Consider the following 72089-nt stretch of genomic DNA (forward strand, 5'->3'; position numbering starts at 1 on the left):
AATGCTTTACCGACTAGTGTCCTAGAGGCTGCATGATTTCCACAGCATCCTGAGTGGATTTTGTCCAAGATTTCTTTTCCTTTATCTGTTGGAACACATTTAAGCAGTACTCCTGATGATGCTGCTCTTTTGTATAGTTTATCCCCCACCAGAATGTAGTTTTTGCTTCTTCGTACAACCCGAGTTGCTTCTACTTTGTCTTCGGGTAGTTTCTTCTCTTTGATAAAATCAATGTATGTTTGTCTCCAATCACTTTGTATGACCATGATTTGTCTTGACTAGTCTGGTTCTTCTGCTTGATCTATTTCCATTGTTCTCTCCTTCTTTTTTCTGTGTTTCTGAGTTGTTTGATGGATGGGGCTGTGAGTTCTTCCACAAATATACCGGGTGGGACTTTTGCTCTATCTGATCCTAATTTGGCTAGCACATCTGCTACAACGTTGGAATCTCTTAGTACATGATGGATTTTGAGCCCTTGGAATTTTTTCTCCAATTTTCTGACTTCTGCATAGTACGCATCCATATTATCTTTTGTACAATCCCAATCCTTGTTGACTTGATTGATTACTACAGCTGAATCACCATAGACAAGTAGTCTTTTGATCCCAAGTGAGCTTGCAACTCTTAGACCGTGTATTAATGCTTCGTATTCTACCTCATTGTTAGTTGCCTGCCAAAGTATTTGTAGCACATATTTTAACTGTCTCCCTTCTGGTGATATGAATAGTACTCCTGCTCTAGCTCCTCCTAACTTTAGGGAACCATCAAAATACATTTTCCAATGATCAAGTATTGGTTCGGGTTCTTTTTGACTGATTTCTGTCCATTCAGCAATGAAGTCGGATAATGCTTGAGATTTGATTGCTGTTCTTGGTTTGAAGTCTAGGTTGAGAGCACCGAGTTCTACTGCCCATTTTGATATCCGACCTATTGCATCTTTGTTGCATAGAATGTCTTGAAGTGGAAAATTGGTTACCACTGTAATCTTGTGTTCATGGAAATAATGTCTCAGCTTTCTTGATGATATCAACACTGCATAAAGTAGTTTTTGCACGTGTGGGTATCTCACTTTTGATTATGTTAGTACTTTGCTTATGTAATAGACTGGTCTTTGCATTTTGTATGCGTGTCTAGGTTCTTCTCTCTCAACCACAATTGCTGTGCTGACAACGTTCTTGGTTGCTGTAATGTATAGCATCATGTCCTCTTTGTCTTTTGGTGGTGTCATTACTGGTGATGATGCCAAGTATTCTTTTAACTTTTGGAATGCTTCTTCTGCCTCTTCTGTCCATTCAAAATTTCCTGCCTTTTTCAATAATTTGAAGAAAGGTAGCCCTTTTTCTCCTAGTCAGGAGATGAATCTGTTGAGTGTTGCCATGCATCCTGTAAGCTTTTGTATGTCTTTAACTTTCTTTGGAGGTTTCATATCCATGATGGCTTTAACCTGCTTTGTACTTGCTTCAATTCCTCGGTTACTGACTAGAAACCCGAAGTAGTTGTCCTGATGGTACCCCAAAAACACACTTTGTGGGGTTTAGCTTCCACTGCCATGCTTTTAGATTCTTGAAAGTCTCCTCGAGGTCTTCTATCAATGATCCGGGTTCTTTTGTCTTGATTACTACATCATCAATGTATGCTTCTGCATTTCTTCTGACTTGACTCCCCAAGCAAGTTTGAATTGCTCTTTGATATGTTGCCCCTGCATTTTTTAGCCTAAAAGGCATTGATTTATAGCAATATGCCCCAAAGGGTGTAATGAATGAAGTCTTACTTTGGTCTTCTTCTCTTAAGGATATTTGATGATAGCTTGAATAGCAATCTAGAAAGGATAACAGAGCTGATCCTACTGTCGAGTCGATGATTTGATCAATCCTTAGTGGGACATATGGATCTTTTGAGCAATGTTTGTTGAGATCTGTGTAGTCGATGCACATGCGCCATTCTTTTGAATTCTTCTTCTCTACTAGGACCGGGTTGGCAAGCCAATCCGGGTTGATTATTTCTCTGATGAATCCTACTGCCATGAGCTTGGTGATCTCTTATTTGATTGCTGCTTTTCTATCTAGAGCAAATCTTCGTAACTTCTGCTTAACGGGTTTGGACCCTTTGTTCACATCAATTTTGTGCTCAGCCAACTCCCTTGGGACCCCTGGCATGTATGCTGGCTTTTAAGCGAAAATATCTTTGTTGTCCCAAAGAAAGTTGGTGAGCGCGAGTTCCTATTTAGGGTCGAGATTTGCACTGATGATTGCCGTCTTCTCCGGATCACCAGTCAGTAGGTCAATAGTCTTGGTAGCGGCTTCTTTTGGTGGTGTGAAGTTGCTTGGCTTCTTAGCCGGTATCTTAATCTCATCTGGGTTCATTTCGTTGGCCAGCATTGCAATCTCCTTTCCTTCCTTTATATCTTGTAATCTTTCGGATATTTGTTCTGCTTGTACATCGCAATCATGTGCTTTCTTTAGATCTCCTTTCAATGATAATACGCCCTTTGTTGTTGGCATCTTGAGCAGTAGGTATGGATAATGTGGTACTGCCATGTATTTTGTTAAAGCTGGTCTCCCAAGTATTGCGTGGTAGCATGATTCAAATTCTGCAACTTCGAATTTGATGAATTTCGTCCGATATTTGTCTGGTGTGCCAAAGGTGATGGGTAGGGTTATCTGTCCGAGGGGCATAGCTGCTCTGCTGGGTACTATTCCATAGAATGGTGTGCTTGTGGGTGTCATTAGACCTTCATAATCCAGATTCATCCTTTTGAGAGTATCTGCGAAAATTATGTTAAGTCTGGCTCCTCCATCGATGAGTACTTTAGTTACTACTACTCCTACGATAGTCGAACTCAATACCAGCAGGTAGCATCCTGCGTTTGCTGCACTAGTCCATTGGTCTTCTCTTATGAAGTGGATGGGGTACTCTGACCAATCTAGATATCTTGGGATGGCTGGTTCAGCTGCCATGATGGCTCTGTGAGCTAGTTTCTCGTCTTTTGCTTCGTGTGTTAGGAACACCTGAAAATATCACCGCTAATTGGCATTGGGGTTCTTGATAATCTCTTTCAGCTCTCTTTTCCTCCTTGGATTCTTCTTGCTTTGGCCCCAAGTTGTTTTGATTCCTGTTTTCTCTCTTAATGAATTGCCGCTGAAAAGTGCTGCATTCAACTAACTTGTGTCTAGCCCCTGGGTGTATGTGACACGGCATGTTTTCTATGTTTTTCGGCGCTCTTCCTCGGTAGTTGTTACTCTAATAGTTGCTATTACTGTTGTAACCGCTGTTGTTACGATTGTTGCTATTGTTGTAGTTGCCACTGTGATTGCTACCATTGCTATCATTGCCGTTGCCATTGTATCTTCTTTTGTTGTCTGTGGTTGCCACCATATTGTCTTGCCTTGGTCTTTTGTCTTGCTGTCTGTAATCGGGTCTTCTATTCTCTGGGTTGTCCCTAGCAAATCTGTGCCGAGTTCTTTCTTCTGACGAAATTAGCTTCTCAACAACCCTCTTGAAGTCTTCATTTGTTCTTGGGTTCTCATTGAAATAGTCCTTGTATTTCCAGTTTGCCCAGATTCCTTCTGCAAAGGCCTCTATCACCTCCCTATCAGTAATGTCATGGACTTGAGCCCTGAATTCTCCAAATCTTCTATAGTATTCCCTTAGACTTTCTCCTCTCCTTTGCTTTACTCCTTTCAATTAGGCAGCAGTCATTGGATGGGTAATAATGCCTACAAAGTTGTTGCAGAAAGCTTCTTGCAAGTCTTCCCAATACCTGATTGATCTTGGCCTCAATTTGTCAAACCATTGTAGCGGCATTGCTTCGAGGGCCATTGGGAAGAATAGAGTCTTGATGTCGTCGTCTCCTCCAGCTAATTCAATAGATTGGGAGTAAACCCTTAGCCATTGTCTTGGTTCGACTTTGCCATCATACTTGGAATGATTTGCTGGTTTAAACTTGTGCGGTAGCTTTAAAGTTTGTAGTCTTCCTGCGAAACAAGGGAATCTGTCGTATGGTTCCGTTCTTCCATAATCTGGCGATCTTGCCCTTCTATAATAAGACCTGTCTTCTTTTAACTCAGACTCTCCGTAGTCATCTTCTTTGTCAAATCTTCTTGATATTTCTTGGTAGCGCTGGCTCAATTCTGGTTTCTCTTTCTTGTTGCTTTGAGTAGTGTTCCTTCCTTCCATTGATATCAGCACTTTCTACTAGTCCTATCCTTTGAAAATTCGATTTTTTGGGTGGCTGCTCCCTTTGTGGCTCCTGTGGAATTTCTTCGTTGAGTTGTTTTTTTGATCCCCCGACTTCTTTCTTCTGGTCTTCCTTTGCTTTCCCGTTATTCATGAGGGTGTACAACTCCTTTGTTAACTCTTCAATTCTTTCCCTTTTTGTATTTTTTGTGGCTTCTTTTTCCGCCTTCTTTCTGTTGTATTCCGTTAGCTCCACTTTGTATTTATTCTAGACATGCTTCCTTTGTTTAGCCCGGTTCCTCCTTCTAGCTTTCAATTTGTTCTTTAGCCTTGCTAGTCTTTGCTCATCATTTTCGTTGTTGTCACTTTTCTCATCTAGCGAGATGTTGCCTTCTGATTCATCTGAAGATTTTATATCTGGTATCTATGGTGGTTCCAAAGGTTGTTCTAACTGCTCCGCCATGTATACATTATACCTCTTCCGAGCTCTTCTTGTACGGTATTCCATCCTTTGTGTTGGTTGAGCTGTCTGTAGCTTCTGAACTGGATCCGAGTTCTTTTCCCTCTTGATAAGGTAGTTCTTCAACGCGCGTGCCAGTCTGAACTTTGCTTGAGGTGAAATAACCTAGCCAATGCACCACACAATCTTGCGGGGTCACTGTCATGATCATCCCTTCTTGCTAAGTTCATCTTGTTTTTGGGTAAAGTGTTGATAGACTGATGCCGCGTTGCGTAGTCCGTAAGTTCCCAAGTTCTTCTTTGAGTTGTACGGGTCGTATCCCTTCGCGATCGTTGGTGTGTCTCCGAGTCCAATTAGGCTTGGCTCTTGTGCCATGAAGATTGTCTTGGAATCAGGTTGTATCTCTTTTTCAGAGTCGGTTTCGTATCCGCTTTCTTACTTATTCCGAGTTGTATCCGAAGTTGAGAGTTTCGTCATCTTCTCGGCGAGTTTGTATTGAACTTCATCATCGAATGCTTTTTCTTCTCGGAGACAGGTACGAAGCTTGCCATCGCCATCAGCCTTGCAGATCCAGGATCCGAAGACAAAGGTTGTTCCCGCCGAAAAGGTCATCTTGAGGTTGAGGTCCATCGATCTCTCAAGAAAAAATTCATCAAAAGCCCCTACCTGGCGCGCCAGCTGTCGATGTTTTACCACCGATAGCCTACCACGGGGGTACCCGGGACAGTTGTTCGGGCTTCGGCGAATAGTGGAATTCGGCGGTTACGCAAAGAGACTCACGATTTATACTGGTTCAGGCCCTCAACTTGGTCGAGTAATAACCTTACGTCCAGTTTTGGCGTTAGCCTGTTTGCGTTGTATTGCTTTGAGTATCGGGTATGCGTTCGTTTTTACAATGGGTACCCTCACCAGCCCTTTATAGTCCAGGCGCTGAGAGGCGTTGTTTGTGTCCTATTCGGATACAAGGTCAGAGTCCTAAGCTACGCTTCGGGCGCCTTTCCTTGTATAGTTTGCGTTAGAGTTTTGGTTTTGCACGTTGCTTTGCTCCGCGTTCTTCTTGGCGATTGGGCTGTAAGCCTTGTTACCAAGGTCTACCTCCCTGCAGTATGGTCCATGGGGGGCCCGTAGGGTTCCCCATCGACATACCTGCAGCTCCCTCACCCGCCTCCCTCTCTCAACAGTGGCGACAGCTCCCTCTCTTAGCAGCAATAGTGGCTCCCTCTATCAGCACATAATTCACAATAACTTCACAATATTGCTGGGGTAGCTGGTTTGAGGAGAGGAGATTTGGGATTTGGGAATCAGCAGCGCCACAAGGAGAGCAGAGCTGAGAGGCTTACCGGACATGAGGGAGCAGATCTGTGTGCAGCAAGGCGGCAACCCGGACAACCGCGCATCAGGGATGGATGCCCTCTCGGTGAGGATGGCCGCGGCGGCAGCAAGGACGGCAGCTGCAGCGGTGGGGATGGCAGGCACGGCGTTGGGGATGGCAGCCACATTGGTGATGGCGCCCCCATCGATGCAACGGTGGTGGAGGTGGGGCGAGAGAGTCCGTGAGTTTTTTCTCGGAGTAACTCGAGCCCGTGTAGTGTCATAAAATAACCTACAGAAATAGAATGATAGAAAAATTGAATTTTTCCGTGGGTTCGCCGTCAGAAACAATTTTTCTGTGGGTCTCACACGCACAGAAAAATTGAGTTCGCCCAGATTAAAAATAATTTTTTCATGTGTTAATCCTCACAGAAAAAAGAAAAACCGACAGAAAAAATGATTTTTTCGGTACATTTGTCTCGTTAGAGTTGCAGAGGTGCACTCACAGGAAAATTGTATTTTTCTGTCTGTTAAAGGTGAATGCACAGAAAAATGGGGCGTTAACAGACCACCGACAGAATAAATACACTTACCCATGTAGCAAATTGGATACAATAATTATATAGAAACAGTAGCACCAACTCATCTGCACTAGCAGCCATCCTATAGAAAGCTTTGGCATATGCTGTTGGTTCAGCATCCAATATAGGTGGATGGTGCCCAGCAAGGTCAACCAACATTTGATCCATCTGATCAACTTCATCAGTGCCCTCTCTATTTCCCACGCCACCATATTCATCATGTGAAATCAGCCCCTCACCATGCTCAGTCCAAGTTTCATAGCCTTCCTTAAAACCATGCCTACACAAATGCATCTCTATAGTATATCTTATATGCCTAAAGTAGTTCTGACATTGTGCACAAGGACACTTAATAGTATCATTTTCCGCTACACCAGGAATTGAAAATGCACTATTCAAAAATTCATTGGTTCCATCAATCCATTCATTTGAGGGAGCTTTGCCACGTTGCCAACCATTATACATCCATGTTTGGTTTGACATATTAACTAGTTCTGTTTGAAATATTAATATATTAGATATCACAACAAAGGAAGCTCAATTATTTTTGGTGCAAGGACAGACATTCCAAACTTAGACAAGTGGGCACATAAATAAAATGTAGAATAACAACATCATCATACAACAAATAAAACTAGTGAAGAAAAAAGTGTACCTTGAATCTCACAAGTACTCAACAACTCTTCACTGTCTACCTCCAATAGGAACCTTCAGTCCTTGCTTAGCCCAAAATCTTTACTGCAGTACACCAGGGACATGAGATTAAAATTTCCAGTAAATTTTTTTCATACTATTAGTGAGGCCACTATGGCTGATATGCTGCCTATAGGTACTGAATAGGTACATGTCATGAAATTATCAATAAGAATAATAGATACTCTAAATAGACAAGGAAAACAAGCTTTACTTATCCATACATTTTTAGTGGAGAAACAGATAACCTGAAAACTCGATTCAGAATTGAAGCAGACAGCACCGGTGACCAAATCTTGAGGGAAGCATGCTTCAACCGAAAATTCATACAAGTGGACACTCAGATAAACCAACATCTCATACAAAAAATAGAATCAATGAAGTGAGAAGTGTACCTTGACCAAAGTGCAGTGCACTGGTGGCCAGATCTGGAGGATGGAAGAGCAGGGGCGGGGGAGACCGACCGGGAGAGGACGAGCAGTGGAGAGGAAGGTCCCGCGACCCTATACAGCCGGTGGAGGGCCTGGAGACGCGCCCTGGAGCACCCATGGCCAGCGGCTGGCACCCAATGGCTAGCGCCCAGTGGCGGGCTGGGGAGAGCGAGGGCGCCGAATCGGTGATGGCAGCCGGCGGGGAGCTTACGGAGGCGAGGATCTAGAGGCTGCCTACCTGGTTGCGGCGGACGGCATAGGTGCGGAGCTGCTGCGGCGGCGGGGCGGGCGTGCATGCGTAGCTGCGGCGGTGGTGCAACATGTGCGTGCATGCATGAGGAGCCGAGCGGGCGAGTCCGCGAGTACATGCGTGCGAGGGTGTTTGGGGGCGGCGGCCGGAGGGTTAGGGTTAGGACTTCTTTGTTTTTCTATTTATTTTATTAATTAAAGTATTTTCTTTTCACGAGAACGCGCGAACACCGAAATCGAAAGTGCGAACGCCGAAACGGAGAGCGCGAATGCCAAATCCTAGTGGCCGTTTGAATTTTTCCGTGCGTGTGTATGTTTTTCTGTGGGTTTTAAAATGACCGACAGAATAATAACATTTTTCCTGTGTGTGCATATATTTTTTTGTATGCATTTTTCTATGAGTGCTGATTTTTTCCATATGTGTATTGTCATGCACAGAAAAATTATACAATTATTCTGTGGGTTTTCGCATTTTTCTATCGGGATATTTTGGAACCGGTAGAATAATCGCAATTTGAGACATCCATAGGGCAATTCGAGTTTCCAGCAGTGATACCACCTTGATAGGGTCTCTCCTTTTACTGAACATATCAGTGTCAGTTGATGAGAGAACTGGAAAAGAAGAAAAACATGAGGCATAGACGCATAGGAATTCGAGACATCGAGAAAGAGGCACTTGCTGGTTTAAAAGAGAATGCTGCCACTCCTGATCATATTATATCCGTTGCAACTATTTTACGCTTGGTGCCAACACTTTATCAACATTCTGGCCGCTGGCAGGTCTCTCCGGATCACAATCGGCCTTAAAAGAGCCTAGTTAGAGTGTTCAGGAGTTTGAGAATGGTTATCCAGTCGGCACCATATGTAGTGGCCAATCAGCATGTGGCACTGATTTGGTTGAGGGCACTATCCAGTGGGCGCCATATGGCCGTTGGCCAACATCCGGAAGCGCCACTGCTTTGGTGGAGGACACTGCAAGTGCCGCAGACATTAGCTCTGATGCTGAAACTAGCAACATAAGGATAAGGTACTCCAATCTCTTAATGTTCGAAACTGCGTAGTGCTGTACTGCTGTTGTTTACTAGTATTATTCATTCATTGGTCCTACCTATACAATTCTTCCAAAGTTCCATCTGTCCTGCTGTTAACGATAACAATGTGGTAGCAGTTTCATCTGTCCATAGAGCTATCCACTTCCCACACATACTAAACGTGGTTGCACAATGCATGCAGCCCCATTAGCAAGCTGATCTCTGGGATGAAACGGTCAAGCGTCTCGCAGAGCATGACGGCATGGGCTTTTCAGTTCTCTCCCAACAACTGGCGGACAGAATCTGTTTACTCGCGTGGCAAATATTACTGCACAATTGGTAAATATCTGTCAAGGAACTTTAGGGTGCTGAAGAGGATTATCTCAATCACTAAATGAGCTAACATACAACTTCTCTAACAAACATGTTCTGTGGACAACAAGATGACATATTGAGATGCCCATTATACGACCTGTTAGGATTTTGAGTACTAGTGCCAACAAATGTAAGAGGAAACACAAAACAAATATTGCCAAATAAGCTTGGATCTAACTTTACAAAAACAGCTCCAAGGGTTAGAGCCCTACTTCTACTACTATGTTCCCAAGACAAAGAAACTACCATGAACTCCATTAAAGGTGCTAGATAAACTGACATAACTGTGATATACAAATTGCATGCAGTAATAAGATACCCAGCAGGATTTCCCAAGTCAGATAGTCCTGGCTGATTGTTGCTTTGTCATCTTCTGGTAGCAGCCATAACTGTACTCTGGTAGAACAATTGATATCTCTGTTTATCTGTTGGTGGGCTCAATTTTCCGGTAGAGATATGCCACACATGGTTCTGCATATCTAGAGTTGGCAACCAAGGTGCACTATGTTTGAACTATAATCCGGTAGTCTGGTGTCCTTTCGTCTACAAGATAAGCATGGCCAAAGTTTCCTTTGGTCTACAAGATAACCAGTAGAGGGTAAATATGCAGTGCCTGAAACTTGAACATGACTGAGAGCACCATAATTATATTGTTATGATCTACTCTCTGGATGCTTCCCTTAAGAGCCGTTAAAGTCTTCTGCCTAGTTACAAGGTGGCTGCTTTTATGTAATTCGGGATTCGGTCGTCTCTCTGAAACTCTGAACTCTGTCGTTTTTGATATTTTATTAATATATATGAGTTTCAAAAAAATGAAGAAACGAAGCAACAGGTGACTAGATCAGGAGGGGAAGAAAGAAATCAAGAGGGCAAAATCACCAAAGGTCGCCGATAATCGTCGTCAGGAAGTGCTAGAGGTCGTTGTGGCGATCCGCGTGCACGGGCGGCTGACAATAGTTTCAATTGACATAACCAAGCTAATTAATAACTGGGTGCTGTGAAGCACATGAAGACCACTGAAATACATTTCAGGTTAAACAGTACTCAGACCCAGCACAAAATTAAAGCTGTATATGTAATAAATTATAGATCCACAAAAGCAAATTTAGTATGAAGCAGAGGCGCGACAGGTAAGTCATCAAATACAGGACCAGGTCACCTTCACGGATATAGTAGCAGCCTTGAGCTTTATCTGTCTCCTGGCACATCCATTTAGCTTAGCTCCAAACTTGATTTGTCGAGTTTCGGTTCCATATGTCCCATGTTCCACCACATCGCTACCAACAATGAAATCCAAAACCATCGTAGTTCTGAATGGGACAGCAACCACGAACCTTTTTAGAGCCCCCGGCCGAGCAACCAGACCACTAAAAAGCTGGATCTCTTCATCAACGACATCAACAAAGGAACTTAGAGACAAACATAAACCACTGTGTACTACTTGTGATATAACAACTTCTATCGTGGCCTCCATCGCGTACCCAACAACTGCCATAGTCATGTCAACCGATAACCCGTTGTTTGCCCGGTTCCCATGGTATATAAGGAGGTTCTGAGCATACTAATGCCCCATCGACCAGTTCCAGATCGTCGTCCTCACGCTCCCCCGTCTTAACCCTCATGTCGAACTCTATCAGAACGTCAGAAGTAACCCATCTTGATGCCTCTCTTTGGGCCGGTCATCTGAATGATGGAGCCGTGCCGCACGACGACGGGACTATCCCTGCTGTAATTCACAATGTAGTTGAGCATGCCGTCTATCTCGTCCCGCGCCGCGATGTATCCGTAGAGCTGTATCATATCCAGCCGCCATTGTTGCTGATAGCCGCAGGACTCTTGGACAGCAGCACCGAGAAAAACTGGAACATGAATTGCGCACGGCTGTACATATCTGGGTGCTTGGAGAACCGCATTGGCTCTGACTGGGTCTCGTTACGGTCGGTAAGATCGCCACGAAGAAGTTTTCCTGTAGACCCTTGTTCTTGTATATGGCACCATCACGGTGGCTGCTATTTGATTCTGTAGCGTCCTCATATATACATCATCCGCTGTCCCCAGATCGTATTCTGTATCGTCGTCGCTATCCTCAGATTTGGTACTGCCACAGGCGATTGGAATAAACCTGCAGGGTTTGTAAAGACGATCCAGATCTGGAATGGCCCCTGGTGTTAACGGCATCGGCATGAGTGGAGCTTGATCTCGTCGTACAAGCGCTCGCGCTGTAGGCCACCGGCACAGGCGAGGCAGATGGCAGCCAACTAAATCGACAGTGCTCCTAAGAGGAATTGCATATTCACCGACTCTTTTTTAGCGAGATTGGAAGTGGCCGGCGGCGTCTATTTGATGACCAAGCAAATAGAGCGTATCAGCAAATAGATGGGATACGTACCTGAATTTCCTGCAATTATTTTTGTATCGATTCTTTAGGGATTCACGTGTCTGCCGTGTATCCCAAGCTACGGGATGTTGGTCTGTAGGCTGTAGGTCAACGACGCTGTAAATAAGTCACAAAAAAAGAAGAAGAATGACGCTGTAAACAAACAGTCCTATCAAAGGATATCAGGGAGCGTGAGCGAGTGGCCTTATAATTGGGCCCAATAGATTAGGCCAAACGAACCTCATATATTTTTTTAAACACCGCAAAACTATCTCATAAAATAAGTATAAATCAGTTGTCTACCAATCAATAAAACAAAACGCATATCAATGCCAGTATAAATGTGGCGCCACCCACTTATGAACAATACTAACTCTGAACAAGCCACACACACGGCCTTGATATATAGCGCCTCGCCTTCCGGTGAATATGTATTAGTGTCAGCATACCCAAACAAACAAACAAATAAGAGGATGAGACAGAATAATAAGAAAAGAAAATAAAATAAAACACACACGAGGCGTGGGAATTTGAGACACCAGGAAAGAGGCATACGCTGACCTTATGCCACCGACTGCGACTTTGCATCCAATGGTTTAACAGCGTCCTGGCCGCCGGCAGGTCTCTCAGGATCACAACCGGCCAGACCGAGCCTATTTTCAGAGACCATGGGGTTGAGAATGCTTATCCAGTCGGCGCCATACGGCCGGCACTGTAGAGTGTGGACACTGCAGTTGCGACTTTGCGTCGGCGCTCGGCGAGTGGCAGCAGGCAGCCAGCGCAGGCATTCTCTCTGCTGCTCCAACTAGGGCAGGTCCGGTGTGTGGTGGGCTTCGAATCGGGGTCAGGTGCGTTTTCGCGTACGTATGGGTCACAACTCTCACGGGCGAATAAGAAAATTTATCGAAATGTGCACACCTCTTGGAATCATGGTGGTCGAGTGCGGGGTAATCGCAGAGTTTGACTGATGTTTGGAGTTGGATTTCTGGTTCGGACACCCGAACATCGACGACCCTAGTGTCCACGGTTCTTGTCTGTCATTTTCGATTTTTCGATACACTAGAGCTTTGCTCAAACTGCTTCATGATTGAAACTGCTGCGATTTCTGAATTGGCAGCAGAACATCCTGTTATTTATAAGTACTACTATTCATTCATTTGTTCTACCCATTACCCCTACGATTCCTACCAAGTTCCATCTGTCTTGCTGCTAACAATAACGATGTGGGATAGAGTCTGTTTAGGCCTGATTTAAATCTAGGGTGTAAAGTTTTGGGGTGTCACTTGGGGGTGTCGCATGGAATGTTCGGATACTAACAAAAAAATAAATTACAGAATCCGTCAGTAATCCGCGAGATGAATTTATTAAGCCTAATTAATCCGTCATTAGCGCATGTGTTACTGTAGCACCACATTGTGAAATCATGGCCTAATTAGGCTCAAAAGATTCGTCTCGTAAACTATACAATTAGTTATTTTTTAGTTTATATTTAATACTTCATGCGTATATCCAAACATTCGATGGAATAGGAAGTAAACTTTAAGGGAAGGACCTAGACAAGGCCTTACTTGCGTGGCATATATAAGCAACTTCTTAGGCAGGCAGCTTTTACGGGCATGGGAATCTCTTGTCTCAAACTCTCAAAAACAACACATTCAGAACAGAACAAAAGGTATCAGAAACAGTGCGCACAGCTGGTAACGCCCAATTTTGCCGAGAATCACAAATTGTCACAAGAACCACAAAGACCCATCATCTGAAAAGATGACCCATCTTGCAACATTCATATATCAATACCGTATGCAAACAAGATGCACACAATTGGTAAATATCTGATAAGAAACTTCAGGGTGCAGAGGATTGTCTCAAATAACTAAATGAGGCAACAGGCTAACTTCTCTAACAAACATATTATGTGAACGACAAGATGACATTGAGATGCACATTATATGACCTGTTAGGATCTGGGTACTAGTAGTGAAAACTAACAGCCTGTTCGTTTCGACTGAATTGGCTTATAAGCCATGACTGAAAGTACTGCTGGCTGGTTTGGTGTGAGAGAAAAACACTGTTCAAGCCGTGGATTATAAGCCAGATACGAGCGAATAAGCCAAAACGAACAGGCTGCAACACAAGAGGAAATACAAAACAAATATTCCCAATGATATAAACTGTCCCCAATGACAAGGAAACTACCATGAACTCCATGAAATGGTTCAGACAACTTCAACAGGGATAAGTTGCTATATAAACTGATACAACAGTAAGATACAAATTGCAATCAGTGATAAAATCAACAGCATGACTTCCCAAGACAGATAGTCCAAGCTGATGCTTTGCCGATGTATCTTTTCGTAGCAGCCATAATTGTACTCTGGTTGAACAAATGATTTCTTTGTTTACTTGTTGGTGTAGGGTTCAGGCTCAATTTTCCAGCAGAGATATGCCACTAGTTTTGCATCAAGAGTTGGAAGCGAAGGTGCACTTTGTTTGAACTATAACCCTGTAATCTGGTGTCCCCAGAAACTTGTTTTCAATAAAGCAGGGCCAAAGTTGCCTTTGGTCTAAGATAACCAGCCGAGTGTAAATTTAGCAGAGTGCCTCAAATTAACTTGCACGTGGTTGACTGCACCATAACAAGCAGTTTTTTTTTTGGTTCCCACCTCCTAAAATTTAGTCGCTATCACATCGATGTTGGACACTAATTTGGAGTACTAAATATATACTAATAAAAAACTAATTGTACAGATTGAGACTAATTTGCGAGACGAATATATTAAGCCTAATTAATACATGATTTGACAATATGGTGCTACAATAAACATATGCTAATGATGGATTAATTAGTCTTAATAGATTCGTCTCACGAATTAGTCACGACTTCTGCAATTAGTTTTATAATTAGCTCATGTTTAGTCCCGGCAGATTAGCCTCCAAACATTCAATGTGACAAAGACTAAACTTTAATCTCTGAATCCAAAGATCCTAAATTTAGCTCAGCCTCTCCATGCAAGTACAGTTCTAAACCAATTCACCCAAAACAAAGCAAGTGACAAATACAAGCAATACGAGAGAACAATGGAGTGGGTGCTTGGGCTATAGAAGGCAAGCAGGGCACATGAGCGAGTGGGTTTATAGTTGGGCCCAATAGAATTGGCACAAAAAAATTTGATACTCTCAGCACTATAGAGTACTAAGAGCCTCCTCTTTTTTATCACTAAATATCCCTCGATAGACGGTCCATATTTTTTCTAGCAAAACTATCTCATATCTCATACAATAAGCATAAATCAGTTGCCTACCGATCCATAAAACCCATACCAGTCCCAGTATAAATATGGAGGCACACACTGCCTTGATAGCGCCTCTCCCTTTAGTGAATATATAGTGTTAGCATAAACTAATAAGAGCAAGCGACAGAACTGGAAAACAAGAAGAAAAAACAAGAGGCTTCGGAATTTGAGACACCGGGAAAGAGGCATATGCTGTTCTTGTCCGCTCCGGATCACAGTCGGCCTTAAAAGAGGCAAATTTCAGAGACCAGGAGTGAGAAGTTATCCAGTCGGCGCCATACAGCCGGCGGCCAATCCGGCCAACTGCAGCATGGCCACTGCAGTGCAGAGTGTGGACACTGTTAGATAATACCGTTTTCTTGTGAACACACAGCGAGGGAGGGCGATGTCGAAAAGACTATCTGTTGTGGTACTGTAGCCGCAGCAGGAGCAGGCGCCGAAAGGCTCACCTGCCTCACTGTAGCCACGGCAGGGACAGGCGTAGAAGTCAGTCCTGCTGTGTTATCTAGTCACTGTTGCAGCAGGGTAGCTGTAATAAGACTAGATGAGTAGAGTTGTATATATAGTTTACCACTGCAACTCAACAAAGAGAGTTCAGATTTGCCATCTCCTAAACAGGGCTCCGGCCAACGCTGGTGTCTCTGGCTGTGTGTGTATGCTCTGTTCTCCCTCTTCTTCTACCTCTAACCATAGTGTGTGGTCAGATAACGCTTGTTCGTGGTCGACATGGCTAGTGAGTGCTCGGCAACACTAGCGGGTGCTCGGCAAGACTGGTGAGTAGTCGAATCACCTGAGGCGGTGATCCTGTGGGCTAACAGTGGTATCAGAGCCGCATAAGCACCGTCGCCGGACTAACCCCTTGCGATGACGAACGGCTCGGAGATGGGTGACAGCAGTGGAACTGCTGTGGCTGCCCAACCACGATAAGAGGTCGATATTCGCACGGTGCGGGAGGTCAGCGGCACCAGTTGGCCGATGCTGACTCGCACCAACTATGGAGAGTGGTCGGTGACCATGAAGGTCAAGCTCAGAGCCCGACGGCTCTGGAATGCTGTTGATGTCGACACGGAATTTTGTCCTGTGCCGAGGACACACGAGCAAGCCAGAAGGGTCCGCTCGATGGAGCTGGAGATCCGCCTAGCTTCAGCGCAGGGGTGGTCAATCCTGCGCACTCCTCTCGAGACGTGCCAGTCAATTTGATCCTGCAATTGACAAGGAGAGAAATTTTATCAGTAATTTAGGGCGGAATATGCCGGTGTTGCCAGACAGTCCCGAATGTGCGGCTCTGAGAGCCGATATGAAAGGAGATCGACTAAATAGTCGATTCTAGCATATTCATAAGAATAAATCCGTTAAAACTCGTGGGGTTGTGTAAGAAGAATTGGTTATCGTTCAGAATGAATATCATTCTTTAGACAAATATTGGTCAATAGCAATAAGATATTAACAATAATTAGTTTATACTGAGCCAATGACTGCAAGTAACCGAACCCCTTTATAAAAGAAACAGTTCATCATCATTCAACCATTTAAAAGAGAAAAATCTAATGAACATATTATATCTCATCTATTGCTATGACCAGTGGGGCATGAGGCAGAATCATGCAGGCCGTAGAAACAACAATAGACTCGACGACTCTAACTTATTATCATTATCGGTGGGGCATGAGGCAGAATTATGCAGACCGTAATACAATAATAACATCATGGGGCTAACACATTTTTCAACCCATCGCTACTTCAACGGTCTCGTAACGTGAACTGTTCATGAAAGCACTCGATATCGGCTAAAACAACCGATTCAGGCATAGCGCACAGTTAACATCATGTCCTCTCAGAAATAGATCTACCAAATAACGATCCCCACTCCACGGTGCTAACAGTGGGGTGTGAAGTAGAATCACACAGGCCGTGATAACGGGCCATGGAACGGTTTTCGCTAGCCAACAGATCTACTTAAGATCAAACACGTCTTAACCACACACTATGCATGATTAAGATTGATATAAAACAGCCGATAAAACATAACTCATCGTTTAAAGTGCAGATTAGATTAGTTTAGATTAACAAACGATGGGTTAAAAAAGATATAAGGCCGATCTAGATCAATCCAAATCAGGCGAAGTGATATTGCTGTAATTAAATAAATAATGGAAGCAATAAGCAATATCGGTAACTTAATGAACATATCCGAAGGAACGGCACCCTTAGATAGAGCCGATAACTTGACCTTAATCTAGTTCGAGCAGTAGAGGTCGATCGGATCGATGCAACCGTACTTGAACTAGACAAGAGTCGATAACTAACTTATACCAGAGTCGCAGTGGAGGTCGACCGGATCGATACAACCGTACGAACAGAGGTATAAGCTATGATGGTACTTACAGACAAGCAGTGGAGGTCGACCGGATCGATGTAGTCGTACTTGCTGAAGAACTCACCGAGATCTACTCTACTCCTACTCCTAAGGGTGGCCGGAGCCGAAAAAAGTAAATAACTTGTATTGAATTAATTGTGTGTCTTTTTACAATAGCCGGGGTTTGATCTTTATACCCGGAGCCTAAAAACGAATCCTACTCGAGTACGACTCAGTACAATCTTTGGTACGAAGAAAACATTCCTATTTTAAGATAACTTAGACTCTAATCTTTCCCCTTTTTTAGAGTCTAATATGTATCTTCTTGATGCCAATCATATCTTATCATCGCTATCTGCTGACGTCATTTAAAGAGAATCGATCCTAGTGTCACATCCGAACCGGCAGATATCAATCGTTATAAGATCGACTCCTTGATTGACATAATCTTGGAAGCCTGCGAGTTCCCGCGCTTTTCTTCTAAATTTTGGTGTAAACACATGCCCCCTAATTTTGGGGTAAAATGATTTTATCCCAAAATTCCAGTTCATTGGTTTACCACGCCGTAACTGTTCTATCCCGAGATATACGCATGACTCCTGACTTTCCGGCCCGAGCTTTATATAACATCATAACAGTATCTTTTCCTATCCACTTGGCATGTTTGCTTTCTCCTTCTTTCTCGAGCCAACTTTAACAGTCGACGCCATCATCGCCAAGGTCCCAAACCCTAGCAAACCATTTGTTCCAACAAGTCGTCATCTAAGCGATCCTCGCCAGATTCAAACCAATTTTTCAGCTGTAATGGCGACCATCGACCACATCCCTGAGGTATGTTTCCTAGTCTCCACTCTCAATTATCGGCCGCTACCTTGTATTTCTTTTCTTCTCAAACTTATTTTGCCCGATTTCTTAGGAAATGAGGAATGAAATCTTGATTCCATCAGTTGTTGCCCCCAATATCTATTTTCTTAGGCCTATGGGAGATCCCAATCCATCTGATTTCATCCGCCAAGGAACCAACCAAATCCCCTTCAAACAATCTGCAGTGGATTTATCCTCTTGGAATACAAAAACTCTCTTCAGAAATTGGCCAAAGATGCCTAAGGGATGGAGAAATTGGTTTCGTAGGGTGTATGAGAAAAAGGGTGGAGATTGGGAGCTTTATGATCTGAACCAATGCCTGACCCACTCATTGTCTGGGATGGAGAGGAATGATTCAATCCTGATTTCTGCATCTTATTTCTGGTCCAATGCCCTGAATGCCTTTGTATTCGGACATGGTCCAATGACCATCACTCTAGCTGATGTTTACATGTTGACCAACCTTAGAATTACTAGATCAATGCAGCCTTATGAGTACTTGAGTGCTGGCTCCAAGAAGTTAGCCAAGATAGCAGATTGTACGGGATGGGCCGGTTATATTCTGAACAACGTTGAAGATGGATCAGCTATCAGTGAAAGGGAATATGTGGCCTTTCAGAACATGTGGCTAGAGAGATTCATTTTTTATGGGTCATCTTGTGGTCCAACCTACAATCATAAGCTCATGGCAGAGCACCTAGCATTAGGCAAGGATATCCCTCTCGGAAAGTATCTGCTAGGAGCTGCTTATCATCCGATGTACTAGGTGGCTACCCAATTACTGAAGAATGAACAAGTGCATACTGTCAGTGGTCCTTGGTGGTTAATACAACTGTGGCTTAACCTGTATATGCACAAGTTTGTGTGGCCTGATCTCAAAAGTCTGAGTTTCTCTTCTTCTAATTTTGATGAGGAATATAGAGGTGAAGAAGGAAGAACTTGGCAATGCATGAGCTATGGTGAGGCTGCATCGGCCATAGCAATTGATTTTGATATTGGCCATCTCTTGAAGAAGTTCTATAGAGGGTTTGGTGTAGACATCCTGACTTGGCTACCGTATGATGATGAGAATGATGAGCTGGCCTTCCCATTCAAGTTTTGATTTGAGTCAGGTTGTTCGAACAATGTGGCGGCTGCAATCTTCAATTCTTTTGGCAAGCCCTGTGTTCTTCCAGCCAAGTTTCGTCATGGCCGTGGCAAAATGGCTACAAGCTCTTTCATTCCAAGAAACCTCCCGACATATGAATTTTGCAACACATCCTTTGTAGCTCGTTAGTTTGGTTTTGGCCAATTTCCTCCTCAACTATTCTTCAAGAACATACTGAAGCCACGAGAAGATATCAGTAAAGTACTGGAAGCCAGAAGAGTTTTTTAGCCGGGATCAGATCTTCCTTCCCTCTGTTTGCATGATTGGATTAGAGTCAGCCTCTCTTCTACTCTCTTCAACTCCTGGTGGCAAGAATGGCGTTCCCATATTTTCTATGGATCGGTCCACCCTTTGTGTATATCCCTGGATGGAGAATTTGCTTCTAACGGAAAGGAAATTTCCTATTTCTTTTTCAAGAAAAATGTTTGATGAATCCCTCTGCCAACCGTCCTAATCGACCTTTTTAGGATGTTGAATTTGATCCTCCGAGCTTGGATAGGAAGGGGTGTCCTGTAGATTACCAGCCACCGTTCCCAGTTTCAAGAATAGGATCAGCTGCGTCTTCACTAAAAAAATTGATGAAAACTCAGGCTGCCTCTACTATCATGACGTATCAATGTTCAAAGCGCAAGGCAGCTCAAGGGACAACCCAGAAAACTACTACTGGGAAGAGACTACGCAGAATGAGGCCATCAACTGCTCAGGTAAACAATTGATCTTCTTCTCAAAATGATATCCCATTGCTGATTTCGTTCCTTCATAGTTATCGAGCATTGTGTCCCAACCTACCCTGGGTGCGGAACTGCTATCCCAGGCGTTTGACTCAGCATCAACTGAACTTCCATTGGCTGATCCACGAAAGGAGCCGATTTCGGTTGAAATAACCGATACTTCCACAACAGCAGAAAATGTGAGTTTTATCTTTAATGCTCATTGGGGTATTTTCTTTAACTTCCTCCATTCAGTCTTTTACCCTTCATCTGACTTCTTACTGCGCCAGATACTTCTTGAGGAGACACTTGTGCAAGATCGGAAGCCTAACAGTCCACTCAACGATCCTATCGACATTGAAGGTGATCTTGTTGCCGTCGACACTCAGACAGTTGATTCCCCAGTTCAGCAAACAACTGATGGTAAGGGAGTTATTTGCTCAATTTATCTCTCCGCAGCAAACATGAACTGAAAATCTTTCGATGCTTGCAGATGTCGATGTTGAGATTTCCAAGCCGATTCAACCAGATATTACTGGTGTATCGTTAGCTGTTCCTCCCTTTCAGATATAAGCTACCATAGAAAAGGTACCATATCTCATTTTACTTGTTCATTCTGTTGTAAACGATCCAACTCTCCTAATCAAGATTTCCTCGCACATGTAGGCACCCAACTTTCTAGCTCTGAGCTATTCTTTCAACCTTGGGGACTATATTGATGAGGATGAGGTCAGCTCATCAGCCACTTCCTCTAAGGAAGCTTTGTCAGAAGAGACTAGAAATCAGCTAAGAGATATACTGCCAATGTTTGAGAAGAATATAGCCAATTTGGTCCAAGATACTGACTTAACGTAGAGAGTTTTCCTGGCCATTAAGGGTAATCCATCCCCAGTTCTCTCTAGAGTCTTGTCATCTTTGTCTATTTTTGAAGATCAGACCTTGAAGGTGAAGAAGACTCGGAGGAATTTGTCCAATCATGAAACCTTGCTGGCCAAGGGGAATTCCAATAGGCAAGAGGCTAAAGAGCTGACACAGCTGATTGATAAGTTGAAGAACTCCTCCCTCAGGCCTGATCCAGAGTTGTCTCAACTGGAAATCAAGCGTGCAGAGCTTGAGAAGGAGCTGGAAAACGTGAAGGCTGCCATTAGTCATCGCAAGTCCACTCTGGTCCAAATACCTGATGCCATCAAACAGAAGAAACAGGAATTGCTGGCCAAAGTCAGAGAGGGCAAAGCCATCCGAGGTAGCCTTGAGAATATCCCTAGAATAGCCAAAGAAGATATGCAACAAATTGCAGAGGCTGATACTTCCTAGCTAGAAGTACTGAAAACCATCTAGGATGTTCTAGACTTATAATCTGTATGTTGACATGTATCTTGTATGGAATCAGTGACAACCATATTTTCATTGTTTCTTTGTATTTTTGTTTTGGCTAAAGAGCCGATTTGAAAGAAGCCAATTCCGTCCTCCCAATCTTAATCCAATTGAGTCTGAAAAACACGGCTTTTATTAAGAGAACCCTTCGATTTTCTACCCTCAGTTGCCCAATGCCGTATTCTCATCGGCATTAGTGAAGTGGCATTTCACCTTCTATTAATTGCGGTTGCCTTTTACGCGTCCCGAGGCGTCCGCCTCCTCGCTTCATGTCTTCAAATACCAGCCAAGGGCTTTGGCCTCGAACACATCTCCATTCGCAACTGTTCCTTCACTCTCCTCCTCCTACCGAAACCCTATAGCAGTTTTCTTTCTTTCTTTCGTAGATCCAATCATCCTTCATAGCTGGCGAGGACACCCGAGGCAAGTGCGCGGTGGAGGAGATCCCAGAGGAGAACATGCCGATGAACCAGCATCTCCGACGCATGAGGTGAGATTGACATTTCTTGTTTATGATGACGAACTATTCTGACTCGTGTGTAGGTTTGTTGTGAATGACAGTCTTTGTCCCCTTCCTAGGGCCGATGAGCCCTCTGATGCGGCATCTTCTATGCCCTCCTCATCGTCGGATTCCTTCGACTCGTACAACGGTGACGATGCCCGATGCTTCCTTCGATAGTGGAGGGCGACCTAGAACCGCTATTCCGAGGCGACCCGGGAAAATGGACAGCTAGAGATCCGTCTCGGGGTCTCTCAAACGGCCCTTCATGCCGCCGAAGAGGAGGCCAATGCTGTTCAGGCACGGCTGGCCGAATTCGATGCCATGGTGGCGGGTAAGATGAATTCCAGGAACGCTTTTACTCCGATTTCCATTGTCTTTATTTTGATAGTCTTTTTGTTCCTATGTTTGCCAGCCCTGACGGTGTAGTTGGAATCTCTCCAACTGGTGGCAAACGTGGCCGCGGACGCCGTCAATGCTCGGGGTTCTCTCATTGATGCTCGTCTCCAAGATATCCTGGCCCGCGCTCGGGAGATCACCCTCCAAGATATCCCGGCCATCACAACGCGTCAGTGACGCTAACCACGGCGCAGGTCTAGACTGGGTATGACCTCCACGCCATGGAGGTTGGCTTCTCGATTGGCGATGGCCCTAAGGGACATGAGGACCTTCTCAAAGAATTTGTCGTTGCTGCAGAGGCAGTTGTGGACATCACATCCGCTCAGGATGTGGTGAACAAGGTCTTCAATTAGTTTGTACTTAGGGTAATCCGATGAACAAAGACTCCTGCTCTTTCATGAATGTGTCTCAGTGCAATGCTCTTGTGTATGACTATTTTTGTTTTTATTCTTTGCTCTGGAGGCGATACATATCGTATCGGCTTTCATGTCTTTTAAGTTTCTTCATTTTTTGAACTAGAGGCGATACCTTTTTGGTACCGGCTATTAGAGCCGACAACCAAACGAATCGGCTATCAAATGTTGATCAAATGCTTAGGATAACATCCCTTTAAATATTTTGTCATAGAACTTTTCATGCCAAAGGTTAAACGATTGATCAACTCAGGTCAAGCATACCATTAAGCGAAACATAATGCCCTTTAATAGATCCATTACTTATGATTCGACTTAGCGTTCACATATGTCGGCCTAAACCCATACTCAGAACTAATGCTTATTTTCCTTTATTCCAATGGCCTACGTGAAGCCGTGACTATTCACTAAAACAAACTCTTAGAGCCGATCGCTTGCATCGGCCGTTGGCTTTCATTGCTGATCTTAATGAAACATCATTCCCATAACTTGCCAGAAAAGCACTTGAAGTCTCCTAGTTCCCAAAAGACTGGATCGGCTGTTGTAATATTCACAGATTCATCAGCGCAAACCACCTTGACATCATCTCCAAGCCACTGAATCAAACACTAATGCATGGTCGATGGTACACAACAATTCTCATGAATCCAATCACGACCAAGGAGCAAACTATACGATCCTTTTCCATCGATGACAAAGAATGTGGTGAGCAGTCTTACTCCTGATTGTTAGTTCGACGTTTATTGCCCCCCGGGTCTTAGATGCATTACCTCCAAAATCCTTAAGCATCATGTCAGTCTCCATCAGATCTTCTGGTCCTTTGCCAAGTTTACGAAAAATAGTGTAAGGCATAAGATTAACAGAAGCACCACCGTCCACCAACATCTTGTTCATCGGCTTCCTATCAACAAAACCTTTCATATATAAAGCATTTAAGTGCAGATGTTTGACTGGTTTATTAAATATTGCTTGTTGTACAACCGTCAACTTGGCAACTATGTCTTCATACTCTGATTCATCAAAATCCGAATACACTTCTTGATTTGCCAAAGCTCTAAATTCTGATGGCAACAGAAAAGTCATTTGGATACTAGCCGATGGTTGCTTTCTATCGGTTGTTTGCTTAGTACGCCACACTTGAGGTTTATCGGGTGCCTGAGCCAGTTCCAACTCTTTATTCCTTAAGCGTTGCACCCTTCTCTTATGGCTTCTTGTTAAACCTCCTAGACACCATTGGCCTTCCTGCCAAACATATTTTCTTTCGTTGCCTTCTTCTCCATAATCAGCCCAGTCTTGGTCAACAACTCGTTTTCCAAGCCGATCATGAACACTTTTATTTTTTAAGCACCGATCCATATTATTATGATGATATGCATCTTGAGTATGGATAGACTGGTGGTTGGTCTAAGATTGCCTAAACTCCCAATATTAATTGCTGCATTCTGAACAGTCATGTCTGGTAGACAATTTCAAACCTTCATTCCAGCAATGTCTGAAGAAATGACAATTCCAATGTGATTCGGCTTGTTTCCTTTCGTACCTTTCTTTTTCCAGTTGACGCTGGTATTCTTGATCTTTTAACCAACGCTGATAATCCTTTTCTTTCTACCGCTGCCACTTATTTAACAGAATCTGAGATGTAACTCATGGCTTTGTTGCCCCATCTTTAGATGTTTCCCCTGCTCATATCGGCTCTTTTGCTTAGCGCGACATCTTCTAATCTCTCTGTATTCGTCAGCCGATATTTGCGTCTTAGGATTGACTGTTCTAGCTTCTCTTGATTTGGTTGATGTTAGGACCTTAGTTTTTCCTTTTTTTCAGTCTAGCATCAACCATGTTTTGTCTCCTAGGAAAGGATTATCATCAACTTTCATTTTCTGAGGCGTATCAAATTTGAGCTTCCCTTGATGAATAGCCCTCTATATATGCTGCCTAGCGTTATGGAGCTTGCAAAACTTCTGATTCTTCAACTAATCAGGGGGCAACATAACATGACTATCGGGCAACTTGATCTGCCCCTTCTCAAGCAAGACATCAAAGAGCTTGTTTGATTTGGTGACATCAAAGTCATAGCTCTCCTCGACTCCTCTTCCCTAAGGATTTGGCACCATTACTGTTTTCTTGCCCCAATTCCATTTAGCCGCAGCAACCTCTTCCTCTTTATTTTCATAGCCATCATTGACTGAGTATGGATTATAAGCTTCGGCTACTGTGGTGCTCTTCTAAAATTGGGTATCTCTGCGCATACTCTGGAATTGGCTATTAAGTGCTACCACTCGTTGAGCCAATTGACCCAAGTTGTCAAATTCTTGTCCCAGTAGCTTTTCTTTCCACATTGACAGCATTCCTTGAACAACTAAAGCAGCTAGTTGATCATCAGTCAAGTTTAATGAGAAGCACAAGTTCCTAGTCTCTTAGAACCTCTGAAGTAACTCAGTTCTTGATTCATTAGACTTTTGCCTCATGGTTGTCAGATCGGTAGTCTTCTTTTATCCAGTCCTAGTGTAAAAATATGTATGAAACTTCTTCTCCAGGTCAGCCCAATTGATAATGGAATTGACTGGCAATGATGAAAACCAAGTGAAGGCTGGCTCTGATAGGGACAAAGAGAAGAAACAAACTCGATGGGCATCTTCAACATATGCTTCACCCATCTGTGTAAGATATCGACTGATATGTTCTATCGTGTTTGTACTGTCTTGGCTAGTGAACTTAGCGAACTCTGGGAGCCTGTAATTTGTGGGAAGAGCGACCAAATCATACCATTATGGATATGGGCGTTTGTACGAGAAGGTCAGCCCTTTTGGCTTTAGACCGAACTGATTCTTCATCATCTCGGTCACCCTCAGCAGCAACTCATCAGCATTTGAATTTGAATTTCTTTGTACCTGCTGACCCATCTGTGGATTGAAATCCCGTGTGCCTTGGTACCCTAGATTCAGAATAATGTGAAGGGTGTTATAATCTGCGCCATAGTGATACCCTTGTGGAATCTCTATCTACTGGGTCCTTTGCTGGTTTGCTGCTTGAAGTCTCTGATTATAGACATAAAGATCTAAATCTCTACGGATCCTTTGAATTGAGGGTGCTATTTTTTGAGCCGATGACGGTATGTGGCCTGTTGTGCCAAAATTGATCACCTGGTTTTGACCTTGCCCCGCCGGCTATTGCACATGCTGTACTGATGGTCTAGGATTATACTGTATTTGATTCGTAGCAGTACCTTGAACTTGTTCAGATGAACCCTGAACTACTTGGACATCACTATTACTAGCTGGTGCTGCTTCTTGATGGCTAGTACCAACTTGATTAGTCCCTTGGTCGACAGATCTAGAATGTTGTAATAAGCCAGCCCAACTTGACCAACTGGAAACCCATGAATCGCTTCCTTCATGGCGTTGTGGAATGTGTCTAAGAAAGCATCATTATGGCTTGACATGGCATCACGAACATATTTGTCTACAACTTCCGTAAAGAAACGCCTATCCTCAGCTTCAGTTGTATCTGTCTGCCCGTATAAAAGAACTCTTGGTAGTGGAAATTTCTGAACAATTGTGTTATTACGTGTTTTGGTGTATGACAACAAATGCTTGTTCTGAAACTCTTCTGTAGCTTTGTTGATGACACCTTTATCTCCATCAGGTATATCTTCATAATGTATCATAAGGATGTCGTTGTTGTTGTGAACCGCCATGATGATTGTGGGGTCCCATCGAGTGTGCCAGAAACGTGTGTCGACATGGAATTTTCGTCCCATGCCGAGGGCACATGAGCAAGCCAGAAGGGTCCGCTCGATGGAGCTGGAGATCCGCCTAGCTTCAGCGTAGGGATGGTCAATCCTGCGCGCTCCTCCCGAGACGTGTTAGTCAATTTGACCCTGCAATTGACAAGGAGAGAAAGTTTATCAGTAATTTAGGGCAGAACATGCCGGTGTTGCCAGACAGTCCCGAATGTGTGGCTCTAAGAGCCGATATGAAAGGAGATCGACTAAATAGTCGATTCCAGCATATTCATAAGAATAAATCGGTTAAAGCTCATGGGGTTGTGTAAGAAGAATCGATTATCATTCAGGATGAATATCATTTTTTAGACAAATATTGGTCAATGACAATAAGATATTAACAATAATTAGCTTATACTGAGCCAATGACTACAAGTAACCGAACCCCTTTATAAAAGAAATAGTTCATCATCATTCAACCATTTAATAGAGATAAATCTAATGAACATATTAGATCTCATCTATCGCTATGACCAGTGGGGCATGAGGCAGAATCATGCAGGCCGTAGAAACAACAATAGACTTGACGACCCTAACTTATTACCAATATCAGTGGGGCATGAGGCAGAATCATGTAAGCTGTAATACAATAATAAGATCATGGGGCTAACACATTTTTTAACCCATCGCTACTTCAACTGTCTCGTGACGTGAACTGTTCATGAAAGCACTCGATATCGGCTAAACCAGTTGATTCAGACATAGCGCACAGTTAAGATCATGCCCTCTTAGAAACAGATCTACCAAATAACGATCCCCACTCCACGGTGCTAACAGTGGGGTGTGAGGCAGAATCACATAGGCCATGATAACGGGCCATGGAACGGTTTTCGCTATCCAACAGATCTACTTAAGATCAAACATGTCTTAACCGCACGCTATGCACGATTAAGATTGATATAAAACAGCTGATAAAACATAACTCATCGTTTAAAGTACATATTAGATCAGTTTAGATTAACAAACGATAGGTTAAAAAGGATATAAGGCCGATCTAGATCAATCTCAATCGGGCAAAGTGATATTGCTGTAATTAAATAAATAATAGAAGCAATAAGCAATATCGGTAACTTAATAAATCTATCCAAAGGAACGCCGCCCTTAGATAGAGCCGATAACTTGACCTTAATCTAGTTCGAGCAGTGGAGATCGACCGGATCGATGCAGCCATACTTGAACTAGACAAGAGTCGATAACTAACTTATCCTAGAGTCATAGTGGAGGTCGACCGAATCGATGCAGCCGTACGAACAGAGGTATAAGTCATGACGGTACTTACAGACAAGCAGTGGAGGTTGACCGGATCGATGCAGCCGGACTTGCTAAAGAACTCACCGAGATCTACTCTACTCCTACTCCTAAGGGTGGCCGGAGCCGAAAAAAGTAAATAACTTGTATTGGATTGATTGTGTGTCTTTTTACAATAGTCGGGGTTTGATATTTATACCCGAAGCCTAAAAATAAATCCTACTCGAGTACGACTCAGTACAATCTTTGGTACGAAGAAAACATTCCTATTTTAAGATAACTTGGACTCTAATCTTTCCCCTTTTGTAGAGTCCGATATGTATCTTCTCGATGCCAATCATATCTTATCATCGCTATCTGCTAACGTCATTTAAAGAGAATCGATCCCAGTGTCACATCTGAACCGGCAGATGTCAATCGTTACATGATCGACTCCTTGATTGGCACAATCTTGGAAGCCTGTGAGTTCCCACGCTCTTCTCCCAAATTTTGGTGTAAACAGTTGACAAGGGCACCGAAAATAAGGAAGATGACATGTCAGCATTAGAGGCTATCCTGGCTATTGTACTAGCAGAGTACAGGGAGCCGTTGGGGCAAAAAGCTCTGCTAAGGAGGCATGTGACGCTATTGCGGCGTTGCATGTCGATTCCGATCGCGCAAAGAAGGCGATGACCCAGCTTCTGAAGCAGGAGTATGCCAACCTCAAGTTCAAGAATGGTGAAACGGTGGAGGATTTCTCCCTCCACCTGTAGATGCTCATCAGCAAGCTGAAGAGCCACGACATCACCATCGACGAAGAGGAGGCAGTCTCCAAGTACCTCCACTCCGTGCCGACAAAGTACATCCAGATCGCTCTCTCCATAGAGATGATGCGGGACTTGTCCACCCTCACCATTGAGGATATGACAGGCCATCTATGAGCGGTGGACGAGTGCCTAGAGCAGGCGACAGCAACGAAGGACAGTGGCAAACTGCTGCTGACAGAGGAGTGGGCTGCTCGGAGGAACTCTGGGGTAGCCTCCTCCAGCCGTGGTGGCGATGGCAAGCGCCGCAGTAAGGCTTCTTCAGAGAAGAAGAAGCAGGTCGACCCCAACGCCTGCCAGCGCTGTGGCAAGATGGGCCATTAGGCACAGGAATGCCCAAATCGCAAGCAGAAAAAGAAGGCTGAGGCTCATCTGGCGCAAGCTGATGATGAGGATGAGGCCACTATCCTAATGGTGAGTTTTGTGCACTGCATGACGTCAAGGCCGAGGAGAAGGGAGAGGTGACGATGGTGGAAGGACCTAGGAAGGCCCTAAAGGCTGTTAACCTTGATGAACTACGCTCCCAAGTCCACCTCGGACCTGTGGGCGATGACCTAGAGCAGCGATGGTATCTGAACTCTGGTGCCAGCTACCACATGACGGGCTCCAAGGTAGCCTTCTCCGAGCTCGACGATGATGTTACCGGTACGGTGAAGTTTGGTGACGGCTCAAGGGTGACAATCCAAGGGCGCGACACCATCATCTTTAGGTGCAGAACGGGGAGCACCGCATGTTAACGGGTGTATATTACATCCTACAGTTGCGTTCAAGCATCATCAGCATTGGTCATCTTGATGAGCGCGGTAGCAAGGTTCTGATCAAGGACGGAGTCCTCAGGATCAGGGACCAGGAACAACGACTTCTCGCTAAGGTAAAGAGGTCCCAGAACTAGTTGTATCTGCTCGACCTGAAGGTAGAGCAACCGGTGTGCCTGGAGGCAAGGCACACCGAGGAACCGTGGCTGTGGCATGCCTGGTTTGGACATCTCAGCTTCGACGCGCTTGGTTGGCTAGAGAAGATGGTCCGAGGGAGACCCCACATCGAGCACGGAGGTGAGCTATGTGACAACTGCCTGGCCAGGAAGTAGAGGAGGCTGCCCTTCCCAAAGGTGGCCAAGTATCGCGTGAAGGACGCTCTCAAGCTCATCCATTGCGACCTCTGCGGGCCGATCATGCCAGCCACAAACGGTGGTTGGCGGTACTTCCTCCTACTCATGGATGATTGCAGTCGCTACATGTGGCTACAACTCCTGATGAGCAAGGACGAAGCGGCGGCGGCGATCAAGAAGTTCAAGATGCGCGTGGACGCCGAGAGCGGCAAGAAGCTCCGCGTGCTGAGAACTGGTCGCGGCAGCGAATTCACTTCGGTGGAGTTCGATGTGTACTGCGCGGATCAGGGTGTGGTGCGACACCACACCGCGCCGTATTCGCCACAATAGAATGGCGTGGTGGAGTGACGGAACCAAACGATGGTCGGCATGGCTCGATCCATGATGAAGGCCAAAGGCATGCCGACAAGGTTCTAGGGTGAGGCGGTGACCACGATGGTGTTCATCCTCCATCACGCTCCGACCAAGGCCCTGACGGGCAAGACGCCATTCGAAGCTTGGTATGGGAGCAAGCCGAGCGTGTCCTTCCTCCGGACATTCGACTGCATCGGCCACGTCAGGAAGACAAAGCCGATCCTCACCAAGCTGGAGGACAGGAGCACACCGATGGTGTTCTTGGGCTACGTGGAGGGTACTAAGGCGTACCGGCTCTATGACCCACACAAAGACAAGGTGCTTATCTCGCGCGACGTCAGTGCTGAGGAACCACCCACATTCACATTGGCCGAGCGCGACGAAAACTGGCGATGGGCGATGCTGGAGGAGATGAAGGCGATCGAGGAAAATGAGACATGGCGGCTCGTCGATCCACCTCTAGGATGTCGTCCGATCAGCCTGAAGTGGGTGTACAAGGTCAAGCGGGACGAGCTCGACACCATTATCAAGCACAAGGCGCACCTCGTCGCCCGAGGCTTTGTTCAGCGCGAGGGCATCGACTTCGAGGAAGTCTTTGCGCTAGTAGTGCGCATGGAGTCTGTTCATTTGCTACTAGCCTTGGTAGCAGCAAAAGACTGGCACGTCCATCACTTGGATGTTAAATCGGCCTTCGTCAATGGTGAGCTAGCGGAGACGGTCTTCGTCAGGCAACCTCTAGGTTTCGCCGTCAAGGGAGCGGAGCATAGGGTGCTCTGACTGCGCATGGCGCTCTACAAGCTATCGTAGACCCCACGAGCATGGAACGCCAAGCTTGACGCCACGCTGGGTGAGCTTGGGTTCTAGCAGTGCGTAACCAAGCACGCACTCTACACGTGGTGACGGGGGAAGGAGGAGCTCATCGTCGACGTGTATGTGGACGACTTGATCGTCACCGGCGTGCGTGCGGAGGACATCAACAGCTTCAAGCGCGAGATGACGGCTCGTTTTCGAATGAGCGATCTCGACGTACTCTCCTACTACCTCGGCATCGAGGTGAGACAGGGGAAAGAGGAACTCACGCTCGGTCAGAGCGCGTATGCCTCGAAGCTGTTGGAGTGGAGTGGCATGGCTGAGTGCAAGCCATGCGTGACTCCGGTAGAGGAGCGGCTGAAGCTGACGAAGGCCAGTACCGCGGCGAAGGTGGATGCAACACTCTATCGGAGCATCATCGGCGGTCTGTGCTACCTAGTCCACACGAGGCCGGACATTGCGTTCGCCGTGGGCTACGTCATTTGCTTCATGGACGATCCTTGATAGGATCACTAGGCTGCAGTGAAGCGGCTACTGCGCTACGTCAAGGGGACGGTGGATCAAGAGATCTTCTTTTCTAAGACCAGCGGGAGTATGCTGCAGCTCACTGTGTTCAGCGATGCAGACATGGCGGGGGATGTCAACGGACGACGGAGCACCTCTGGCATGCTCGTATTCCTCGGGTCGGCTCCAATTTCATGGTTGTCGCTGAAACAGAAAGTGGTGGCGCTGTCTACATGAGAGGCAGAGTATGTCGCGGCGGCCACAGCGACGTGTCAAGTTGTGTGGCTGCGCCGGCTGCTGGGCGAGCTGACCGGTACGGAAGCTCACACACTAGCACTGATGGTGGACAACCAGCCCGCCATCGCCCTTGTGAAGAATCCGGTTCTCCACGACCGGAGCAAGCACATCGACGTGAAGTTCCACTTCCTCAGGGACTGTGTCGGTGAAGGGCAGATCGTCATCGAGTTCGTCGAAACTGGTCGGCAACTTGCGGACGTCCTCACCAAGCCGCTCGGACGTCTTCGACTCACGGAGCTGAAGGAGATGATAGGCATGGAGAAGGTACAAGGAATAACAGTAGGATTAGGGAAAGAATTGTTAGATAATCTACTGCTTCCTTGTGTAAACACACAGTAAGGGAAGACGGCGCCGAAAAGGCTCCCTACTGTGGTACTGTAGCTGCTGCAGGGGCAGAAGCCGAAAGGCTCACCTGCCTCACTATAGCCACGGTAGGGACAGGCGCAGAAGTCAATCCTATTGTGTTATCTAGTCACTGTTGCAGCAGGATAGCTGTACCAGGAATAAGGCCCCGTTCGGCTTACTCTACATTCGGCTTGTTCGGATTCTTTCTTCAGCCGGAACAGTATTTTTCTCTCACAATAATTCAGCCAGAATAGTGTTTTCAGTCAGTTTCAGCCAAAATTCTGCCAGCCGAACGGAGCCTAAATGAGTAGAGTTGTATATATAGTTTACCACTGCAACTCAACAAAGAGAGTTCAGATTTATCATCTTCTAAACAGGGCTTCAGCCAACGTTGATATCTCTGGCTGTATGTGTATGCTCTGTTCTCCCTCTTCTTCTACCTCTAACCATAGTGTGTGGTCGGACAACGCTTATTCATGGTCGGTATAACTAGTGAGTGCTCGGCAATACTAACAGGTGCTCGGCATAACTGATCGAATCATCTGAGATGGTAATCATGTGAGCTTAACATACACTGCGGCTGCGATTGCAGAGTGGCCACTGCAGAGTGTGGACACTGGCTGCGACGGTGCTCGGCGAGTGGCAGCAGCCCATGAGCGCAGAGATTAGCAACTTTGCAAGCAGCTTTTACAAGCACGCACACAACTTCAAATGGCCACAGCATCAGCATGTACATGTTCCGAACAACATGATAATGTTTGGTCCCAATCTAGATAAGAACAGAGCAAAAGGAATCAGAAACACTGCAGACAGCTGGTAACACCCAATTATGTTGAGAATCACAAACTGTCACAAGAACCACAATGACCCATTTTATCTAATAAAATGACCCTTCTTGCAACATTCATATAACACCCCGCATGCAAACAAGATGCACAATATCTGATAATGGCCTTTAGGGTGCAGAAGAGGATTATCTCAATCACTAAATGAGCTAACAGGCCAGCTTCTCAAACAAACATATTCTGTGGTCACCAAGATGACATATTGACATGGACTTATATAACTAGCTGTTAGGATTTGAGTACAAGTAGTGCCTACAAACATGTGAGGGAATACAACACAAATATAACCAAATCAGCTTGGATCTTCCTTTTTAAAAACAGCTCCAACCACCAAGGGTTAGAGCCCTACCTGTACTACTACCCTGTCCCTAATGACAAAGAAACTACCATGAAAGGTGCAGACAGCTGAAACAAGCATATGTTGCTATATAACTAAACTGATAAAATAGTGAGATAAGAATTGCAAGCAGTAATAAGATAACCAGCAGCATTTCCCAAGACAGATACTCCTGGCTGCTTGTTGCTTTGTCAATGTATCTTTTGGTAGCAGCCATAATTGTACTCTGGTTGAACACATACTTTTGCCACTTGCCTGTTGTTGTAGAGTTTAGGCTCAATTCTCCAGTAGAGATATACCACACTTGGTTCTGCATCTAGAGTTGGCATCGAAGGTGCATTCTGTTTGAACTATAATCCTGTAATCTGGCATTCCTCAGAAACTTGCTTTCAATAAAGCAGGGTGATAGTTACCTTTGGTATATAAGACAGCCAGCAGAGCGTAAATTTTAGCTTAGCCACACCATGCAAAGTAAAGTTTTAAACCAATTCACACGTGACAAAACAAAAAAAGTGACAAATTATAAGCATTAAAGCTTGTTGGGGATGTCAGATTCTGTATAAATGCATACTATCAAATTAAATGGGCAAAATCAGGAATAATCTGTCACAACAGATAAAAACATTAGGCACAGAATGACAGAAGAGAGTATCTCAATCAGCTGGCAGGCATACTTCACTATCCAATAGCAAACATAATTTTTCAAAACAGTACATATTGTGTGCGGCAGCATCCTGCAAACTAACATATAACAAAAATTCGTTTTCTGAAACAAAAGAACCTTTTCATCTGGTTGCAAGTGTGAGCATTGGTGAAATCATGCCTTGAATCCCCTGCAGCGTGTGCTGTATCTGAATCTCCTCTGCAACCATTCTCTTAAGATTCCTCATGTGCACCCTAAGCTTCTCATCGGATCGGATATCAGCCTCGCGCATCTCCACAACCTTGTTTGCCAAACACAACAGCAACTTAGCATACCTTGGTAAAGTTGCATTCCGGTGAAGAAACTGCAAAAGAAGACCAAGTTCCTCGTTATCCAAATTCCCGATGCATCTCACAAGCTTTCTTCTCGCAACCAGCTCCTCCATCACAGCCACAACACTCCTCGGGTTCTTCTTGGCCAATGCTGAAACCAGAGCATCCTTGTGCCTGAACTTCCTCAGTAACTTATCATGCTCTGCAATTTTCACCTTCTTAGGCTTCTCAATCACAAAGTCACCCTCCTTGGCCTTCTCATTCTGCCCACGGCGGAAGTACCTGAAATAATTTGGCCTCAACACTGACTTCTTCGGCTCAGGAGATACCCAATCAATCTCACCACCAACAGATTTCATCCCTTCCTCTTCCTCATCCACAGCCTTCTTCTTCCTATTTCCCATATAAATCTTCCCTTTCGCAGACCCTGCCACCACCACAGAGCCACAGGGCGAGCAAGCCACAGACAGGAGCGGCTGAGGGTACCGCAGCGAGTGCGTCATCTTCAGCATCCCAAAATCAAAGCTCTTCACATACCCATCAATGCCTGCACTAAGCAGCCTCGTCTCCCCACTGTTGGCCATCTTCCCAAGCGCCAGGTCCATCACTGTCTTGACATGGCTCTCCACCGAGTGCACGAGCTGGCCACCACCAATGACGTCCCAAATCTTGACCACGTTCCCTCCGGCCGTGGCCAGCAGCCCGCCGGACGGAAGGAATAGCACGCTCTCCACTAATTCCCCGTGGGAGAAGGACAAAGACGGACCGGTATTACCGGTGCGGGCATCCCACAATTTGACGCTGCGGTCGTAAGAGCCGGTGGCGAAAATGTTGGGATCGGCAGGGGAGGCCGCACCACCGCGGATGTAGTCCCGGTGCGCAGCGGGGACGGAGAAGATGGGCGTCTCCGAGGGCACGTCCCAGTAGGCGAGGAGCGCGTCGTCGCCGGCGGTGAGGAGGTGGAGCTTGTCGCCGCCGGCGACCGGGTACCGGACGACGCGGGTCTCGGCGGCGTGGGCGCGCAGCGTACGGAGGGCGCCCGCCGCGGCCTTGTCGGCGCGGAAGACGCGGACGACGCCCTTCTTGTCGCCGGCGGCGAGGAGGGCGCCGTCGCAGCGGAAGGACGGGGAGAAGGCGAGGTCGCCGGCGACGGAGATCCTGCGGAGCTTCTCGAGCGGGTCGCCGGAGAAGACGTGCAGGGAGGTGGACCAGGAAGCGGCGAGGGTCGGGGAGGCACCGTTGGCCACAGCGGGGGCGAAGGTGAGGTCGGTGACGGGGAAGCCGGCATCGGAGACGAGCTCGGAGGAGCGGAAGGCGCGCCAGTAGGAGCCCTCAGGGGAGGCGCGCGAGGCGGCGCTCCTGGAGGGGAGGAGAGCCGAGTGCGGCGCCGCGGGGAAGAAGGGCTTCGAAGTGTCGGCGGCCATGGCGGATGGCAGATGGCGGCGGCGGCGATTTTGGGAGAAACCCTAGTGCGGACTGAGGAGCGTTTATCGGTTTCGTGATGGGCCGTGGGGGGTACAAAATGAAATGTTCGCGGCCTCGTCTCCTCGCTCATTGTTGTAATATGGTGATGGGCCGTGGGGAGTTTGGCAAATTGTTGATCCGGCAGCTCGACAAATGACAGAAATGTGACATGTTGGCCTTAAACAACTGATTCTCAATTCGGTAAATCGCTACCATGAGATCATGTACCTTGATTTTTTTGAAAAAAAAAGTAAATGAAATTAAAGTACAGTTTATTAAAAAAACTAAAGTACTGTTTTCTCAAATCTAAAGTACTGTTGAAGTCTTTGCGAAGGTAGGATAACTTCTCCAAGAAATGGAAGGCAAACTGGAAAAATAGACGGATGAGACTATTACCATGGTTCAGAAAAGAATGGCAGTCTAGTTTTGTTATAAGTTAAAGTTTTATCAAATTTACATAGAAAATTATTACGTAGCACTTAAGGTACTAAATAAGTATACCATAAAACTATATTTTAGATTCATGATGCTTATTTAAAAAATATAAAGATTAATATTATTTTCTATAAATTAGTTAAGCCTAAGACATTTTGAATTAGTAAAATGTTCTTTTTTAGAAAGGAGAGAATACATTTAAGCTTCTTGTGGAACTTTTTATCCCAAAAAAATCAATATCTTAGTAACAGCACATTTCGAACTAAATTTTGAAGAAAAAAAAAACAGCTCTTTTGGTCTGTGGCGCAACTTAGGGTCCCTTTGGAAACCTTGCCGCCGGTCGCTTTGCCAGACCAGACAAAAAAAAATGAATGTTTGGATATTTTGACTGCTACCTTGTTTCTTGTGCTTTCCAGGATTCCTTTCGCTAACAAGGGTGAGCCAGAAAACGGTCTCCGGTAAGCAAGGCAAGCTGGACTCGCAAATGTACCAAACGCACGCTTACTATCCGAACCACGCCACTACATGTGGCTAAGCCACCACATCTGCTCTCTCTCTCCTTCAATATAGTGTATTCTATGAATTTTAAGATAAATTAAGAGAGAATATAAAAGACGTATGTATATTTATTTTATTTCCTAATCAGACGCTATCATCAACGTGATTAATGGTGATTGGTTGATAAATAGAAAGTATTTAATGTAAAATTAGTTTTTATCCTCAAGAATGCATTATATTTAAGGATAAATTTTGAATGCTAGAATATATTGTATTACATGACGGAGGGAGTAGCTGAAGGCTTAGGAACACGTCACACAAGCTAGTGTGGCTAAGGCCTCATTTGGCATGGATCCACTTAACTAGTGAAGCCGATTTTTTAGGTACTGCTCTATAAACAGCTATCTCGGTGGAGTTGCAGTTATTTTGGAACCCTGTTTGGCAAAATAGATCCCGGTAGACAAAGAGATGAAAAGACCATAATACCCCTCTCTTTTTTTCTCCTCTCCTATTTTTCTCCTTTATCCGCTCGTTCCTTCTTCTTCCACGGTTTTTATCTGCTTGTTCCGCATGACCCTAGTGACTATTCTCTCCCCATCCTCGCGCCCCGCGGCCATGACCTCCCTAAGCTCGCGCCACGGCCTCCTGGAGCCCCTCCATGGAGGCCACACCCCAGCGGCAATGGCCTTGCGGCGGCCCTATGAGCCTCGGCGGTAGGCGTGCGCCCCGGTTGCTCACACGTGCCCCGGCAGCGGCAGCGTGCACACTGGTGGAGGTCACAAGTGCCCCCACGTCTGCGCTACGCCCCAGGTTGGCCCCGTGCATCCCGACGTTCATGTTGTGCTCCGACGGCCGCGTGCACCCTTGCTCGCGCGCACGTCTTCTTCTGCATGCGGGGGCAAAAAGGCGCGCGATGGTCGCCTAGTCCACGTGTACGCGAGGTGGAAGCCAGGTGAAGCCACTATTTTTTGGCTTCATTTCACCCCAAACCTATGTGAGAGCGGGTTTTAAGGGGCTTCACTAGTGAAGCCATTTCATTTTACCCTATTTGACAAAAAATGACTGCAAATGGCTCCTAAAGTCGGTGGAGAAGCTCTGTCAAACGGGTCCTAAGTTGAACTAATGGTGATGGTAGGACTCGTCACGCGAAGAGATGTGGTATATATATAGTTACATATATCTAGCATGGCATTGCCTAGTCTTCTTCCTCCTCTCCCTTCCCACTCTCTAGAAGCTTGAGCTCCAACTGCTCCATGGTATCATCTCGTTGTTCCCTCCCTTAGGTCTACCCATTCCTTCACCAATTTGATCACCAAGGAGTGGAAAATGTTGTGGGGAGGTATCTCTTCCATATCCTTTGATGTCGCATGATGTCCTAGCTTCGGTTGGTTAGGGTTATATTAGGTTCTATGGATATTAGTATGTATGAGGTTAGATTGGAATAGATTGAAGGTACCATATTCTTTAGCTTTTTTATAAAGAAACTCAAAAGAGTGCCTCGCTATTATATATCTCAAGGAAAACAAAGGCTAATACACAAGATAGACAACAGGACACAAAACAATCTCTAAAAAAATAAGAGTACATTAAAGACCAAATTTTTCGCCTTCTTCCTTCAATTGTCCAACTGCTTACCTAAAGAAGCTCAAAAATGACACTGAAAAAACAACAAAGAAAAGGGACACATATAAACACCCTCGCTAAAAAAGGGTTTGAAGACCACAAAAGCCACTCACCATTGACAACTAGATAGAGTACCCACTAAAAGGACATGGACCGGAGAAATCCCCAAGGGACACAAGCTTACAATATTTGATCTTCATAACATAATGTTGGAGATGTTAGACCTTGCTCTAGAACATACCAAAAGAAGAGGTCAAAATCACCACATTAAAAGCCATCCAACTACTTACTCTGATAAGCACACGAAATGCCAAGATTTGAATAGAATCAATAGATCTGCCAGACCATACTCTCGATAGCTCATCATCGAACGTTGTTGAGGTAGAAAAAGACCAGAGAGACCTTATTCCAAAGCACCATCATTGCCACAATCTCGTTGATGACACCAAAAATCAAACCCTAAATGAACAAGTATCGGTAAACCTCAAAGGAGATGGAATGGAATGCGCAAGGCAAATGTATAACCTATAGGACATTTCATTTCATCGGTTATAGGTGTGTAGAGAAGTTCATGATCAGGTTTAGAATAGATGGCCGTACTATCAAGAGAGGCAAACTTGTTTGCATATCGGTCATCTAGTGCCACTCGAGCGATCTAACTTTGCATCGTTGCTAGGATCGAGTGGTGTGATGAATTAAGTGATTAACTCCTTTGAAAAATGGTTGTGAAAAGATAACACACTTGCATAAGATGGTAATCACTTGGTGGTGTTAGCACATTTGCAAAGGAGAAGAAGTTGGTGAAGAAAAGGAGTTAAAAGTGCTGGTCACGGGGTGACTGGACGTGTTCGACATAGCGTCCGGACGCGTCCGATATTTACCTAGGCGTGGGTAAGCAGACGTGACCAGACACGTCCGGTATATGACCAGACACGTCCGGTATTTGGCCTAGTCTTGAACAGTGGCTGCAGTTGTGACCGGACTCACAGGAGCGTCTGATCAGCTATGACGCATCAGATCATAGTCAGGACCTCTCAGTGTAGTTTTTTGACATGGCCGAACACTCAGTACTTCGATTAACCTGACGCTGAGCGTCGCGTCCGGTCAGAGGAGGTGAAACGCACAGTGGTGTGTGACCTGATGCAGGGGGCATCATGTCAGGAGGATCGGATGCGTCCAATCGGTCCTAAGGTGCTCTGGGAGCTCTCTAGACTCGACCTGACGCTGCCTCACCTACGTCCAATCGATTTCTAGTGTCATGTCTGATCGTGTCTAACAATGGGTGCAGAAAGAGCCATTGGGCGCCAATAGCTATATAGGTTTCAACAAGACATGTGGCAGCAGGGCTACGACTAGACGCAGCGACCAAACATGTCTGGTCACCACACCGGACGTGTCCGGTCAGTGTGCAGTTAGCCCAGTGAAGGGGTAATAGCTCTATTTGTTTGTAGGGTTATAAATAGAGCACTTGGCCAACCTTGGGCTGGTTGCTAAGCACACTAGAGCCTTGGTGGCTTAGGTGGAGCTTGAGAGCCCTCTAACTCACTCATGCTTGGTAGTGTTCATCCGATCGAGTGAGAGAGTGATTCTTGTGCGATTGCATCATGAGGTTGCATTGAGTGGCACTAGGTGATCATGTTGCAAGCTGGTGGTGCTTATTACTCTTGAAGGTTGCCACCTCCTAGATGGCTTGGTGGCTTGTGACTCCATTGAAGCATGCGAGAAGATTATGCGGTGCTCTGAAGGAGGATTTGTGAGGGGAATTGTGCTCGACCCATAGGGATCGCAAAGAGCAACTCTAGTGGAGCGTGTCATTGAGCTATCCTCACTTTTGGGGTAGGTTCTTGCGGTGCCTAACATGCGAGCTTGGCGGGTGATGCCAATTAGCCACCGAACCACCAAGCGAGTGGTCGACACAACGGGGACTAGCTTGGTGGCAACCAAGTGAACCTCGGAATAAAAATCACCGTGTCATCCTCTTCCCATTGGTTTGCAACCCCCCGTACACAAGCTTGTATTTACTTTCATATATTTTGTGCTTGTGTAGTTGCTCTTGTAATTAGTTAGCTTGTGTCGCTTGCTAGTTACCTTCTTGCTTGTGTAGCATAGAAGTAGCTCCCTTGCGTAACTAATTTGGTTTTAGTAACTTTATTAGTTACATTGCTTAGTTTGTGTAGCTAAGTAATTTGCGCTCTCTAATTTGACATTAGTTGCCTTGTTATTGAGCATTGCTAGTGAGCTTAGAAGCTTTGTGCTTTTGCTCACTAGTTGTGTAGGAGCTATCCTGGTTGCTTGAAGTACTAATTGCATAGGTTTGTGTGACATTGCAAGCTAGAATTGTTTAGGTGAGCTCTAGCTAGCCCGGCACCTTTGTTGCCTAATTAGGATCTTATAAGATGCTTAATAACTTAGATAGAGGGGTGTAGTCTTGGTTAGATCGATAGTTTTAATTCCGTATTTGTTTCGGTTAGCCGACGCGTTTAATTTTAGAAAGGACTATTCATCCCCCTCTAGTCCGTCATCTCAACCCTACAAGTGGTATTAGAGCTAGGTCTCTCATTTGTGGTCTTCATCGACCTGAGAGGATGATGTCTCGTGGGCTAGATGATTATGAGACACATATTTTTGATGGCACAAACTTTGCACATTGGAAAAATCACATGCTTGATTATTTTTGTGCAACGGGACCTAAGTTTTGGTGGATTGTCACTAGTGGTCTCACTCATGTCTTGGACCATAGAAATCTCACCAACGCTCAAAGAGTTCTCTTTGAACTTGATGCACATGCTTATTGTTATCTAATGGATGCTTTGAGCTTTGATTTGATGAAAAGGGTAAACTACGTGGGAACCGCTCATGAGATATGGGAATCAATCAAGCACACCTTCGGTGATTCCTCCACATGGGATAATGGCAAGTTCAAGAAGGAGCCCAAGGAGGAGGTGCGTGAGTGTGTCGAGCATGACCACAATTTGGTGATTGTGGAAGATTGCTCTACCTCATGGTCAAGTGATGATGATGAAAGATCTACCACAAGTTCACTTGACAAAATTGATGATGATGCCCCAAGTGATACAAATGATGAGTCTACCTCAAGCACACTTGGTGATGATGATGATGATGGTTTCCTGCTCGGGCTATGATTGTGATGCTACTACAAGCCCATCCACTACACCACATTGCTTCATGTCACAAGGTGACACAAAGGTACAAAATGATAATGTGGTTGATCATGTTGATTCATATGATGAGCTTGTTAGTAGACTTGCTAGCATGACCATGTCTTTAGAAAATAAGAAAGCTAAAACAATGAAATTGGAAAAAGAAAACTCATTTCTAAAGAACACATGTGAACAATAAAAGCATCTACTTTATGTTACTACTTGTTCACATGAGGAGCTAAAATTGGCTCATGGGGAACTTAGTGTTGCTCATGATAACTTGGTACAAAACCATGCTTTTCTCACTAAAGAGCTTTCTAATGAAAAATCTAAAACTAGTGAGAGCTCATCACATGGGTCAAATGATCAATCATATATTGTTGCTAACCTTTGTGATGTAGGCAAGAAGCATGTATCCACCTCTTGTGATGATTTATTAGCTATGCCATATTCTTCATATATAGATGCTTGTTCTACTTCCTTGTCTTGTGAGACTAACCTTTTGAAGGAGAACAATGAGCTCAATGAACAAGTGAAGAATTTGAGCAACAAGCTAGAGAGGTGCTACAACACTAAAATCACCTTCGAGCATATGTTGAACAACAAAAGATGCTATGGTGATATGAGTGGCATTGGCTTCAACAAGAGCTAGATCAAGGGAAAGAGATGGGGCAAGAAAAGATGATATAGAAGAGAGATGAAGAAGCAAGAACAAGAGAAGCTCTCTCATTTTATGTGCTTCAAATGCCATGAAGTGGGACATCTTGCAAATAGTTGCCCAAATGAAGAGAAGCTCAAGTTGAAGAAAGAAGAAGAGATGCTAAAGCATGTCAAATGCTTCAAGTGCTGCACATGGGGTCATCTTACCTCTATGTGCCCAACCAAGCAAGTGATGAAGCAACAAGTGATGCCTCAACCAAAGCCACAAGATGAGCAAGAAGAAAAGCCCCAAGATCAACCATGAAGATGGTGATGATTTGATGATGATGAAGAAGAAAACAAGAAGGGGTGGAAAAGCAAGAGAAAGAGTAATGCGTCCAAGGACGAATCAAGACGCAAAGAAAGTGAGCAAGAACAAAGAAGAGAAGATGAAGTTGCTCACATCAAGTGCCATAGTTGTGATGAATTGGGCCACCTAGCTTCGGGTTATCCAAACAAGCTTGATAAGAAGACTCAAGCAAACAAGAAGAAGGAAGGCAATGAGAACCACCACATGAGCAAAGACTAGAAGGCTCAATTAAAGAGAAAGTGCTACTCATACCGGAAAAAGAGACACATGGCACATTCATGTCCCCTAGGTAACTCTCCTAAGCCTAGTTCAATTGATGATGATTTTATGCTTAGGAAGGATGGCAATGGTACCTCATTGATTGCAATTGTAAAACATCCTGCTACTTATACTAAGGTAATGCCTAAGTATGTTGCACCTAACTTGAGAGGACCCAAACAAGTTTGGGTACCATCAAAAAGTGGATGATTGTTTGTAGGTACCATCAATATTGGAGACTTGGTTCAAATGATATTCATCTTGTTGACCATATAGTTGAGCCAAGTATTACAAAGTGATGATCATTATCCTAGTGCCATGACAAGTTAGTGAAGTCCAAATGTGCTACAACATACAAGTACAAGATCAAAGTTGTGGTGACTTCTTGAATTATTTGATGGCTTCCATATATATAAGTTGAAGCTTGCTAATTGGATGATCATGATCTATAAAGGTATATCTCTAGTTGATCTCATTTTATTGAGGTGCATATGAGTTGATTGAATTGAATAAATATGTAATGTTGCTTGCTATAAGATGATTGAATGGATAAATGCTTAGAAATCAGGTTTGGATTGATTTGTGTTGGATAAATTCATGAGATGACTCTTAGTAAGTGGATTGAATAGATATGTCTTGTGAAAGTATTCAAACAAGTTAGTTTCAAGTTTGATTCACATTTGATGAAGTATGGCTCAAGTGATTGAAATCTGCCCTATATTTGAAGATCTGAGTGAGCTGTGATCTTAGCCATGTTTGAGTGATCAAAACTTATTGTATTCATATGAAAAGTTGTGTACATGCTCTAGACTTATGGTTTTGGAGTGGATCTTGTCAACTATAGTGCAACAGTTTTCAGCATAGAGCAGTGGTGCAAGATTTGATTGCTGGCAGTTCATATGAAGTCAAATGAAGCTCAAATTTTTACAGTTGCTAACTAACTTAGTGTAGCATATCTCCACCAAAATTTGTAGTATTTGGATTTGTACATTGGGAGATATGGATATTTCTTTAAAGGGTACCGAATCTGCCTGAAAAATGACATTTATCGAATTGATCAAGAGTCACATTGATTGAAAGGTCCTCAAGTTGGAAATATATTTATAAGTGATTGAGGCACCTAAGTTTGATTTTGGATTGATACAGAAGCATGACAAGCATAGAGTACAAGGCTATTTGATTGTGGAGTGTACTTGACACACATTTGGTACTCAAATTGGAAGATCAAGATCAAACTCAAGATGAAGATGAAGTTTAAGTTCTAGTGATTATTGAAGATCAATTTGGTAGAAAGAAAATGACTTAAACAAGTAGAAAGAAAATGTCTTAAAGAAGGATTCAAGAGTACACATCAAGTTAAGTCCATCACATGGATCAATCAAACAAAGTCATTTCAAGAGAGTATCAAGGATGGTTCTTGGAGAGAGGTCACTTCTCCCCGTGGGGGACTTGCCGCCTTTTGTAGGTAAACCAAGTGTGGTGTTTGAAAGGCTAAAATAGAAGTGGTGATCTAAGGAACATTTGAGATACTTAGTTGAAGAAATCAATAGGATTGATCTAGAGAGCAAGTAACACCCAAAAGAGAGCTAGTCATGGTAATTCAAGTGGTATTCCAAATAGTTCTCTCAAGAAAGCATTGATCAAAAGAAGAAGCAAGCCAACCACAATAAGAGCTAGTGCACTTGATCTTAAGTGGTTCTCAAATCATAGGGGTGAAGAATGGATTTCATTATTGATGATTGGTCTTCAGCAAGCTTATAATTGTACTTCACATTGCTATTGGAGTAATGAATTGGAATCTAAGTGACTATTCTCTACTCCAACATAGCAAAGGTATCATTGTAATGTGCATGATCATTTCACCCCTTACTAGTATGTGGCTAGAGCATATAGTACATGCCTAATAGGATCATGCATAACAAAAGAAAAGTTTAAAATTCATAGCCTATCACTACTGCTTGAATGGTTGAATGATCTAGTGATAGTGTATAAGTTTGTTCATGAGCTAGTAAACCCAAGTACTAGATTTAGTTTGGATTGCTAACAAGTGACAAGTACAATATTGGCAAGATAACCCTTGCAAGAGGTGTGAAGAAGCTTGTCATTGGTTCAAACCGAACTTAGAAGCTTAGGCAAATCAATTTAGTTCTAGTCAACATTAAAAGCTCATGATAGTGACAAGAGTACGAGAACAAGACAACAATGCAAATAGATATCTAGTTTGGTTGTTTCAAGTGGTGTCTAGATTAACTTACAAGTGATATCCTACAAGTGGTACTCATGAAGATAGCAAGTGTTCAAGAAATGGTTTTTATTGACAAATCCAATAAGTGGTTCCATGCTAGTAAATTCTTCCAAGTGGTATCACATTCCTACACATGGTATCAATCATACAAGATAGTGGTTCCACAAGTAATCCTCAACTTTAAGTGATCATCAAATGAAGGATGCATCCCTCATATATAAGAGCTCAAGTTTATCAAGTGGATGACCCATGCTATGACATAGGGGGAGGTGCCCCACTGATTGGTATCAAGGTCAAGGATCCTACATGAGGTATCTCAAGGGCTACAAGTGGTGTCATTCCAATATTTAAAAGTGTCCATAAAAAATGCAAGATTCAAGTATCAACCATCTACCCCAATGCAAACCTTTGCATCAATAAGAAGCACACCTTTTATGGAAATTGATGACAAAGGGGGATAAGTTGGAACAAAGATATATAAATGCATCATGGGGAGAAGTAGAAGTTGGACATAGACAAAGAGGGGGCAACACTGAAGAATGAAGGAGGATAAAAAATTCTTGGACAAGAGAAGCACACAAGTAGGGGGAGCAAGCTTATGAACTTGGTTGTTTGCATTTGATATGTGCATATTCATGTGCTTGCTTGCATTGCATAAGTTTTTAAATTTGATATGCATGCTTGTGTGTTGTATGCTAGTTATAGAACTTGATTGATGATTTGGTAACTAGCATGCATAGGATGGTAGCTAGACTTATGTTTTTCAAGCAAAAACTAGAACCTTGCTTATAATGTTGATCTCACGAGGTTTCTAGTGTTTTTGTTGTCTAGCTACTCATGGTACTAAGGATGGTGTTAAAATGTGCACTCCGATTGGTATCACACATCAAAGGTTAATTCTTTACACCTTAGAATCATTTGGTCGTAATTACTCTCCCACAATTCCAATCTATGCATATGTGCGAGCTTCAAACCAAACACTCTAGCACATATGTAGGGGGAGCTATTACTACCAATTTGGGTTTGTGCTACTTGTCCAAAATCATTTACACATGGTAAAATTGCTTGGGCAAGCAACATGAATCCAAAAGAGCTTAATTTCCATATCTTTGTAGAAGTTGTCATCAATTACCAAAAAGGGGGAGATTGAAAGATCCTTGTTTGGTTATGGTAATTGAGTGACAACCTAGGTGGATTAATTATATTTAATATGAGATACACAGGTAATTAGTCCACATGTATATATGTGAGCAACATATGCCATGGAGGTGAAATGGCTTGGATTTCTTGCAAAGCTTACACATGTGATGATGAAGGAGCTCATTGCATATGAGACATGACATTGAGTCATGTGACTAAGGTGGAGAAGATCAAGACAAGACTTGGCTTGATGGACCGGTTGCAAGTGTGAAGGGCAAATTGAGTGATGACTTGGCTCCGATGGACCAAAGCAACGGTGAAGAGCAAGGGAAGTCAAGATCGATGAACCAATACAGTCATGTGATGATATCAAGTGGATCATATCATTTGTGATTGGTTGGTGCATGTGTTGCATCAACATCGGAGGAGATGGAATGGAATGCGCAAGGCAAAGGTATAACCTATAGGGCATTTCATTTCACCGGTCATAGGTGTGTAGAGAAGTTTATGACCAGGTTTAGGATAGATGACTGTACTATCAAGAGGGGCAAACTTGTTTGCATATTGGTCATCTAGTGCCACTCGAGTGATCTAACTTTGCATTGTTGCTAGGATCGAGTGGCGTGGTGAATTGAGTGATTATTAACTCTGAAAAATGTTTGTGAAAAGCTAACACACTTGTACAAGATGGTAATCACTTGGTGGTGTTAGCACAGTTGCAAAGGAGAAGAAGTTGGTGAAGAAAAGAAGTTGAAAGCGCTGGTCACGAGGTGACCAGACGCGTCCGACATAGCGACCGGACACGTCTGGTATTTACCTAGGCGTGGGTAAGCAGACGTGACCGGACACGTCCGGTATTGTAACACCCTAAAATTTGACCTAGATTTAGAAATCACTAAAAATTTGAACTTTTTAAAAATTTGCATAGGAGATAACATATATTGCTAACCTAGATAATTTTTACAAATAAAATAACATAGGAACATAAAAATATATGTCTGACTTTGTATGTGAATGATTGCTTGACTTGTTGAACTTATGGTGGCACCTTTTTACACACTCATGCATTCAAATTTAAATTTGAAATCATTTAAACATATGCATAATTGAGTTAGGAAATAGAAAAGGGAATTGGAAATTGGAAAAAGCCTCATGACTCATTCTCTCCCTCCTCTCGGCCCATCGCAGCAGCCCAGCCCAGCCCATCCCCTCCTCCCTCCCTTCCTCCCGCGCAAGCTGGCTCACCAATGTTGTGGCCTAGCTCGGCCTAGCCTTGCCCGCTCCCCCTTCTCCCTCTCTCCCACTAACAATCGGGCCCCGCTCGTCAGCTCTATCGCCTACCTCACGGTAGGCAGCCGTACATGGCACAACACCCACATCAATGCCCCGCCAGTGCCACCCCGATGCCAGTGGAGCGTCAATGGTGGCACGGCAACAGCGAGACCCCATGGCACCCCTCTTTCTCCTCTTCTCCCTCTTCCCTCTCACTATGAATGCGTCAACGGTCGACGCCATGGTCGCCGCAGTGCCAAGCCACCAGAGTAGCCACCAAGGCACTCCATCATGTGCATGGGAGAGCACCAGGCATGGTGATGTGACCAGATGAGGTCAGCGTCGCGCCCGCGTTCTGAATAAGGATGGCCACGAGAAATATCTTGCCGCCAGGACACCGGCTAGCTGGCCTATAAATAGGCCCTGCCAGCGACACTCTCGCCTCGCCCTCTCCACCACTAGCTCTGCCAATGGCAGGAACACCTCATCTCCCCCTCCTCTTCCCCTTTCCCCTCCTCTTTCCCCTTTTCTTCCACTTTTCACCAATTCGGGAGTCCACCGGTGCCATCAGCGCCGCCCCTCTCTTCTCCTTCTCTGTAGTGTCTCTGGCTGATTGGAGCGACCAGTGAGTCCCCAAGCTTCTCCTTTTCCCTTTTCTATAGATAGTAGGTAGCCTAGGTCTATGTAGTGTGCTGCCCACATGAACCCCACTATGCTGAACCACCATGGCCATCGGCCATCACCGGCGATGCCACCCTAGGGCACATCACCACCCCCATTACACTTCTTGTTCACCCGCACACATGTACACATAGTTAGATGAGTAGTCTAGGGCCTCTAGGGCCAAGTCTAGTGCATAGTGCCGCTGCGACCACTCCGGTGAGCCGCCACCACCACCACGGGCACCCGTTGCCGACAGTGACCCCGCCACCGGCTGCGGCATGACCCCATAGACCCTGTCCACCTTTCATCCACCACCTCTGAGGGCTGACACCACCGACGTAAGTTGTTTTAGCGAGCCCAGCCCCCCTCCCCTATTTTGTCACCAGCACGGCCACCTTCGTCCGCCACCATTCCCCCTCCTCCCCCTTCTCTGTCTCTGCCAGGTGGGACCAGGAGGAAACATCATTGTCACCCCCCTCCGTCCCTGTTAGTCCCTCCCTCTCTCCCCCTCCTTCACTGACACGTGGGCCCATGGCTTTAATGCCGATGCCGTCATCACTGCTAACGCAAGCAGGTGGCCCACCTATCACACACACCCCTCACACACAAAGCGTGGGGTACACTTTAGAAAATGCTGGGTACACCCAACTAATGTACATAGAGAGTTAGAAATGCATTTTCCTAGCTTAGAAAAATTCCTAGAAATTTTGTAAATAAACTAGATGCATTAAGGAAATTAACTATGTAGTTTGCACCTATTTTTATGCACCAAAAATGCATATAAAATTCCCCCTAGTAAATTAGCTATAGAATAAACTTCTAAAATACATAACTTTTAAACCCTATCTCTTTTTTGCATGATACCACTTCACAAATTCATCTAAAATCAAACCCTACCATTTGCACCTAGTGCCAGCATATAGTTCTATGTTTGCTTTTGCCTTTTCTTTCACATATAGCGGTAGTCTTATTCGACCGATACGTCCAACAGACGACGGTAATCGTCAAGAGGACGAAGACCTAAATTTCATAGACGTGCTAGAAGGTGACAACGACGAAGGCAAGTCCTAGCTCCTTTCCCTACCATATTGTTTTAAACCACTAAAAAGCTAAAACATGACTATGAGATTATTACCCTATAGAGTGAGCTCGGTTAATGCGACATGATTAAGATAAATGGTTATCTTGTTATTTTATGAGCTCCATACCATGACTAGATTTAGGAATAATAATGGAACCTAAAACTAAACCCCGACATGGGGCAAGTAGTGGTAAACTACAGTAGTAGTTTATCATGGTAGGGACGCTTGGAGAGGATTCCTATGGGAGATACTCGCCTTAGTCACATAAGGACCGGTTCGTAGTCCCTCTTGCCTAGTGAGTTATTTCGTATAGCCACATGTCTATATAGGTAGGCTTGATCTCACACCCCATTAGATAGAGGTATAATATCTACTAGGAGGCCGGTGTAGGCAGTGAATTATCAGGAGCTGATACAAGGGATAGGTTTTCTTCCATATCTGGTTGGTGTGGATGCTATGTGATCTTCCACGTTAAGCTTTTGGTTTTTAGGCCGCATTCGAGTCACTGTTTTCTTAGCCATGTTCGAGACATGTTTATCTTTTGTGGTGATTTGGTATCATCATATTTGGGGGGATTTGATATCTTCCTAGTTTTGTGTTCCACCCCCTGAGAAGCCATAGTAGAGTAATATGGACATCTAAGGTCACATACATGCGGGTACGAGGTCTCGTTAGGTCTATTTCATCCATTGATCATGGATGAGGTTTCACCTATCGTGTGGGGAAATTTGTACACCTCTACAAAGTTTATTTTAAATCTATTCGAATAGCCACGTCCTTGGAATAGGCAAATGCTAGGATGGGATACTATGATTAGCTTTACTTTTATGTGTAATGAAACCGGTAATAGAATTGATGTTAACCTGGGCACTAGTGGGAATGGTAATACTCCGCTAGGACCCAATCCCTAATTATAATCACCACTACACTTCTATTTCCACCTAATGGTTAGGGCTTGCTGAGTACGTATGTACTCACCCATTATTAACTCACAGACCCCGGCACAGAAGAAGACTATGACTTCAAAGATGAAGTGTACCACGAGGATTAGGTTTCCTATAAGGAGATATGATCGTAGGAAGGTGACATCGAGGCTAGGGTTTCGCCCACGCTCAAGTTGCCTATGGAATAGGATGTCGCTTCGTTGTATAATAATCTCGTGTTAGAAACCACCAATAATGTTGTTTTATGGCTGTAGCCTTCCGTTAGATATGTAGCCTATGACCATGCCCTTGGACTACTATTGTAAGACCCAATTTCTAGATATCAATAAAGCTCAAAACTTTTTAATATATATTTGTGTACCATCCCTGTGATTAGTGCGTATTTGTGTGTGATCCTGGCATAAATACGGATGCACTGAGGACTCTCAAATTGAGGGGCCAATAGAGTGGTAACAGAGCCGAGCTTTACCATAGGATGAAGCCCTAGGATTGGAAACACGTTAGATAGTTTTATAGTAATAGGAATGACCACAAACCTAATAGTAGTAAAGGCAACAAACCCTTCTCTTTGTCATTTCTCATTTGTGTCGCAAAAATGTTCTAACCCTTGTGGTGAATTTTTGCAGCAATGGACGACATATGGGAATGTTCGGACTATTTGACCACAGGAGGATTCCCACCGCTCCTTTGGGAGACACTTCAGCGCTTGGGGTACACTGAGCCTCCCACGTACTACTATTGTGAGTGCGATGTGGAAGGTGTACTCCAGTGTGAGATGCACCTACATATTATCGAGCATCCAACAAACACTGAGTTCAGGGTCAGATGCATCCCAGCAATCGGAAGAGAATTGAGTAACACTTGTCAGATTGTAGCACGATGGGCTCTCATGAACATTTGTTAGAAAAATGAAGCAGAAATCAACAACACCCATGGAAAGTTCTTCCTAGTGATGAATCAGACTTCTCTGGTTTGGCGCAAGAAGATTAAGGCATTAGAAAAGGTGAAGCCACAAATGCCGAAGTACACTCCCATGTCTACAGCCAAGTACCTATAAGCCCTCGGCACTCTCTACGAGAACCAGGAGATAGAGTTGAAGATCAAGAACACCAAGCTCAAGGAACCAGAAGCTGAGGTTCAAGCATTAAGGAAGGAACTACTCATGCTAAACTCACAGCTGTCAACCCTGAGAGAAGAAAAGGAATAATGCAAGCAAGAACTACAGAAAGCCCTCGAGTGCCCAAAGACAAAGAAAAGAAGAAGGAGAACCTACTGAGGGAGCAACTATCACAATAGCAAAAAGACCACTGGGGATCCAAACACCATTGGACCCACTTGAATACTCAGGAATGGTTGCTAAGGGACATGCATGTGGATCTCATGATGGGACCTTCACGTGATGCAGTTCTTGTAAAATAAATAACGAGAACTATAGTAACAAGTAGTAGTGTCTAGTACCCAAGTAGTAGTAGTAGTAAGTCTAGTGTCGCTTCAATGTCATTAAAAGTACGAGTAGATGTGTAGTAATCACTCTAGCAGCTGTTGTATAATGCACCCCTGTATCATATATGTATGACTGTTCATGTGATATATGCATTGTGTGTTTGTTTGTGCATGTGTGTCTTTGCTTGCTTGTTATTTTATTTTTCTCACACCCAAATCCTGGAGGATGTCTTTTCATCTTTGCCATTCCATGGCAATAGATGGAACGAAGGTTCAATAGGATACAAGATCACCATAAAGGGCCACCGAAAGGCCGGTTCATAAGGAAGAAGAGCCAGTTGCACCAAGACCTAGAGGCAGGCAGAATAGAGGCAACCGTAATCATAGGCAAGGGCATGAGCAACCCCAACAAGATGACATCGTAAATATAGAAGAAGTACCTAAAGAAAGTGAAGAAGAAGTTGAGCAAAATGTTGGAAATGACCCGGTACAAGAGGAGGAACCCCCGCTACCTCCACCAACATTGGCAGAAGTGACGGATCGATAGACTTGATTGATAGAAAATCTTGCAAGAAGGCAGGATAATGGTAATGGACAAGGGAAGATGGCTGCATTCATGAGACTTCACCCACCAACATTTGGTAGTGCAGAAGATGACCCATTGTTAGCCGACGATTGGTTGCATACAATCATCAAGAAATTGAATGTAGTAAGAGCCATCGACAAAGAAAAAGTTATTCTAGCGACTCACCAACTAGTAGGAGCCACCGCTGAATGGTGGGAAAACTACCAAGATGCAACTAACGAGCCAGAAGCCATCACATGGCAAGAATTTATGGAGAAATTCCATGAATATCACATCCTAGAAGGAATCATGGAGATAAAGGCAGAAGATTTTCGTTCACTGAGACAGGGTCCAATGACAGTAAACCAGTACATCAGGAAGTTTATGAAGCTGGTGCAAAATGCACCGGAAGATGTTAACTCCGACAAGAAGAAGTAAAAGTGTTTTAGAAGAGGAGTCAACCAGCGGCGAAGCCACAGTGCATGTGTCGGGGTCATGCGACCCCAATAACTTTGTACGAATCAGTGGAACCCTGTGTATTCCGGCCAGCTATGACCCCATCAGATTGAGTTCTTGAATCTATGTGACCCCAGCAGCAGTTTAGTCTAGATTCGCCGCTGGAGTCAACGCATCCTTATGAGAGCAAATGGTCACCCATAGCTACGTAGATTTTAACACGTTGATGAACCGCACCATTCTATTGGAAGAAGAATGTGTCAAAGGTGAAGGAGAATGGAAGCGCAAATTTCTGATACAATGTGCTCGCCAACAAGAAAGAACACAATGAGTCCGCACCAACAACACCGCACCCACAAGGTACCAGTTGACTATGCAATATAGGACTTCCAGGACCAACACTTCACAAACCACACCCAACTACAAGAACAACAGCAATGACAACAACAACAACTAGCCCAATAGTACCAATAACACAACCATAGAGACCTATTTTGGATGCCAACAACCAGGACACCGTGTAGCCCAATGCCCTCTTAAAGCCACAAACTCTACCCCTTCTCAGTCTATATCCAGCAATAAGGTAGCCGCCTCAGGAACTAGATGCTCCACACCTCAAAACTCTAGACTGCCGAGAAGGAATGCCCCAAATTTTGGGCAAGGCCGTGTGAACCACCTTAATGCAGAGGAAGTACAGGCAGCACCTGATGTTGTGTATGGTGAGTTTCTAGTAAACGCCACTCTTGCAACTATGTTGTTTGATTTTGGTGCATCGCATTCGCTTGTTTCTGCTTGTTTTGTGCTTAGAAATAGTTTAAGAACAGTGTTACTTCCCACCCCTTTATTAATTCAAACCACTGGAGCTATCCTCAAATGCACCCTCAAGTGCCCTTGAGTGAAGATAATGATAGATGGAGTAGAATTTCAAGCGGACCTAGTAGTATTGAAGACAGAAGGTTTGGACATAATATTAGGAATGGATTGGTTAAGGAAACACCATGGAACTATATCTTGTAGCGATAGAGCAATAACCTTGATAAATCACAAAGGATTAAAGGTAGAATGTCACCCTCAAGCCCCTAAAGTAGAACCAATGGTTTGTAGTATGCAAGCAGCAATCATTGAAGAAGTACCAGTAGTATGTGAATACCCTGATGTGTTCCCTAAAAGTTACTAGGAATGCCACCTGACAGAGATTTGGAGTTTATAATTGACCTAATCCCTAGAACTGCACCCATTGCCAATAGACCCTATCGAATGGCTACCAACGAGTTAGAAGAATTGAAGAAGCAGTTACGAGAGTTACAAGAGAAAGGATATATCCGACCAAGCTCATCCCCTTGGGGATCACCAGTTCTATTCGTGAAAAAGAAAGATGGCAGTCTCAAGATGTGTATTGACTACCGTTCACTCAACGAAGTCACCATCAAGAACAAGTACCCATTACCAAGAATTGATGACCTATTTGACTAGCTAAAAAATGCCAAGTATTTCTCCAAGATATATCTAAGATTAGGCTACTATCAATTGAAGATTTGGCTCAGCGATATACCAAAGACCACGTTCATGACCCGCTACAGACAATATGAGTTCACCATAATGCCGTTTGGACTAACCAATGCCCTAGCATATTTCATGAACCTAATGAACAAGGTGTTCATGGAAGAATTGGATAAATTTGTAGTAGTGTCCATCGATGACATTCTCATTTATTCAAGAAGTGCTGAAGAACATGAACAACATTTGAGAGCAATCTTGAACAAGCTATTAGCACATGAGTTGTATGTCAAGTTCAGCAAATGTGAGTTTTGGCTACAAGAAGTCGCTTTTCTAGGAACATTATCACCATAGAAGGAGTAAAAGTAGACCCAAAAAAAGTCAAGGTTGTATCAGAATGGAAGCAACCAACCAATGTGACAGAAGTTCATAGTTTTCTTGGACTAGCATGCTACTACCGAAGATTTATTGAAGGATTTTCGAAGATTGTAGGACCCCTGACAGCCCTAACACAGAAAGGAGAAGAATTCAAGTGGACAAAAGCTTGCGAGATGAGTTTTCAAGAGTTGAAGACCCAGTTGACCACAACCCCAATACTCACACTACCAGATATACACAGAAGCTTCATAATATATTGTGATGCATCTCGACAAGGACTAGGATGCATCCTGATGAAAAATAATAAAGTAGTCGCCTATGCCTCTAGACAACTGAAGAAACATGAGGAAAATTATCCAACACATGATCTGGAACTAGCAGCCGTGGTACATGCATTAAAGATATAGAGATGCTATCTCATTGGAAACAAATGTGAGATATTTACATATCACAAGAGTTTGAAGTATATTTTTGCTTAGCCCGATTTGAACCTACGACAAAGAAGATGGTTGGAACTGATCAAGGATTATGATCTAAGTGTACAGTACCACCTAGGAAAAGCCAATGTAGTAGCAGATGCATTAAGCAGAAAGGCATATTGTCACTACATGACAACTCTAAACCGAAGACCAGAGTTAGCATAGGAAATTCACCAACTAAGTTTGCAAATTATACCGCAAGGCACGCTAAATATGCTACACATACGGACAACTTTGGAAGATCAGATAAAGCAAGCCTAAGACAAGGATGAAGAAATACAATAGTTCAAGGAGAAGAGTAGTAGGAAGGAACTTCTAGGATTCTGAGTTGATGAACAAGGGAAGTTAATGTACAGAGACTGGATATGCGTACCAAAAGATGAAGCACTTCAAAGGTTAATATTGGATGAAGCACACCATTTAGCCTACTCTATCCACCCAGGATCAACCAAGATGTATATGGATCTCAAGCAAAAATACTGGTGGCCCAGAATGAAAGGAGATATCATGGAATATGTTGCCTAGTGCGATACCTGTAGAAGAGTCAAGGCATAATTGAATGTGGTCGCCACCTGGGGGCAACAACAATGCCTTCTAGGATCATGACAAAGTGGTCACCACCATCTTCGGGGGCCTCGTCGTCGCCTAGAGCAGAAGAGATCAGAAGCTCACGGCCCACCAGGTGCTGCCATCAATGCAGAAGACGCTATCGTCAACCCCAACTATCACCCCTGGTCTGAGGTCCCCATCACCTTCAGTAGGGCCGACCAGTGGGCGGACATCCCTTACATAGGGCATTTCCCTTTTGTCCTTGATGCAACCATCTAGAAAGTGCTTTTTTAGAAAAGTGCTCGTCGATGGTGGGAGCGCTCTAAACCTCCTCTTTGTCAGAGCCCTAAAGGAGCTGGGGCTTGGGATAGGAGATCTCACACCCTCCAACTCCTCTTTCTGGAGTGTGGTACCTGGCAGGGCATCCAAACTGCATGGAGAGATCACCCTACCAGTACAGTTCGACATGGCTAGCAACTACTGCATCGAGCACATCAACTTCTACGTCACTCACTTCAACATCACCTACCATGCCATACTTGGTTGGCCAGCTCTAGCCAAGTTCATGGCCGTACCATACTATGCCTATCTAGTGCTGAAGATGCCTTCGCCTGTAGGAGTCCTGGCCCTACGGGCTAACCTCTCCATCACCTATGCCTATGAGACAGAAAGTCTCGCCCTCACCGAAGCCATCGATCTCTCCATCTAGATGGCTAGTGTGGTCACCGACGCCAAGACGATGCCCACCGATGACCTAGAGATCCCATCGCTGGAGCCTCCCCACACATCCGCTAAGTCCAAGGAAACAAAGGAGGTCTGCCTTAGCCTCGACAACCCCTCCAAGACCATCAAAATTGGGGCTCACCTCGACCCCAAATAGGAAAGCGCGCTTATCTCCTTCCTACGTGCCAATGCCGACGTGTTTGCTTGGAAACCTACAGACATGCTAGGGGTACCACAGGAGAAGATCGAGCACTCCTTGAATGTCTCGCCGACTGCCAAACCGATCAAGCAGAAACTCTGACGATTCACGCCAGACAAGAAGGAGGCTATTAGGGTAGAAATAAAATGGCTCCTAGCTGCTAGATTTATTAAAGAAGTGTATCATCCTGAGTGGTTAGCAAACCCTATTCTCGTTCTAAAAAAGAAAAACGAATGGAGAATGTGCGATGATTACACTGATCTCAACAAACACTGCCCTAAAGACCCCTTCGGTCTACCTCGGATAGACGAGGTTGTAGACTCCCCCACTGGCTATGAACTGCTCTCCTTCCTCGATTGTTACTCCAGCTATCACTAGATATCCCTCAAGGAAGACGACCAGATCAAGACGTCGTTCATCATGCCTTTTGGTGCGTACTACTATACCATCACGTCCTTCGAACTCAAGAACACTGGGGCAACCTACCCAAAGGGCCATCTAGATGTGCCTCGATCAATAGATCGGCTACAACATCGAAGCATACATCGATGATGTGGTCATCAAGTCCAAAACCATCGATAATCTCATCGTCGACATTGAAGAAACGTTCGCCAACCTAAAAAGGTACAGATGGAAGTTGAACCCTTCAAAGTGCATCTTTGGAGTTCCATCTAAAATACTCTTAGGCTACATCATTAGGGCCCGTGGCATCAAGCCCAACCCTGACAAGGTCTCTGCCATCACCAACATGAAATAGCCAACTTGCGTAAAGGACATATAGAAGCTTTGCATGCTACATGGCTGCTCTCAGTTGCTTTATATCATGCCTCGGTGAAAAGGGACTACCATTCTTCAAACTCCTCAAGGCCTATGAGCACTTCTCCTAGTCAGATGAGGCAAACATAGCTTTCGAGCAGCTCAAGTTGTTTCTAACAAAGCCTCCGATCGTGATGACGCCTCGACCAGATGAAACCCTACTGATCTACATCGCCGCCACTTGCATCGTTAGCACAGCTAACATCATCGAACATGAGGAGGCCGAGCACACCTATAAGGTGCAACATCTGGTCTACTTCATCAGTGAGGTCCTTAATGGGCCCAAGACTCATTATCCTCAAGTTCAGAAACTGCTATACGCTATTCTGATCATGTCACGCAAGCTCCGCCATTACTTCGAGTATTACAAGATCGCCGTGGTCACTGAGTTACCTCTGGGGGACATTCTCCACAACAAAGAGGCCAATGACCACATCATTAAGTGGGCTATTGAGCTTGGCACTTACTCCATTGAATTTAGAAGCAGGCCTACCATCAAGTCACAGGCGCTCGCTGAATTCGTCGCTGAGTGGACCGAGATCCAAGAGCCCATCCCTGCTACTTGCCCTGAGTACTGGGTGATGTACTTCGATGGTGCCCTCAACATCAACGGTGCTGGTGCTGGCATTCTGTTCATTACGCCGGCCAAGGACAAGCTCCTATATGTTCTCCGAATACATTTTCCAGCCTCCAACAACGCCACCAAATATGAAGCGTGTCTCCACGGACTCCATGTAGCTATTGAGCTCGGCATCAAATGCCTCATGGTATATGGAGACTCCGCACTGGTCATCAACCAGCTTAACAAAGACTAGTCCTGCTCTAGTGAAAAGATGGACGCATATTGCGCTAAAATAAGGAAACTCGAAGGGAAGTTCTATGGTATCGAGTACCACCACGTGGTACGAGATCAAAATCAGCTCGCCGACCACCTATCTAAGATAGGATCTTCTCGCGTCATGATTTCACTTGGGGTTTTCGTTCAAGACCACTTTTGTCTATTAAGGAAGAGAATGAAGTTCAAGAAATTCTCCCCGCCGAGCAGCTGGTACTTATAGTACCTTCGTCGGCCGCCGATTGGAGGGAATAGTTCATCAAGTACCTCACCATCATCGACGTACCTACCGACAAGACTAAAACCGAATGCCTAATCCATCGAAGTAAGCATTACGTGCTGGTGGACGGGAACTTGATGAGGAAAAGTGCCAAGGAAGGCATACTGCAGAAATGCATCACCCAAGAAGGGGGAGTGAAACTACTTCTCGAAATTCACCCTGGTTCCTGCAGCAACCACGTAGCCTCGAGAAACCTGGTTGGCAAAGCTTTTCGAGCTAGTTTTTACTGGCCCACGGCCATCACCAATGCAGATGACCTCATCCGACGTTGTGAAGGATGTCAATTTTTCGCTAAGCAAATACACGTGCTAGCACAAGAATTGCAGACCACCCTAGCTTCCTGGCCTTTTGCATGCTGGGGACTAGACATGATCGAGCCTTTCAAGCCAGAGCCAGGTGGTTTCTAGTATGTGTACATCGCCATCGACAAGTTCTCCAAGTGGATCGAATACAAACTGCTTGTTTTGGCTACTACAAAGAAGGTAGTCGAGCTCTTCAAAGATATCATCCATAGATTCGGTCTCCCAAATAGCATTATCACCGACCTCGGAACTATATTCACTGGTCATCATTTTTGGGACTTCTGCGAAGACCGATGCATCTCCGTCAAATACGTCTCCATTGCCCATCCTAGAGCCAACAGCCAGGTTGAACTGGCGAACGGCATGATCCTTGATGCCCTCAAAAAGAGGCTATATCAGAAAGAGGAAAAGCATCCGGGCAGATGGCTCAAAGAGCTCCCAGCTAGTCATAGTACCAGTGTGTCTCCTTATTTCTTGGTCTATGGCTCAGAAGCCATACTACCAGTGGACATTGCCTTCCGAGCACATAGGGTGGAACATTATAATGAAGAGCAAGCCACAGCTATTTGGACAGAGGACGTCAACAGGGCTGAAGAAGAATGTCCGATCACCTGCATCCACATGGCCAAATACCTAGAAGGCTTGTGAAGATATTACAACCGCAACATCAAAGGTCATTCATTTACTATCAGCGACGTCGTTCTCCATAGAAAATAGAAAACCGAAGGGATGCACAAGCTCTCCTCCCCCTAGGAAGGGCCCTACCCGACTAGGGTCTTACTGGCTGTGACTTGTACAGAATCGATATTCCCAATTCATGGCACATCGGGCACCTTATATGTTCTATCCTGGAATCGCTCTAGATATATACTCTCCACTTCATATTTTATGAAGTTTTTGTCGCCATAATTTGTCTCTATTATATCTCCATTATGGTTTAATCTCCATTTGTGGTCGCTAGCTCTAAGCTACTACTTAACAAACTCCAATACGTGATCTCCATAAACGCTCCACCACGTTTCTCCATATCTCTAAGATATTTCGCCAACCGCTGAGTAGCACACGTTCTGCTCTATGCTCTATGGAGAAGATCTAGTCTCCGATCTCTCCCTACACATGCTACGGGCTCCGCGCTCTACGTTATGGGTGGTCGGCTGTGGTTCCATGGTCATGCCTGTTCCTCCGACACATGCACGGGCTCCGCACTCGACATTATGGAATACGGGCAAGCCAAGGCTAAGAGCCTAGTAAAGAACTAACTGCTCGAACGCTACTTATACTACGTATAATCGTATTAGGGTTAACACTACAATGATTTTTCATCGAAAATCTGGCAAACTGCATAAATATGCACATGTCACTTTACAACATTTATACATATACATAAATGTTTATATGCGCCCTCACACGTTTTAACTGTCTTCTCTAGCCGTTATAGATTATTCTCCGAGCAGGTCATTAGGCTTGTCCGTCGCCGTCCATCTCACCGAACAGGTCGACGTCACTGGCCAGTTTCTTTGCCATGTCCTCCACCTCATCTTCTAGCTACTGATGCTCCGTCGTGCCCGTCCCTCTAGTGAATCCAACCCTTATAGCTTGAAGGTCAATGATAGGTTAGTGGGATCGGACCACCGCTAGGGCGTGTGTAACGGCGGTGATGGTGGCATCACGGTTGAAGCTTTTGAAGTTCTCCCGTGCCACCTTGCACCTATTGTCACACCCAATTTTAAGGATAAAATTGAATACACAAAACTCATGTGTGCCCAGGAATCAATCACACACACAAGCTGACAAATTACATATAGTATCATCACGGTGTCTCATACATCAGAGTTATAATAAAACTTAGTCTTTTACATCACAGTGGAATAATAAAAAGATAATAAAACTCTCGTGGCCGTCATTACAGGGAAGGTCAACTGGTTGACCACAAGCCTAATAATCCTCCGGGAAATCCTCATACCCGTTGTCATCTGTTACCCATCCGGGATTTTTATCCAAGTAAAGAAAATAAACAAGTGTAAGTACATTCCGTACTTAGCAAGCTAACATGGGGTTATGAAGCTCAAAGAGGATAGACTTTGGTTTACTGCAGTTAGCATTTTTAATAGGTCAAGCTTTTATTCTCAAGTATTATCAAGTTATGCTTAAGCTCCCATTTAATTCCCATAAGAACAAATATCAGGGTCAGGTGTACCATATATCATCATTGAACAACTTTAAATGATCATCAACAATTAAACAGTTATTCTGTGAGTTTTCCGGGCCACTCGTAACCATGAGCACGGCTGTTATAATAGTTTGTTACCCTCTGCAGAGGTGGTGCACATTCACCGCGAGTCGTGATCCCCATATGCCCGGGTTAATTACTCCTATGTCACTACCAAGGTGAGCGGGCAGGGTACACTATGAAGCTATTTCATAGGTTTCCCTAACAAGTTAGGGCCGCTAGGTTTCCTTGGCAGGTAGATGTAGGGACCCCCCCTTTCCTATGGCACAAATCCATCGCGGCTATACTTATAGGAACAGAGGCAGCCCTATACCCAAAGTGGCAAGCCCCATTTGCGCCAAAAAGGTAACCTCTAACTAGCTAGGAAAGGTCCTATTACTGAGCTAAAGTCAGAGCCATATGACTGTCTCGGTTGCACTATCAGTCCTAGCTTTTGCTGACAGATAAGTCCTTATGGAGGGCCGGGAGCAACATGAACAAAGGTCAGTTGCACTTTCGCCCTATGGAATAGTTGTTATAAGTCATGTTACTCACTTTGTTCCATAGTATCATTCATCGACATGTATATCAAGTTCAGTTAGAGCACTAGCAATCTACCCATATGCATTTAACCCATAGGAGACAAGGAACCGGATAAACAATCACTAGGATGTCCTTACGGGTATCAAAATTAGACACATGCAAATGAGTAATTGATTAAAGTGAAATAGGACATCAAGGAAGGCCCATGTTATACTTGCCTTGGTTCACAAACTCATGTTGGTCCTGCTGGTCATCGAAGAGTTCTTGGTCTCCAACGTTTTCCTCACCGTCTGAACGCGACCAACACGGCAACATACAACATTCCAAAAGCATTCATGCAAAGCAAACATTCCTATCATTAGAACAGTACACCAACAGTATTGAAATCAAGATAAAATATGTGTAAAACTAATCTACGTCTCGCTACGATCACGTCAACGCGAAGTTCACGAAAAACGGAGCTAAAATGCGAAAGTTATGATTTAAACAGGTTTTCCTATGGCCATATATTTAATTAAATCTAATCATGAAATTAAAAAGTTCTAAACTTGACTAACAGTAGCTCCAACATGTAGCTTATGAAATTACAAAGCTAACGCGATTTGAATAGATCAATTCGGAGCTAAAACGACAATTTTATAAGCGAAACAGTTCAAATGGCATTTCTGTAAATACTGAAAACGTATTTTTGACTTAAGCCGTGGAATTTATGCTTTCCAAACGGGATTGCGCATTCGGGGAAATACGTTTTGGGCTGCGGGTTAGGACTTAGAAAAGTCCAGGGACTCTTTAGCAAAATTACCCACGAAGGGGTAACTTCTAATCCTGGCCGTTGATCTCACGATGGGCAGCTAGGATCGGCCTGGGGGGGGACGACCGGCCGGAACAGGGTCACCGGTGGCCAGGCGCCATGGCCGGCGGCAGTGGACTCGCCGGAGCACTCGGTTAGGGGCCTACGGCCACGGTTTTCCAAACCTAGGGCACCAGTGAGCGCGGGGGAAGATGGGGGGTCGCGGCCATGCCGTTTCGGTGGCCAGGAACGGCGGCTAGCACGGTGGCTGCCATGGCCGGCGACCATGGCTCGTGGAGCTCACGGCCAAGGCTCGAGAAGCCAAGAAAATGAGAAATAAAGATACCGGGAGATAGAGGGAGGCCGGGGGGTGCTCACCGCGGGGAAGAAAGGGGACGGCGATGCCCGACGGCGACGGTCCGTGCAAGGGCGGGCGGCGGATTTCCGGCGACCTTCGGGGCGGCGGTTGAAGCTTCCTCGCACGCGGGTGAAAGAAAAATAGGGCGCGGAGGCAGCAAGGAGAGGCGGAGATGGCTCGGTGCCGATTTAAAGCGGCCGGGGCGCGAGGGGGGGCACGCTCCCATGATGCCGTTCGTGGGAGGCAGTTGCGGCCAGGCCGGGTGGTTCCGAGGCGCGTGGGGTGAAGACAGCGCCGACAAGCGGGTAAGGGCATCAGCGGCAGGGCACTGGGCGCAGGTGTGGCTTGCTGGGCTGGCGCGGCTGCTGGGCCGAGCGGCTGGGCCGGCGGTGCCGGGCTGAGCGGGAAAAAGGGGAGAGGAGGGTGAACGGGCCGCGCGGGAAAAAGGCCATGTGGGCCGAAAGTGAGGGAGGGGAGGAGATAATCATTTTTCCTTTTTTATTTTCCAAACAAATTTTCCCAAAGGCATTTTCAAATAATTTTTGAATTCATTTGAACTCTAATTCAAGAACAATCATCACATGAATAAATATTGCAGCAGCATGTATGCATTCAAAAGTTTCAAATCTTATAATTGATTTTAATTCCCCAAAAATTATTAATTTCCTATAATTGAATGCACACTTAATAACATAATTAAATCAAATTTACTTATTTAAAAGAATGAAAAAATTTGGTTGTTACAATTCTACCCCCCTTAAGATGAATCTCGTCCTCAAGATTCGGGTGATTGCTTACTCAAACAGTTGGGGATAAGTCTTTCTCAGATCCTCTTCTCTTTCCCAAGTAGCCTCATCCTATGTATAACGATTCCACTGCACCTTGCACATCTTTACTGTTCGGCTTCTCGTAACTCTTTTGGTAGTTTCCAAAATCTTTATCGGATACTCTTCATAAGTAAGATCTTCCTTGACAACAAGTTCTTCCAAAGGAATTTGTTCTTCTGGTACCCTCAGACACTTTTTGAACTGGGAAACATGGAACACGTCGTGCACACCGGACAAGCTCTCAGGCAGTTCCAACTGATAAGCTACATCTCCACGTCTCTCTAGGATCTTAAAAGGTCCTATATACCTTGGTGCTAATTTTCCCTTCATATTGAATCTTCTCACACTTCTCATTGGTGACACTTTTAGGTACACATAATCACCAATCTCGAAAGTCAGCTCTCTTCTGCAGGTATCAGCGTAACTCTTCTGTCGGGACTGAGCTACTCTCAAATTGTCTCTAATCATTCTCACTTGTTCTTCCGCATCTCTAAGGACATCGGGACCAAACACTTGAGTTTCTCCAGTCTGATTCCAGAACAAAGGTGTTCTACACTTACGTCCATACAATGCCTTGAAAGGTGCCATCTTGAGGCTCTTTTGATAACTGTTGTTGTACGAGAACTCTGCGTAAGGTAGACTCTTATCCCAACTATCACCATACTGAAGTGCACAGGCTCTCAACATATCTTCCAAAATCTGGTTGATCCTTTCCGTCTATCCATCAGTTTGCGGGTGGTAAGCAGAACTGAAATTCAACTTTGTTCCCAAAGATCTATGTACTTTATGCCAGAACTGCGATGTAAATTGGGTGCCTCTATCCGACACAATTTTCTTGGGAACTCCATGTAAGCACACTATTCTTTCCATGTACAACTCTACTAATCTTGCACCATTATAGGTAGTCTTGACTGGTAAAAAGTGAGCAACCTTGGTGAGTCGATCCACTATTACCCATATTGAATCATAACCTCTTTGAGTGCGGGGCAGTCCTACAATAAAATCCATACCAACTTCTTCCCATTTCCATTCAAGAATCTTCATTGGTTGTAGTAACCCTGTAGTTCGTTGATGCTCAGCTTTCACTCTTTGACAAGTGTCACACAAAGCCACATATTCTGCCACATCTCTCTTCAAACCATACCACCAATACTTTTCTTTGAGATCCAAGTATATCTTGGTACTTCCGGGATGTATAGAATAAGCAGACTCATGGGCCTCTTGTAGAATTACATCTCGGATAGCTTTCACTTCAGGTACACATATCCTTTTTCTGAACCAAAGAGTTCTATTCTCATCCATTCTGAATCCGGGTGCCTTTCCAAGCACTACATTCTCTGCTATCTCCTTAAGTTTTTCATCCTCCAATTGTCCTTTGCATATCTCCTGCTCCAATGTAGGCTCTATCACCAATTCCATTGCATTAGTGACCAGGCTCAAGTTGAGATACTCCATTTCAGCACACAACTCTGCTGATATAGATGTTATCTGAATTCCATTGGCATAGCTCTTTCTGCTAAGTGCATCAGCTACAACGTTTGCCATTCCCGGGTGATAATGCACTTCCAAATCATAGTCTTTGATCAATTCCAACCAACAACATTGTCTTAAATTCAGATCTAATTGGGTAAAGATATATTTCAAACTCTTATGATCAGTATAGATATCACTCTTATGTCCAATCAGATAATGTCTCCAGATCTTCAAAGCATGAACCACAGCTGCCAATTCCAAGTCATGAGTAGGATAATTCAACTCATGCTTCCTTAGTTGTGTAGATGCATATGCAACCACTCTTCCTTCTTGCATAAGCACACACCCAAGACCCAAACGGGATGCATCACAATATATAGAGAAGTTCTTGTTTAAATCGGGCAAAATTAATACTGGAGCTATAGTCAATCTCTTCTTTAACTCTTCAAAGTTTGCCTAGCATTTATCCGACCATACATACTTAGCACTCTTTTCCAACAGAGCTATCATGGGCTTGGCTAGCTTGGAAAAACCTTCAATGAACCTTCGGTAATAACCAGCTAATCCCAAAAAGCTACGAATCTCACTTACAGTAGTTGGTGGTTTCCAATTCAGTACATCTTGCACTTTGCCTTGATCCACTGCTATTCCACCATTGGAGACAACATGACCCAGAAAAGAGACTTCCTTTAACCAAAATTCACACTTGCTCCGCTTAGCGTACAACTTATGTTCTCTAAGTTTTTGCAAGACCATCCTTATGTGTTCCGCATGTTCTTCTTCAGTCTTGGAGAATATTAGTATGTCATCTATGAATACTACCACAAATTTATCCAGAAACTCCATGAACACCTTATTCATCAGATACATGAAGTATGCAGGTGCATTGGTCAATCCAAAAGACATAACGGTGTACTCATATAGTCCATACCGTGTAGTGAATGTTGTCTTGGGTATGTCCGAGTTCCGAATCTTAAGCTGATGATAACCAGATTGGAGATCAATCTTGGAGAACACATGGGCTCCTCTCAACTGATCAAACAAATCATCAATCCTAGGCAAAGGGTATTTATTCTTGATGGTAACCTCATTAAGTGAGCGGTAATCCACACACATCCGTTGACTACCATCCTTCTTATCCACAAAGATCACAGGTGCCCCCCATGGGGAAGAACTGGGGCATATGAAACCTTTTTCTTGCAACTCTTTTAGTTGTTTCTTAAGCTCTTCTAATTCATTAACTCCCATTCTATATGGACAATTAGCTATTGGTGCAGTTCCAGGTAATAATTCAATAATGAATTCAATGTCTCGGTCAGGTGGCATACCTGGCAAGTCATCGGGGAAGACATCCGAGAACTCCTCCACGACACGATCTTGTTCATTGACTTCACCATCTAGATGGTTCACTGTGGTTGTAGGCTGAGCTTGCACTACTACTTCTACACAGATTCTATCCCCATTGAGTGATGTCACAACCACAGATTTCTCCTGACACTGAATCACTACCCGGTGTTGTTTCATCCAATCCATTCCCAGGATAAGATCAATTCCCGCTGTTCTCAACACAATAGGCTTCACCTTGAAGTCTACCCCCTTAAGGAAATGCTAGTTGAGGGGCTCCAATAAGAAGCGGGCATACTACCTCCCGGGGAATTCACTAGTATAGGATTTTTCATGGCACACAAAGGTATGCTATGCATTCTAACAAAAGCTTGGGAGATAAAAGAATGCGAAGCACCAGAATCAAAAAGTACGGTAGCAGAAATAGAGTTGACGCTGAACGTACCCAACATGACCTCAGGCATCTCCTGAGCTGCATCAGGTGACACATAGTTCACCTTCGCTGTGAGAGGTGGTCGGGCGTTGAACTTCTGATTGTTGGTCTGGTTCTAAGGTGCTTGTTGGTTTTGCTTCTTAGGACACTGATGAGCATAGTGACCTACTTCTCCACATCGGTAATAGGCATTGGGATTGTTGGGTGCACCACTCTTCATAGGAGCATTGTTAGGCACTCCCTGGCGTGTTGCAGGATTGCTAGTCTATTGTGGGGGACGCTGATTTCCAAACTGTTGCTGGTACTGAGGGCGTTGTTGGAACTGGTTCCACTGGGGATACTAACCACGGTTTCCCTGGTGAGTTGGTCCTTGATTCCTCTGCTGGAAACCTTGCTGGGGATAAGCACGTGGGCGAGTGTTGCTTCCAGAAGCTTGCCCTTGGAGCCTTCTCTTCTTAGCTTCCATCTCCTTGCGCTTATCATCAATCACGATTGCGCGATTCACCAAAGACTGGAAGTTAGGATAAGTATTAGACATTATCTAGAGCTACAGTCCATCATAGAGTCCCTTGAGGAAACGGCGTTGCTTATCCTTGTCATCCGCTACATCATTAGGAGCGTAGTGTGATAGTTGTGCGAACTTGTCCCGATACTCCGCCACAGTCATTGATCCTTTCTTGAGAGATCTGAATTCTTCCTGCTTCAGTTCTACTAGTCCATTAGGAATATGGTATGACCGGAAACTGTCCTTGAATTCCTACCAAGTGATAGCAGGAGCATTGTTGGGATGTCCAAACTGGAATGATTCCCACCAATCCTGAGCAACTCCTTGGAGTTGCTCGGAAGCGTACAACACCTTCTCAAGGTCGTTGCATTGTGCTATGTTCAGTTGTTTCTCCACAGCACGCAACCAATCATCGGCCTCCATAGGGTCTGTGGCATGGGTGAACACTGGTGGACGACCTTTCATAAACTCTCCATGCTTATCTCTAACCTGGATAGGCGGTGGCCCTCTTGCAGGTTTATTGTCCAAGTGCTGTATCATAGCTTGCATCAGCTGCGCTTGCATTCCCAATATCTGTTCCATGGTCATAGGTGGCGGTGGTGGATTTATAAGAGCATCATGCCCACGACCATGGCCTCTCCCTCTTCCTCCTCTTGTGGCCATCTGTTTTCCGACAAATGTGCAAAATTTATAGATTTTTCCAATTATAGAGAGCTTACAAAAGATAAGAAACAATGCTGAGAATTTTCTGGACAAGGTTCAAATTCAGCAGTTCAGTAAAACTGTTATAACTCGAGTTTTAGAGATCCAACAGAGGTGCACCAAGATTCGTTAGAAATCTTAGGACATCAGCTATAACTTTCATTTAGACCACTATTACAGATTCGAACTAGCCCATAGTCAAAAATAGAGCTAAACCAAAACTGTTCTGAGTTCCAAACAATGCAGGAACATCAACTTGTGTCAGCTAGATCTCCCGAACCTGAACAGCTATTGACGTGATTCCAAAGACACTTGAAAGATACAGAGGTCTAGTTATCTCCACAAAAATTTCAGAATTTTTATCATCCCAGATTTCGAGATACCAGATAAAGAACACAGGCTGCTCCAGAAATCAGCACAGCAGAGATAAGATAAAACGAAACATCTGCATTAAGAATTCATTCTAAACTAAAAGTTCCAATCCAAGGAAGTTGTGGACATGCCCACAAACTCCCAGCAATCAAGCAAAATACCAAATCAACCAAGTTCACAAATTAAACATCAAATCAACCAAGTTCACAAGACCAACAAGACTAATTAAGAACACGAATCTATCGATGTGGTAATCTAGATCAAGGCTCCTAACACCTATGGAGCGGTGTCAATCATGGTGAAGGAACGGCGCTTCTTCTTGTAGATGGAAGGCTGTCCTAGTTGCGCTCGAAGTTCATCCACTTGTTTCTGAAGACGTCTCTGCGCCCTCTGAGATGCACGCAGTTCTCCTTTGACCTCATCATCCACTCCCTGCATAGCGTGGACATGCTGCACCGTTGCCTCCAGAGTTGGGTCATTCTCTGGTGGAGCCAAAACCTGCCAAACACCCTTATGATCATTTCGAGGAAGGAACCTAAAGCGATCCTCCCTCATGGCCTCAAAGCGACGACCATGGTATTGGATGTAGGCATTCTGTGCTGCATCCACCATGCCATCCAAAGCATGGGCTCTCCTGGCAGGGGCACAGTGAACAATCTCCACCTCATGTCCATTAATGATATCGTTCCATGCGGTGACCACTAGCTCTACCTTCCAGAAGGTAGCCTCCAGTGGGTGCTTGTACTCGGCGCAGTGGTAGCTGATGGAGGCGTGCAAGTCGGGGAAGTAGTCGTCCAACACTTGGGTGATGAGAGTGTGGTAGTAGGCTATCTCTGGAGCTGGCTTGAAGTAGTACTTGCACTTCCAGCCAATCTCCTCGTCCTCCACGGGGGCTGCTGGGGAGGGTGCAGGTGTAGGGGAAGTAGCCGTCGACTCCTCAGGTGTAGCTACCACAGGGTAGATGGGCACGGCGACTGGTGTAGGAGTAGGTGTAGGCGTCGGTGTAGCCATCTCCTCGTCGTCGAAGATGATCACAATCTCCCTCTCCGCCGGTGGAGCACGCGGGGTGAACATGGCACAATAGCCAGCGGTGCTGAGTCGAGCAGTCTTTGGATTATGAGACATCTATAGATTTAAAGTGAGATAGAAATTAGAATCAACAATTTTAAATAATAGATTAAGGTATGAAAAGCATAAATGTTTTAATAAAATAACAAGAATAAGTCAGTAAGCAAGAAACTAGAGGAGCAAAGATGCTAAAACGACCATTTTCTAACTAGGCTTGCGTCCTACAGTCAACACGGCTCTGATACCAATTTGTCACACCCAATTTTAAGAATAAAATTGAATGCACAAAACTCGTGTGTGCCCAGGAATCAATCACACACACAAGCTGACAAATTACATATAGTATCATCACGGTGTCTCATACATCAGAGTTATAATAAAACTTAGTCTTTTACATCACAGCAGAATAATAAAAAGATAATAAAACTCTTGTGGCCGTCATCACAGGGAAGGTCAACTGGTTGACCACAAGCCTAATAATCCTCTAGGAAATCCTCATACCCGTTGTCATCTGTTACCCATCCGGGATTTTTATCCAAGTAAAGAAAATAAACAAGTGTAAGTACATTCCATACTTAGCAAGCTAACATGGGGTTATGAAGCTCAAAGAGGATAGACTCTGGTTTACTGCAGTTAGCATTTTTAATAGGTCAAGCTTTTATTCTTAAGTATTATCAAGTTATGCTTAAGCTCCCATTTAATTCCCATAAGAACAAATATCAGGGTCAGGTGTACCATATATCATCGTTGAACAACTTTAAATGATCATCAATAATTAAATAGTTATTCTGTGAGTTTTTTGGGTTGCTCGTAATCGTTAGCACGACTGTTATAACAGTTTGTTACCCTCTGCAGAGGTGGTGCACATTCACCGTGAGTCGTGATCCCCATATGCCCGGGTTAATTACTCCCATGTCACTACCAAGGTGAGCGGGCAGGGTACACTATGAAGCCATTTCATAGGTTTCTCTAACAAGTTAGGGCCGCTAGGTTTCCTTGGCAGGCAGATGTAGGGACCCCCCTTTCCTATGGCACAAATCCATCGCGGCTATACTCATAGGAATAGAGGCAGCCCTATACCCAAAGTGGCAAGCCCCATTTGCGTCAAAAAGGTAACCTCTAACTAGCTAGGAAAGGTCCTATTACTGAGCTAAAGTCAGAGCCATATGACTCTCCCGGTTGCACTATCAGTCCCAGCTTTTGCCGATAGATAAGTCCTTATGGAGGGCCGGGAGCAACATGAACAAAGGTCAGTTGCACTTTTGCCCTATGGAACAGTTGTTATAAGTCATGTTACTCACTTTGTTCCATAGTATCATTCATCGACATGTATATCAAGTTTTGTTAGAGCACTAGCAATCTACCCATATGCATTTAACCCATAGGAGACAAGGAACTGGATAAACAATCACTAGGATGTCCTTACGGGTATCAAAATTAGACACATGCAAATGAGTAATTGATTAAAATGAAATAGGACATCAAGGAAGGCCCATGTTATACTTGCCTTGGTTCACAAACTCGTGCTGGTCCTGCTGGTCGTCGAAGAGTTCTTGGTCTCCAATGTTTTCCTCACCGTCTGAACGCGACCAACATGGCAACATACAACATTCCAAAAGCATTCATGCAAAGCAAACATTCCTATCATTAGAACAGTACACCAACAGTATTGAAATCAAGATAAAATATTTGTAAAACTAATCTACGTCTCGCTACGATCACGTCAACGCGAAGTTCACGAAAAACGGAGCTAAAATGCGAAAGTTATGATTTAAACGGGTTTTCCTATGGCCATATATTTAATTAAATCTAATCATGAAATTAAAAAGTTCTAAACTTGACTAACAGTAGCTCCAACATGTAGCTTATGAAATTACGAAGCTAACGCGATTTGAATGGATCAATTCGAAGCTAAAACGACAATTTTATAAGCGAAACAGTTCAAATGGCATTTCTGTAAATACTGAAAACGTATTTTTGACTTAAGCCGTGGAATTTACACTTTCCAAACGGGATTGCGCATTTGGGGAAATACGTTTTGGGCTGCGGGTTAGGACTTAGAAAAGTCCAGGGACTCTTTAGCAAAATTACCCGCGAAGGGGTAACTTCTAATCCTGGCCGTTGATCTCGCGATGGGTGACTAGGATCGGCCTGGGGGGACGGCCGGCCGGAACAGGGTCACCGGCGCCCAGGCGCCGTGGCCGGCGGCAGTGGACTCGCCGGAGCGCTCGGTTAGGGGCCTACGACCACGGTTTTCCAAACCTAGGGCACCAGTGAGCGCGGGGGAAGATGGGGGGTCGCGGCCATGCCGTTTCGGTGGCCGGGAACGGCGGCTAGCACGGTGGCCGCCATGGCCAGTGACCATGGCTCGCAGAGCTCATGGCCAAGGCTCAGGAAGCCAAGAAAACAAGAAATAAAGATACCGGGAGATAGAGGGAGGCCGGGGGGTGCTCACCGCGGGGAAGAAAGGGGACGGCGATGCCCGACGGCGACGGTCCGTGCAAAGGCGGGCGGCGGATTTCCAGCGACCTTCGGGGCGGCGGTTGAAGCTTCCTCGCGTGTGGGTGAAAGAAAAATAGGGTGTGGAGGCAGCAGGGAGAGGCGGAGATGGCTTGGTGCCGATTTAAAGCGGCCGAGGCATGAGGGGGGGCACGCTCCCACGATGCCGTTCGTGGGAGGCGGTTGCGGCCAGGCGGGGTGGTTCCGAGGCACGCGGGGTGAAGACGGCGCCGACAAGCGGGCCTAGGCGTCAGCGGCAGGGCACGGGGCACAGGCGCGGTGGTTGCCTGGCACGGCTTGCTGGGCTGGCATGGCTGCTGGGCCGAGCGGCTGGGCCGGCGGTGCCGGGCTGAGTGGGAAAAAGGGGAGAGGAGGGTGAACCGGCCGCGCGGGAAAAAGGCCATGTGGGCTGAAAGTGAGGGAGAGGAGGAGATAATCATTTTTATTTTTTTATTTTCCAAGCAAATTTTCCCAAAGGCATTTTCAAATAATTTTTGAATTCAT

At 44.7% G+C, this 72089-nt stretch overlaps 2 protein-coding genes and 1 pseudogene across 2 annotated transcripts; 1 reads left to right on the forward strand and 2 right to left on the reverse strand.

The window, feature by feature from the left end:
• Positions 1-10445: 10445 nt before the first annotated feature.
• Positions 10446-11485, reverse strand: LOC136548258 (uncharacterized; annotated as a pseudogene).
• A 22245-nt stretch (positions 11486-33730) lies between these two features.
• Positions 33731-35666, reverse strand: LOC136551176 (protein SLOW WALKER 1-like). The gene has a single exon (XM_066542751.1). It carries the CDS (start codon positions 35568-35570, stop codon positions 33957-33959), a length of 1614 nt encoding a protein of 537 aa, XP_066398848.1. The 5' UTR covers positions 35571-35666; the 3' UTR covers positions 33731-33956.
• Positions 35667-51987: 16321 nt separating this feature from the next.
• LOC136548259 (uncharacterized) lies at positions 51988-52386 on the forward strand. The gene has a single exon (XM_066539856.1). It carries the CDS (start codon positions 51988-51990, stop codon positions 52384-52386), a length of 399 nt encoding a protein of 132 aa, XP_066395953.1.
• The last annotated feature ends 19703 nt before the right edge of the window (positions 52387-72089 follow it).

The sequence above is a fragment of the Miscanthus floridulus genome, chromosome 4 (assembly GCF_019320115.1).
Source record: "Miscanthus floridulus cultivar M001 chromosome 4, ASM1932011v1, whole genome shotgun sequence".
NCBI classification, from domain to species: Eukaryota; Viridiplantae; Streptophyta; class Magnoliopsida; order Poales; family Poaceae; genus Miscanthus; species Miscanthus floridulus.

Excerpts from the sequence above, each read along its gene's own strand:
- LOC136548259 (XM_066539856.1), top strand. The coding sequence starts at position 51,988 with ATGGCTGCATTCATGAGACTTCACCCACCAACATTTGGTAGTGCAGAA.
- LOC136551176 (XM_066542751.1), bottom strand. The coding sequence starts at position 35,570 with ATGGCCGCCGACACTTCGAAGCCCTTCTTCCCCGCGGCGCCGCACTCG.